At 40.6% G+C, this 72,089-nt stretch overlaps 1 protein-coding gene and 1 long non-coding RNA gene across 2 annotated transcripts; one reads left to right on the forward strand and one right to left on the reverse strand.

Moving 5' to 3' along the window:
• Nucleotides 1–68: 68 nt before the first annotated feature.
• On the reverse strand, nucleotides 69–777 carry LOC308408654. Its single transcript, XR_013973825.1, has 4 exons — nucleotides 753–777; nucleotides 487–543; nucleotides 298–382; nucleotides 69–203 (listed from the first exon to the last, which is right to left on the reverse strand). It is a non-coding gene; the product is annotated as an uncharacterized lncRNA (long non-coding RNA).
• Nucleotides 778–9,859: 9,082 nt separating this feature from the next.
• LOC308408763 (uncharacterized protein) lies at nucleotides 9,860–31,451 on the forward strand (the record flags this gene model as incomplete). The annotated part of the gene is made up of 9 exons (XM_080901174.1): nucleotides 9,860–9,962; nucleotides 10,055–10,145; nucleotides 10,257–10,677; nucleotides 10,977–11,145; nucleotides 11,241–11,458; nucleotides 14,568–14,639; nucleotides 15,984–16,150; nucleotides 16,255–16,506; nucleotides 30,858–31,451. Exons 3-9 carry the CDS (start codon nucleotides 10,278–10,280, stop codon nucleotides 31,449–31,451), a joined length of 1,872 nt encoding a protein of 623 aa, XP_080757300.1. The 5' UTR covers nucleotides 9,860–9,962; nucleotides 10,055–10,145; nucleotides 10,257–10,277.
• Between the last annotated feature and the right edge of the window lie 40,638 nt (nucleotides 31,452–72,089).

The raw sequence follows: 72,089 nt of genomic DNA on the forward strand, positions 1-72,089 counted from the left end.
TTAACCCAGTGCAAGAATGAATACAAACGTTTTTAAAGTGAAATAAACTTTATTGAACTTCCTTTTAATGTGCATTTGTTTAATTGGATGTATTTGTTGAAGTGGAACAGGAGCAAGACCACTGCAGAGAATAAAGTGATCGCAGCAGCAGACGTAAGTGTATCCAACAGGTCAATGGATCCATTCTTTGCCCACACGAACACCTAAAGCGTTTATGAGGATAAGATGTACGTGTTAGTTGATGCATTCTTTTATTGTGGTAAGTATCTCTGTATAACAAATACAAACTGCTCTTGCCTGCAAAGTTCTCCTATAGGATTCTCATCTTGTAGGCTCAGACCAATGCGTGCTTCATTGTCAGCATTTTGAAAATGTATTTCCACTGCATGAAGCACAATGAATTTTTAAATAAAAACGTTGGAATATCATTTGGGACCACTGAATCTGAGGAAATCAAACATATGTAGAACCAACACTTGTACATACCTGACATTGTTCGTCCTTATTGTTCTGCTTGTGACAGAGACCAGTTCCAAAGATAAGCTGCATGCAGAGGAAATAATTATTACTATCTTGGAAGAAGTAGTGAATTTTATTCTATAAGTGGAAGCTCTAAAGATTTCAGTCAAAAAATTGGAAGAATTGTTGATTTATATGTCTAAACTGGAAGCCCTACTGATTGGGATTAAAAAAATGAAACAAAAAACACAAGAATTAGTAATTATAATAAATAGAATGCTGACTGGACTCACCACTTAACAAATTATACTTCTCCAGACTTTGGCTGACATCACTATCTACTAGCAAATCAGATGATCGATTTCCGCTGTCTGTTATAAGACACTGTGACTTGGAATTGAGGATGACTTCTGAGGAATTGTATGTGTCATTAAAGTAACTGTGTAATCAAATCTACTAATTTGCATATCATCCTTTAGGAATCACATTAGTGTGAAATGTGACTCATTTGGAAATCCACATTGTGAAAGAAAAAACATAATTTGTTTTGAATAAAGTTCCGTGTTCTGTGTGATTAAAATGTGACTTGCTGTCTAAAAGACCTAAAATGATTAGTAAGTCTGCAATTACACTATATATACATGTGAGTACATTATAATTTTGGCCCATCACATTTTGACTCATTTTGGTGCAATTCTTTCCATTACATAATGTTTGAATATCACAACTGTTGATACTGCACCAAATTTGTAATGTTTCACTGTGTGGCTGACAGGAAATAGAACCCAAACACAGGACTCATACACGAGGAGGGATGAACTCAGCTTTATTGCCTGAAAAAACACACGTACTGAACTAAAACAAGGAGCCATAAACAAGAAACTCAAATCAAAAACCAAGGACACGAGGGAGCTACACTGGGAACACAGGGAACTAGGAGGGGGGAGAAAACACACACTGTGAGGGGTTGACGCAACAAGAAACGGAGGTAAAACAAACAATAAATACACAAGGAGAACAAGGAACAGCTGGGAGATACAGCTAAGGGCAATTACACACATGAAAAAAACAGGGAGGACAAACAAACCTGGAACATAAGGTCAGTGGGAGAAACTCAGAGATGGGAGATGAGGAAGGCTGGACAGAGAGACGCAGAGGAACATAGTGAATGAACATAGAGGACCGACACAGGTAGGGCTGATAAAAACACTCAAACACTAACCACAAGAACCAAACCCTAAGAACTAATACCAAAATCAGAATTAACACAAAACCAGTGTTGGGAAGGTTACTTTTAAAATGTATTCCATTACAGAATACAGAATACATGCCCCAAAATGTATTCTGTAACGTATTCCGTTACGTTACTCAATGAGAGTAACGTATTCTGAATACTTTGGATTACTTAATATATTATCATGCTGTTTACAACAACGTGAATGTACTATTGCTGTGTGATTTATTACTGTTACTGAAGGTCCGCGGCTCCGAACCATAGTAAAGGGACCTCTGGCTAATACGGTGGGTTCTGTGTCGGCTCGTAGCTAAAAAATAGCTTTACTTTGTTGTGTGGGTCAACTTTGTTTGCGAGACACAGAGAGAGGCGTTGAAAGACTGCTCCAACGGAACTTATTGTTTTTGGAGGAAAACACGAACACTGTGTACAGTCGAGTCTTAATCACGTTAAAATGACATTAACGCCATAACGTGGCAAATCTCTGTTAACAAGATTGCCCGTGCTTGGGGCTGGACGTTAACGAGCTAACTGCGCTAACGCACTAGTTCCCACAAATTGAGCATTGCGTGGCACATCCGACATACTGTTTTACTTTTTTCCATGATGCGCTTACCATCAGGGTCATACTTCACATGAAAACCAAGATAGTTCCAAACACCAGATCTGAATGAGGATGGCGGAGGTTCAATTTCGGGTAGCGTTGAGGCAGTTGCCATGTTGCAATGAGTTTAGCTTCTGTCTTGCTAGCTTGCGCTGCGCTCAGTGGATCTGCACTCAACAGTGCAGCCTAGGCGGAGTAGTCGAACGCAGATCCACTGAGCGCTCAACACAGACAGCATCGTCAGATGAAAGGTTGATAAAATAAATAAAAAATGTTGTATTGTTTGATACATATGCGTACCGAACCGAAAGCACTGTATCGAACGGTTCACACACACACACACACACACACACACACACACACACACGCACATATATATATATATATATATACACACACACACACACACACACGCACACATACAAACATTTTAATTTTAATTGATTTTAATCAATAAATCAATAATCAAAACCCACTCCTACTAGCAGGCAGGGCATACTTGGAACGCCATAAACAATTGGCTGGGAAACTATACAGAAACATCTGTGCTGAATACGGCCTGGAAGTCAAATTGGGAGACGCCCACTGGGGTCGTGGAGAATGACCGAACTAAAATCTTGTGGGACTTCCAGATGTAGATGGACAAAATGGTGATGGCTTACCAACCAGACATAGTGGTGATGGAATAAAAGAAGAAGACAGCTGTGGTGACAGACATAGCATTTCCAAATGACAGCAAAATCAGGAAGAAAGAAACTTGAGAAATACAGAAGTCTCAGAGAAGAGATCGAGAAGAATGGTGGGTGAAGGTAACAGTGGTCCTATTGGTAATCGGAGCACTAGGTGTGCTGACTCTCAAGCTAGGCGAGTGGCTCCAGCAGATCCCAGGAACATCATCTATGATCTCTGTACAGAAGTGCACCATCCTAGGAACAGCCAAGATACTGCGCATGGCCCTCAAGCTCCCAGGCCTCTGGTAGCAGATTTGAGCTTGTAGGATAGAGCGCCCTTATGGGCGAGAGGGGAATTGTGTTTTGTTTTTGTTTTTTGTTTTTTTGCCAATTTCAAATGTGATTTATGCTAAAAAGACATTCTAGGTTCAAAATTTAAACTTGTTTTATAACATAAGTAATAAATTCAAATGAGTGATACTTCGCACTAACAACATCTCCAAAGGAAGATATGCAAATTATGTCCATTAAGTCAATTACATTGTTTACATTTAAAGTTCCAAACGAGTAATCCTCCATTCCAAGTTCAGATATACACTATTGGTAAGAGATCACATGATAAAAGCAGAGGGCATGATGGGTTGGAAGATCTGAATGCTAAGATCCCCGTAGGTTATATGCAGAGCTGTTAGTGTTTCAGTTGAAGATTGTGGAATTACATAGAGGTAAGTTGGGATAAAATTCACTAAATCCTTCCAACTGTAAGATCCCAATCCCTAATCTCTTTTGTAACATTTAAATAGTAAAATTCCAACTATTAAATATAAATCACTAATGTTTAAAAGATTTTAATTTCCCTGTTTCCCATTATTCTTATTTCGTTTTTTCATTTTTTTAGGTTTCCTTTCTTAATTCCTACGTGAATGGTGACATATTGTCACAGTCAAGAAACAAGTGAGTAACAAAATGTTTTTATTTTGTTCATACTTTTATACCTTGTAGCACCACACATTAAGACCTATGTAATTGTCTGTGAGCGCCCATTGAATTTATTTTAATCGTACTATCTGCGTATCATTTCGAGTGAAAAATGTTTTTAGGCTTCATCTGCCTGCTAGACAGATTATGTGTCAAATCAAAAAGGAACATAGCCCTACAGTAAATAAGTACACATACAGAAATCAGCGCATAGAGACATTGACCCTTGAAATTCTTTAACACTAACATCTTTTTCAACAGTTCTTCTTTGCTGAAGGGCTCAATCCATTTTTAGAAACTTGTTTAAAAATAAGTGAAATATAAATCAATTATTCATCCATCCAAATCTCTAATTCTTCCAATTCACTTCAATTCAATTCAATATGTAGGTGTGAAAACGCTTCTTTTTTGATCTGTGCATAGTTAACCACTGTTGGGGGCAGTGTCTTTGAAGCATATGCGGTTGGGTGTCCGTCCTGCATCAACACAGCTCCCAAACCATACTTGGATGCATCTACCTGTAGGTGTAGCTCCTTGGTCGTGTCGTAGTATGCCAGTATGGGGCCTGGTTCTCTGGTTATGAGATGCTTCATTTGCTGGAAGACTCTGTCGTGATTCTGATCCCAGACGAACTCCAAGTCTTGCTTGAGCAGCTGACGCAGCGGTGCGTTCACTTCTGATAGTCGCAGTGCGAATCTGGACAGGTAGTTCGCCATTCCAAGTCAAAGGAGCTTGCAAAGAGAGTATTCCAAGCATTGTCTCTAGCTCATTCTTATTCTCAGGAGGCGGCATGTCTTTGATGGCCTGTAGTTTCTTTGGGTCTGGCTGGATGCCCTCCCGGGTGAGTTTGTGTCCAAAGTAACTCACTTCTGTGGCACCTATGACACATTTCTCTGGATTGAGACACACGACGGGCATGGCGTCTGGGTCAATGTGTAAGTCGCATTCTCCTGGGAATATGCCCTTGAACATATCAGCAAACTCCTCCATGACACTTGTGGTCTGTACTGACATGACCAGCTTGACTAGGTTTAGATCCAGGCATGCTCTCAACCAAGGGACAATCAGCACGGAGTGCAAACATTATGAACAATACAACAATTACGACCAGTGTTGTGGGTAAGTCTAAATAAAGTAGATAAAATTATATACTTACTTATACAGTGTCTTGGTAGTCCTACTGACACCCAAAGTATTGTCAACTACAAATTAATCATATACATACATACGCTATCCAGCTGCTAACAAAACCCTAATCATGGCAGCACAGGCACAAGCTCTGAGAACAGGGTCCATAGAGGCTGGGGTCTATCACACCAGACAAAACCCCATGTGAAGTCTGTGTAAAGATGCCCCTGAGACAATCCAGCACATAACAGCAGGGTGCAAGATGCTAGCAAGTAGAGCATACATGGAACATCATAACCAAGTGGCTGGAATAGTACACAGGAACATCTGTGCCAATATGGCCTGGAAGTCAAAATGGGAGACGCCCACTAGGGTCGTGGAGAATGACCGAACTAAAATCTTGTGGGACTTCTAGATGCAGACAGAAAAAATGTTGATGGATAACCAACTGGACTTCTACTGTTTTCTTTCTTCTGTGGAAATCACAGAAGAAGATGGCTGTAGTGTTAGACGTAGCATTTCCGAATGACAGCAACATCAGGAAGAAGGAACACAAGAAGCTTGAGAAATACAGAGGGCACAGTCCTAGGAACAACTAAGATACTTTTGTATCTCAATCATCTTTTGTATGTATTATTGTAGGGTCTATCTTACAATATAAAGCACCTTGAGGTGACCGTTGTCGTGATTTGGCACGACATAAATAAAATTGACCTAAAATGAATTGAATACTGCACAGGGCCCTCAAGCTCCCAGGCTTCTTGTAGCAGACCTGAGCTTGATGGACAGAGCGCCCTGAGTGAGAGGGGAATTGTTGTTTTTTGGGTGTTTTTTTTTGCCAAATTACAAATGCAATATATGCTAAAAAGGAATTCTAGGTTCAAGTTTAAACCTCATTTTATAATATAATACTTATATTATAAGTAAGACCAAACGCCCTTATGGGCGAGAGGGGAATTGTGTTTTGTTTTTGTTTTTTGTTTTTTTGCCAATTTCAAATGTGATTTATGCTAAAAAGACATTCTAGGTTCAAAATGTAAACTTGTTTTATAACATAAGTAATAAATTCAAATGAGTGATACTTCGCACTAACAACATCTCCAAAGGAAGATATGCAAATTATGTTAGTTAAGTTACATTTAAAGTTCCAAACGAGTAATCCTCCATTCCAAGTTCTGATATACACTATTGGTAAGAGATCACATGATAAAAGCAGAGGGCATGATGGGTTGGAAGATCTGAATGCTAAGATCCCCGTAGGTTATATGCAGAGCTGTTAGTGTTTCAGTTGAAGATTGTGGAATTACATAGAGGTAAGTTGGGATAAAATTCACTAAATCCTTCCAACTGTAAGATCCCAATCCCTAATCTCTTTTGTAACATTTAAATAGTAAAATTCCAACTATTAAATGTAAATCACTAATGTTTAAAAGATTTTAATTTCCCTGTTTCCCATTATTCTTATTTCGTTTTTTCATTTTTCTAGGTTTCCTTTCTTAATTCCTACGTGAATGGTGACATATTGTCACAGTCAAGAAACAAGTGAGTAACAAAATGTTTTTATTTTGTTCATACTTTTATACCTTGTAGCACCACACATTAAGACCTATGTAATTGTCTGTGAGCGCCCATTGAATTTATTTTAATCGTACTATCTGCGTATCATTTCGAGTGAAAAATGTTTTTAGGCTTCATCTGCCTGCTAGACAGATTATGTGTCAAATCAAAAAGGAACATAGCCCTACAGTAAATAAGTACACATACAGAAATCAGCGCATAGAGACATTGACCCTTGAAATTCTTTAACACTAACATCTTTTTCAACAGTTCTTCTTTGCTGAAGGGCTCAATCCATTTTTAGAAACTTGTTTAAAAATAAGTGAAATATAAATCAATTATTCATCCATCCAAATCTCTAATTCTTCCAATTCACTTCAATTCAATTCAATATGTAGGTGTGAAAACGCTTCTTTTTCGATCTGTGCATAGTTAACCACTGTTAGGGTCAGTGTCTTTGAAGCATATGCGGTTGGGTGTCCGTCCTGCATCAACACAGCTCCCAAACCATACTTGGATGCATCTACCTGTAGGTGTAGCTCCTTGGTCGTGTCGTAGTATGCCAGTATGGGGCCTGGTTCTCTGGTTATGAGATGCTTCATTTGCTGGAAGACTCTGTCGTGATTCTGATCCCAGACGAACTCCAAGTCTTGCTTGAGCAGCTGACGCAGCGGTGCGTTCACTTCTGATAGTCGCAGTGCGAATCTGGACAGGTAGTTCGCCATTCCAAGTCAAAGGAGCTTGCAAAGAGAGTATTCCAAGCATTGTCTCTAGCTCATTCTTATTCTCAGGAGGCGGCATGTCTTTGATGGCCTGTAGTTTCTTTGGGTCTGGCTGGATGCCCTCCCGGGTGAGTTTGTGTCCAAAGTAACTCACTTCTGTGGCACCTATGACACATTTCTCTGGATTGAGACACACGACGGGCATGGCGTCTGGGTCAATGTGTAAGTCGCATTCTCCTGGGAATATGCCCTTGAACATATCAGCAAACTCCTCCATGACACTTGTGGTCTGTACTGACATGACCAGCTTGACTAGGTTTAGATCCAGGCATGCTCTCAACCAAGGGACAATCAGCACGGAGTGCAAACATTATGAACAATACAACAATTACGACCAGTGTTGTGGGTAAGTCTAAATAAAGTAGATAAAATTATATACTTACTTATACAGTGTCTTGGTAGTCCTACTGACACCCAAAGTATTGTCAACTACAAATTAATCATATACATACATACGCTATCCAGCTGCTAACAAAACCCTAATCATGGCAGCACAGGCACAAGCTCTGAGAACAGGGTCCATAGAGGCTGGGGTCTATCACACCAGACAAAACCCCATGTGAAGTCTGTGTAAAGATGCCCCTGAGACAATCCAGCACATAACAGCAGGGTGCAAGATGCTAGCAAGTAGAGCATACATGGAACATCATAACCAAGTGGCTGGAATAGTACACAGGAACATCTGTGCCAATATGGCCTGGAAGTCAAAATGGGAGACGCCCACTAGGGTCGTGGAGAATGACCGAACTAAAATCTTGTGGGACTTCTAGATGCAGACAGAAAAAATGTTGATGGATAACCAACTGGACTTCTACTGTTTTCTTTCTTCTGTGGAAATCACAGAAGAAGATGGCTGTAGTGTTAGACGTAGCATTTCCGAATGACAGCAACATCAGGAAGAAGGAACACAAGAAGCTTGAGAAATACAGAGGGCACAGTCCTAGGAACAACTAAGATACTTTTGTATCTCAATCATCTTTTTTATGTATTATTGTAGGGTCTATCTTACAATATAAAGCACCTTGAGGTGACCGTTGTCGTGATTTGGCACGACATAAATAAAATTGACCTAAAATGAATTGAATACTGCACAGGGCCCTCAAGCTCCCAGGCTTCTTGTAGCAGACCTGAGCTTGATGGACAGAGCGCCCTGAGTGAGAGGGGAATTGTTGTTTTTTGGGTGTTTTTTTTTGCCAAATTACAAATGCAATATATGCTAAAAAGGAATTCTAGGTTCAAGTTTAAACCTCATTTTATAATATAATACTTATATTATAAGTAAGACCAAACGCCCTTATGGGCGAGAGGGGAATTGTGTTTTGTTTTTGTTTTTTGTTTTTTTGCCAATTTCAAATGTGATTTATGCTAAAAAGACATTCTAGGTTCAAAATGTAAACTTGTTTTATAACATAAGTAATAAATTCAAATGAGTGATACTTCGCACTAACAACATCTCCAAAGGAAGATATGCAAATTATGTTAGTTAAGTTACATTTAAAGTTCCAAACGAGTAATCCTCCATTCCAAGTTCTGATATACACTATTGGTAAGAGATCACATGATAAAAGCAGAGGGCATGATGGGTTGGAAGATCTGAATGCTAAGATCCCCGTAGGTTATATGCAGAGCTGTTAGTGTTTCAGTTGAAGATTGTGGAATTACATAGAGGTAAGTTGGGATAAAATTCACTAAATCCTTCCAACTGTAAGATCCCAATCCCTAATCTCTTTTGTAACATTTAAATAGTAAAATTCCAACTATTAAATGTAAATCACTAATGTTTAAAAGATTTTAATTTCCCTGTTTCCCATTATTCTTATTTCGTTTTTTCATTTTTTTTAGGTTTCCTTTCTTAATTCCTACGTGAATGGTGACATATTGTCACAGTCAAGAAACAAGTGAGTAACAAAATGTTTTTATTTTGTTCATACTTTTATACCTTGTAGCACCACACATTAAGACCTATGTAATTGTCTGTGAGCGCCCATTGAATTTATTTTAATCGTACTATCTGCGTATTATTTCGAGTGAAAAATGTTTTTAGGCTTCATCTGCCTGCTAGACAGATTATGTGTCAAATCAAAAAGGAACATAGCCCTACAGTAAATAAGTACACATACAGAAATCAGCGCATAGAGACATTGACCCTTGAAATTCTTTAACAACACAAATTTGCGATGCTTCCAAATCTTAAATAACCGTCCATGTTAAAAAGGAGTTCTTCCTTCAAACTGCCATTAAAATGCCACCAAAGTCCTGATTCCAATTCAAAGTGGTAGGCTTTTTATATATATATCAAGGTTTTCTTATATTTCTCTTCTTATTTTTCAAGTATTGGGACATATGCTCCTCAATTTGAAGACTTGTTGGCAAAAAATTATTCACCTGTTCTGATGTGTATTCTTCTCTACAGGAAAAATGCCACGTCAGATGACAGATTGCCCAATATGCTTGATTCCATATGTTGCAGTTGGGCAGCATTTAAAAAAATACCACCATGTTGTAAACAAAGAAGAATTACATTTACTGCTAAATTACTGCTCTACAGTGTAAGTCACTGTCATACAGTATATGAAAAAACATTGCAACAATTTAAAGTGGTAGTTGTAGTTACATTTGTCAAACTGGATGTGATATGCAGTTACAGGGGCAGGCTGGACTGTCCAGTATGTAAAGTTAAAAACCGTATAAGACTGGACAAGCACTTGGAAAATGTCCACTGTGAGATTGAGGTTAGTGTTTTGTATAGCTTACATTTTGTTGTTAAATTAGAATGCATTCTTATGTGACATGTTTCACTAACTTTCTCAAACATTGCTGTTCTATTGTTTATACCCTTTCAGAAATCAGATCAGAAGAAAGTAATGAGGACAGCGAAACGATTGGCTAATCTGAAAGCCCTCAAAGCTCTCAGACGTTCAAATCCACAGCCTCCAATGGTGACCTCACTGGACATAGAGCAGCTGACTGAAAGCAGTGATCAAGAGGAGCAAAGTGATAGCAGTGATACCAGTGAAGAATCTGCAGAGATTAGAGAAGACAGCTCAGTCCATTCCCCTGTCAATCAGTCAGATGATGCTCAAGTCCAACATCAGACTTGCAAAAATTGCAAAGAACTGCATTTGAAACTACAACAACTGAAAAGTAAACTGAAAAGACTGAAATCCTCTAAGGATAAACCTGGCCTCAAACCCCTCAACCCCCCAAAGCGCCAGAAATTTGAAAGACATAAACCTGACCCAACAGCCCGGCTTCCTAAATTTGGTATGAATTATTTAACAAAAGTGTTTTTTGTTGTGTAGTGTAATGTGAATTTGGATAACTGGTTGTTCTATTTATTATTGTAGGCTCTATCTTAAAGTATAAAGTGCCTTGAGGCAAATGTTGTTGTGACTTGAATGGAATTTAATTGAATTCTATCAAGGAAGTTAAATCCTGCTAATTAGCAATATCTTCCAAATATCATTGTCAACCAATTCAATTAGAAGAATGTTTTCTGTACTTCATCAATTTGTCATGACACTCCTAATTGCTATGTTGTTACTACACTTTATTTTAAACAGAGAAAGTCCTGAATGCTTGGTTTCAGCACATTTGTGGAACAAGTAAAAAGGATGTCGACAACGCCAAACAACGGGTCCATCATGTCCGTGCCTGGGCATATTTCATGTCTCACAATCAAGTCCCTGCAATGACGTTTGCATTTATGGACAACAGAGAAAGACTGACTGAGTACATTTTTACAAATATCTGTGATATATTAGTCCAGTAATCTCAATAATACTAAAGTGATTACTGATTTGTGTTTGTTTGTGGGCCTTTTTTAGATGGACAACTTATCTGAATAAACATGCCGTGACAACCAAAAGGATTCGGATTGGAAATGTGAGGGCGTTCTTGAAATTTCTAATTGATGCACAACTGCCAGAGGTCAGAGCCTCCCGTAAGGCTTTAAAGGGGACTTTATTTGCACTTCAGTTGGAAATGAAGAAGAGCAGAAGGGAGTTACACACCCACAGGCAAGCCATCCGGATCAAAAAATCACGTAAGATCCAACTTTACTACTTATTCATCACTGTCGTTACCTAGCATGTGTAACAAATACATTATTTATAAATGTCACAATGTCATTACTGTGATGTAGTGAGGAAGGAGGACTCAAAATGTTATAATCTAAAGTATAAATTGTATACAAGTATATATTTTCTGTGCTGTATTTACACAGTGGCATGCAAAAGTTTGTGGAACCCTGATAACTTTCATGGTTTTTCTTTATTAATCATTGGTTGCTTGGATTAGCAATTTCAGTTCAACATATCATATAGCGGACAAACACAATGATATTTCAGAAGTACCACTGTATACAATGTACAAAACAGAAAGTAAACAGAAACTAGGAAATGCAGAGCTGTTAGGCTTCATTTTCTAGTTTCTGTTTACTTTCTTTTTATCTACTTTCTACATGGGAAAACAGTATGTCACCACAAGGAAACAGAGGCACACCATGGATACTAATTCATATACAAAGTTCAGGAGGACAAAAATAAAGCAGAGAGAATCTACCACAGATCTAGAAAACAAAATTGATCAGGGGGTAAATGAATTAAACTAAACAACATAAAATTGGCACCAAAAACAGGAAACGTGACCAGTAACTAACCAGTGGCAACACATAACTAAACATACAAATGCAGAAAGAAAAAACATAAAATATCTAAACAATAAGCAAACTAGTAATCAAATTAAAGATACCTACTGATAAAATGAACTATACTGTCAAAAAACACAAAGACAAAAATGGTCACGGAAATGAGACTATCAAAATTTAGGATATTGATATTTCCTTTTTTCAATTCATTTCAATTCAATTTTATTTATATAGCGCCAAATCACAACAAAAGTCGCCTCAAGGCGCTTCATAGATACAGAGAAAAACCCAACAATCATATGACCCCCTATGATCAAGCACTTTGGCGACAGTGGGAAGGAAAAACTCCCTTTTAACAGGAAGAAACCTCCGGCAGAACCAGGCTCAGGGAGGGGCGGCCATCTGCTGCGACTGGTTGGGGTGAGAGAAGGAAGACAGGATAAAGACATGCTGTGGAAGAGAGACAGAGGTTAATAACAGATATGATTCAATGCAGAGAGGTCTATTAATACATAGTGAGTGAGAAAGGTGACTGGAAAGGAAAAACTCAATGCATCATGGGAATCCCCCGGCACCCTACATCTATTGCAGCATAACTAAGGGAGGATTCAGGGTCACCTGGTCCAGCCCTAACTATATGCTTTAGCAAAAAGGAAAGTTTTAAGCCTAATCTTAAAAGTAGAGATAGTGTCTGTCTCCCGAATCCAAATTGGAAGCTGGTTCCACAGAAGAGGGGCCTGAAAACTGAAGGCTCTGCCTCCCATTCTACTTTTAAATACTCTAGGAACAACAAGTAGGCCTGCAGAGCGAGAGCGAAGCGCTCTAATAGGGTGATATGGTACTACAAGGTCATTAAGATAAGATGGGGCCTGATTATTTAAGACCTTGTATGTGAGGAGCAGGATTTTGAATTCAATTCTGGATTTAACAGGAAGCCAATGAAGGGAAGCCAAAACAGGAGAAATATGCTCTCTCTTTCTAGTCCCTGTCAGGACTCTTGCTGCAGCATTTTGGATTAGTTGAAGGCTTTTCAGCGAGTTTTTTGGACATCCTGATAATAATGAATTACAGTAGTCCAGCCTGGAAGTAATAAATGCATGAACTAGTTTTTCAGCGTCACTCTGAGACAGGATATTTCTAATTTTAGAGATGTTGCGCAAATGGAAGAAAGCAGTCTTACATATTTGTTTAATATATGCGTTGAAGGACATGTCCTGGTCAAAAATTACTCCAAGGTTCCTCACAGCGTTACTGGAGGCCAAGGTAATGCCATCCAGAGTAAGAATCTGGTTAGATACCATATTTCTAAGATTTTCAGGGCCGAGTACAATAACCTCAGTTTGATCTGAATTAAGAAGCAGAAAGTTAGCGGCCATCCAGGTCTTTATGTCTTTAAGACATTCCTGCAGTTTAACTAATTGGTGTGTGTCATCTGGCTTCATGGACAGATAGAGCTGGGTGCCATCAGCATAGCAGTGAAAATGTATGCTATGTCTTCTAATGATACTGCCCAAGGGAAGCATGTATAATGTAAACAGAATTGGTCCTAGCACTGAACCCTGTGGAACTCCATAATTAACCTCAGTGTGTGAAGAGGACTCTCCATTTACATGCCCAAATTGGAGTCTATTAGATAGATATGATACAAACCACTGCAGCGCAGTACCTGTAATACCTACAGCATGTTCTAATCGCTCTAATAGGATATTATGGTCGACAGTATCGAACGCTGCACTGAGGTCTAGCAGGACAAGCACAGAGATGAGTCCACTGTCAGAGGCCATAAGAAGATCATTTGTAACCTTCACTAAAGCTGTTTCTGTGCTGTGCTGAGCTCTGAAACCTGACTGAAACTCTTCAAATAAACCATTCCTCTGCAGATGATCTGTTAGCTGTTTGACAACTACTTTTTCAAGGATTTTTGATATGAAAGGAAGGTTGGAGATTGGCCTATAATTAGCTAATACTGCTGGGTCTAGAGATGGCTTTTTGAGTAAAGGTTTAACTACAGCCAGCTTGAAGGCCTGTGGTACATAGCCGATTATTAGAGATAGGTTGATCATATTTAAGATCGAAGAATTAATTTTTCACATGAATGTGTTATATTCAGTACTAAGCTTGGTAAACTTGGAAAGTTTAGGAAGAAGGATAAATAAATTGAAAGGGTTAGTATTCTGGATTGGAAAGTAAGATTTAAGTTCAAAATGGCAATCCAATTCATTTTCATATACTGTGAGCTCTGGTCGCCAGTTCTTCTTCCTTACAAAATAATTTTTTGAAAAAAATTAGGTCTAAACTACAACCTGTTGTTTTTGTGCACCCCTGTTGTTTTTCAGGATGTTTCTTCATAAATCATTGGTTGCTTGAATTAGCAATTTCAATTCAATATATCATAAAATCTGTATTAGGTCTGAAATACAACCTGTTTTATATTTACATCATTGCGTGCAGCATGAATGAGCATGACTGGAGCTGCAGGAACATAAAAACATTCTGTGTCTTTTAGAAATGCTTGTAGATCCTGTCCACATCACTGATTTTCTCAAGAAGGCCACCACACACATCCCTGAAGCACTTGGTAAGTGTGTAGTTCATTTCTCCATAAGGACAACTCTAATAACCCCAATAATATCTCTGCTAATGAGAAATTATATAATATTTACTTACCAGCTGTAATCTGTATGTATATATAGTTCAGAATCTCAGATTTACAGAAATATATGACCGAACTTTTTGCTTTCAATTATAACAGACTGCTCATTTATAATCACTTGTTGGACTTTTTGATTTTTCTTCAAATATATAATACATATACAAACAGTAGCATTTGTGATGTTTATATAGGATTATATTAGGGGGAGTATATAGCAATATAATCAGTGTTGGGAAGGTTACTTTTCAAATGTATTCCGTTACAGAATACAGAATACATGCCCCAAAATGTATTCTGTAACGTATTCCGTTACGTTACTCAATGACAGTAACGTATTCTGAATACTTTGGATTACTTAATATATTATCATGCTTTTTACAACAACGTGAATGTACTATTGCTGTGTGATTTATTACTATTACTGAAGGTCCGCGACTCCGAACTGTAGTAAAGGGACCTCTGACTAATACGGCGGGGTCCCTGTCGGCTCGTAGCCGAAAAATAGCTTTACTTTGTTGTGTGGGTCAACTTTTCTTGCGAGAGACAGAGAGAGGCGTTGAAAGGCTGCTCCAACGGAACTTATTGTTTTCGGAGGAAAACACGAACACGGTGTACAGTCGAGTCTTAATAGCTTACTTACAACTGGGCTCGTCAGGCACTCTTCTTGGCTGAAGTGGTTATTATTATATTTACATGCTTCCAGCTCCTGTTTTTCCTCGACGACAACACGTACCTTTCCACTCCCCTTTTTCTCCCTCCTCGCGCTCACAGACCCATAACGTGTATGGCAGTCCATTCTCCCTGCAACACTGACTACACTGCCCATGATGCTACATTCTTTAGAGCTATGCTTGTAGCATTCTGCCTGTTAGCTTAGCACAACAACAACAACAAAAAGGCGCTCTCTCACCCAGGAAACACACAGTCGCAGAGAGAGAGAGAGAGAGCGTCGCCCTGTAACCATGGCAACCGTAACGCTGCCGCCTGGAACAACAGAACGTAGCTGTCAAACAAAACCCAAACAGTCCTGACCCGCGACAAAATGAAACAGGAAAGTACTGCAGTGTAATCCATTTATTTCAACAAAGTAACTGTATTCTGAATACCACCTTTTTAAACGGTAACTGTAACGGAATACAGTTATTCATATTTTGTATTCTAAATACGTAATGGCGGTACATGTATTCCGTTACTCCCCAACACTGAATATAATGGATATGCTTCCCTATCCCTTGTGTCTTACTGTGCAACCTCTATGTTACTCAATAGTCGAGCTTGAGAAAAATCCCACAACTGAGAACCTAGACTGGTTCTATGGTCTTCTGGCTGGATTTGTCATCTGCACAACTGGGCACAGAAGAGGCGTCATATCAAATATGACAGTTGAGGAAGTTGGCACTGCTGAAGCGGATGGTGATGGCCGGCGGATAATCAGAGTAAAATCATTAAGCAATTATTTCTCTCCCTGATTAAAGATATTTTCTTACCAGCGACATCAATGACTGTGTGCAATGTAATTTAGTTGCTGATTCTTTTACAGGTAAAAGAGCACAAGACCAAGGAAACATTTGGCCATGCACTTGTTCCCCTAACGAAAGACGAATACATATGGTTTCACCGCTTTGTGTACCACCGCCACAGATACCCTGGTGTATCATCACAACTGATGTTTGCCAACACCAATGGAGGGCCTTATGCTAAGATGCTGACATCGTTCCAAGATGCATGGAGGAAGTTTGGTATCCCAGGAAAACCAACCTTCTCTATGATTAGGAGCAGCATCAGCACTTTTGTGAGTAGTTTCCACTTTATGGTGATTCAGTGTTTTTACCTTCCTATCTTTTTAGAGTGATGATATAAAACAGTCACCCTTCCTGGTTTTACTCCCAGTGTTATAATGTTGAAAGGACATTTCTTTTTCTTTTTATTGTCTTCTGTTGTACTTCTTTTTGTGGTTCTGTCCTTAGCTCTGCAAATCTCCTTGAAAATGTCAAATGTTAGTGCAATTAATAACATTATTTAATGTTTACATTTGTAGAGTGGGAGATCCTTGGGAACCCAAAGCAAGGTACAAGTCCACCGGATGATGTGCTATTCTGACGCAACTGCAGAGAGACCTTATGAGGCAGATTTAAACTTTGACGAAGCCTTCAAGTGCCGCAACAATGCTGCAAAGGCACTTGCTGTGAACAATAGAACCAGAGACTCTGAGGAATCTACAACCTCAGAAGACAATGAAGATGTGTTGCAGAGAAGATATGCTGGACCAAAGAAAAGAAAGTCTAGTCAAAATGCCACAAGAGGAGAAATTGTGAAAAAGAAGACCAAACAGCACGCAAACACCATTGACACAGACACATCTGGAAAACACCGACATAAACAGAGTGGCAGGGGAAGAGCAAAAGTGACTACAGAGAGTAGTGAAAGTGAAGATTATGATGATAACCGTGAACACATTGACCTTACAGCAGCAGGTACATTGGGATCCACCAAAGGTAAAGATAATGCTAAAGAAAAGGGAAAAGCCACAAAGGACAGAGGAGACTTGTATAGTCATACTCAGTTTCTTAAAAACAAGTTCAAATGTTGGGAATATCCTAAAATTATCTTAGAAAGAAATGCAATCCAAACACAAATACAAAAAGTTGTTAGACCAAAGGAAACAACTGAGGGTGTGAACCAAACACAAACAGAGACAATAGATGAAGACAATGAAGCCTTGTTGAACACAACAGACATAGACCAAGAAGTTTCCAGTGGAGTAGTGAGAAAAACTACAGAAAAAATAAAAGGAATGAGCACAGAGGACATAGGCAGAGATAAACATGGACCACAGAAAAAGACAACAACCGAGGAAAAATGCAATTTGAGATCAGAAGGAACAACAGAGGAAGGAATGAGAACACAGACAGAGACTACAGAAAAAGACAAAGCACTCAGCACAGAGGACACAGGGATAAAGGAGCAGAGACCACAGATGGAGACCGCGGTCAAAGAAAAAAACATTTTGAGAGCAGGAGTTACAACAGAGGAAGGAATGACAACACAGAGAGAGACTACAGAAAAAGAGAAAGGATTGAGCACAAATGACAATGGGCAACACACAGTAACTACAGATAAAGACAAAGCACTCAGCACAGAGGACACAGGGATAAAGGAACAGAGACCACAGATGGAGACCACAGCTGAAGAAAAAAATGATTTGAGATCAGAAGGAACAACAGAGGAAGGAATGAGACCACAAACAGAGACTACAGACAAAGACAAGGCACTGAGAACAGAGGACAAAGACATAAAGGAACAGGGACCACAGATGGAGACCAGGGTTAAAGAAAAAAACAATTTGAGAACAGAAGGAACAACTGAAAACAAAGACACAGTTAGAGTAAAAGAAGATGGCCCTGGGACTAGCTATGAGTCTCTGGTGGCACACCCAAAAAAGAGGAAAAGTTCTCTAATGAAGAAAAGCTCTTTGGCGAAGTGTGATGAAAGCAAAGAAACAAGGCAAAAGGGCAACAAGCGAGAAAGAAAAAGACCAAAGAGCCTGACTGCAAAACAGCTGTTAAGTCCAAAGATGCTCAGAAGTCACAAGACTAAAGAGGCACCTAAAGATACCAGCAAAAGACAAAAAGTCATACAAAGAGTCAGAGAAATTACAAGAAAAAATAAGGAAAAGAACAAAGGATTGAGCACAATTGACATAGCTGAAGATAAAAATGGGCAACATACAGAGACTACAGAAAAAGACATAGCACTCAGCACAGAGGACACAGACATAAAGGAACAGGGACCACAGATGGAGACCACAGCTGAAGAAAAAAATTATTTGAGATCAGAAGGAACAACAGAGGAAGGAATGAGACCACAGACAGAGACTACAGACAAAGACAAAGCACTGAGCACAGAGGACACAGACATAAAGGAACAGAGACCACAGATGGAGACCACAGCTGAAGAAAAACATAATTTGAGATCAGAAGGAACAACAGAGGAAGGAATGAGAACACAGACAGAGACTACAGAAAAAGACAAAGCACTCAGCACAGAGGACACAGACATAAAGGAACAGGGACCACAGATGGAGACCATAGCTGAAGAAAAAAATTATTTGAGATCAGAAGGAACAACAGAGGAAGGAATGAGACCACAATGACAACACAAGGACAAGGTCATGTCCAGAGTGAGAATGTGAATGTTAGATCCTGTTGATCTCAGAGTTCTTTGGTTGCAATTTTTAATTATACTAAATTTTCAAGACCTTTGTGATCATGTGAGTTTTTTTGTTACTGATTTTACACAGTTGCTCTGGGTTTTTTTTCTTTACATTTTACTCACTTTGATCATGCAAGTTTTTTAGTTAAGTTTAAGTATTGTTTTTATTTTTTTACTTCTAAAATAATAGTTGTTTAAAAAAAGACAAAATTTGATATGCATATGTTGTTTATAACCAATGCCAAATGGAGAAAAATAAAATCAATAAAAAAAATTCTGTTCAATTTGAAAATGACGTGTCTTTGTTCTACAATCATTAGTCATGGATTTCATTTCCAAGCTGTAATTCCAAATAACTCATATTTTATACAGGCATGCTATGTAGATGTTATTAATAACATTAGCTGAATTAACACAAATAAAAGTCCTCACAAATTATACCTGATTCCAAATAACAACATTGTGATGTGTTTAATGGTAAGCCCAATTACAATTTCTTCTATCTAAATAACTAATTATTCAGTTTTTTTCAATCCAATTTTGGCAAAGAAATGTCTAATGTTTCATTTTTTTCCCATCCCATTTCCTAATGCAAACCATAGAAAATAAATCTTAATCAATTATTCAAAGATATTAAGGGATTTTTTTTTTACTTTTCTCTGTATGCAGTGTGTCTTTGGAAATCGATCCCCCCCCCCCCCCCCCAAAAAAAAAAAAAAAAAAAAAAAACCAGAATAAAAACATCAATCATAGCAGGTGTGTTTTACTGTTTATTCTTTATGCGTTTGACTTCTCAGATTTATTGGTTTTAACTGATGCTGTAGATATTAAAAATTATTTGTGCTCCAATTAGTGGAAATGCAAATGTGAAGTGTTGTTCAAAATAAATCTGTGAAGGTTCTCAGTAATTCAGGTCATCCTAGTTTAGGTCATCGTAGACCCCCTGGGGGTCACTCCTTTAGGGATTAAATCTGGGATTCTCCACCATTTCAAGACTCAAGAGGTTTATTGTCATTTCGTATGGTGTTACCCAGCCTGAAACGAAATACTGTCTCTCACCAGCCTCTACAGTGCAATAAGCAATATGTTTGACCTTAGAACTGAAGAAGCTTCTTGGTAGAGAAGTGAAACATCGGCAAGCAACATAAGGAAATCCAGGCATTTTTCCTTCCAAGCTCCCTAGAAAGCTCACAATGAAGCACCCTTTGGTCAACTCCAGAGCCAACAAGCTGAACATCCTGTATAAGAACTTTGTAGGTAAGAGCAGTTTCTCTTCTTAATACACTGATATTTTATACATTATAATAAATCCAATCATGTTTACATTTTATTCGTAGAAACTGATAACTTTCAGGTGCAGACGTGGATGTTTGGACAAATTGTTCATGTAGATAATCCTCATTGCTGTTTTTTGTGATCATTGCACTCTATGTGATTATTTTGCTCCTGCTGTATTTCAACAACTTCTCACGGCTAGCGGAGTGAGCTGTGTAGAGGAATAACTGAGGACCCAAAAGGTGAAAACAGAAAGTCCACGAGAAACGCAGGAGCTCACGGAACAGTTCACTGATGGTTCAAGGGTTGACCCGTAGGCCATGAGCACAATAGTCCAAAAAGGTTCAGCTCAGGAGGCCCACTGTGTGAAAAGCTGGTCCGGAGGCCGGCTGTACAGAAGGTTCCTGGGACCTTCCAGCGGATGCAGAAGACAGCTGAGGTGATCCCTCGGACTCTCCAGTGGAGGCAGATGACTGGATGGGACCCTCCGACCCTCCAGCGGAGACAGACATGGACCCAGTAAGTACAGGGACCTCAGGCAGACAAAGAGAGGAACCAGCAGTTGCAGGGACCTCTGACAGATACAGAGCAAAACCAGCTGATGCAGGGACCTCTGGCAAGCACAAAACAGAACCGGTAGGCTCAGAGACCTCTGGTATTCCTTACACTGGCTGGAGTTGAGCAGCAAATTGGTTTGGCTCAGGTAGCAACAGCGGGATGCAGTCCTCAGGGAGCTGAAAATGTTCACCAACAAACCCAGCAGAGGACGGAGGCGGAAGGTGAAGTAGTTGTTGGCGCTGGTGTCTTAACCTCCAAGGGTCTTGAGTCGGCTGGTGGCTGGCACTCAGCCTCTGGGAGGCCCTGGAGGGAGTTACTGTCTCTAACATGGCCAGCTTTTTGAGAACCATTAAATGTTTCTATGAAGTGTGTTCCCTGCTTAAGATGAGTAGTTGAAGATGATGGCTGAACCAATGAGTGGACTGATGGCTGAGCTAAAGGCAACTGAGCACATAACTGAGCTAGGGGCGACTGAGCGATGGACTGAACAGGAAGTTGAACTAATGGCTGAGGTGCAGGCCCTGCTAATGGCTGAGCTAGCGGCAACACAGGAGACTTGGATAGTGGCAATACAGGAAATTTGGATAGGAGACTGAACTAAGGGCGACTGAGCTGAGCGTGACTGAACTGAGGGTGACTGAACAGGAGACTGAGCTAATGACTGAAGTAATTGTTGAGGTGAAAATGGAGCTGGTGGCAGAGTTGATGACCAAACTGCTGGCCAGGCAGCTAACAGAGCTTCAGGCCGGGCCGGGCTGCACATCCTCCACCAAGCAGAGCAGGTGAGCAGTGAAGGGGGTGAAGGCGAATGTTGTGGAGAATGTGCAGTACGAGGGATAGCAAACGGGAGGGAGGCATAGCTGATCCTAATAAACGGGGAAGCAAAACTTGATACATTGACATAGGACACAGACTTTCAAAGTAAAAAAGGAAACATAACAGACATGGACTTGACTAGGGGATAAAGCTGATAAGTGGGACAAAAACTAGGGCTGGGTATCATCACGGATTTCTAGAATCAATTCGATTCCGATTCACAATGTCCCAAATCGATTGATTCGATTCAGTTAAATTTTTTGCCTCAGACAGTCAGAAATATTAAAATTCTGATCACGATCATTTTCCTGGCCAGGGATTTTATAGCAGATGACCTTAAATATATTCTGCAGTAGATCAAAAACGAAAGAAAACAATTAATCAACATATAAACATGATGCTGCTGAAGTGAAATAGAGCAAAGTTACTGAGGTGTTATTAGAGACAAAACCAAGCATTATGCAATTTTGCACAATTTTTAAAAAGTTTACATTTGTTCAGTAGCTGATTGAACAGCAAAAATTAGGCTCTCTTTTCGGAAGTAAGTAAAAGCGAAAAAAAACCAGCGTCTGACAGCGTTGTAAACAATGGTAGACTTGTGCGTAATAAGCAAGTAAATAATGCAGAAAACTGAGATTTCTAGACAAGAAACTGTTTTTGAAGTACACACAGAGAGAGAGAGAGAGAGAGAGAGAGAGAGAGATAGCTCTGCATGAAGTGTGATTTTTATTGTGGTGAAAGCAAAGCACCAAAAGTAAGATGAAATTTATGATGATGTTTATGTGAAGGGAAATGTGAAGCTTATTTTGGATCTTCTTTTGCTGCTGGTTTAGTCAATATTGTTTAGAGAGATACAACCTGCAGCTTCAGAATCTATCGCAAAAAGGGCGTAAACATAAAGCGCTGACCCACTGAAACATCAGAATCAGTGAACTGTCGGCTTTCAGCCCCGAGCGCGTCCGTGTTGTCAGGTGAGAAAGGCGACATCTCACTGATTCTGATCTGTCGGGTGCATGTGTGCAGAATCCACGTACCTGCTCTAAGTCACTGTTTTAGCTGTGAATTAGATTCAAAATCGATTCAGGATTTTAATAAATCAATACAACATTATCTAAGCTAGAATCTATTTTAATCGATAAATCGATAATCAAAATCCACCCCTAACAGCAATCATGGAAGACAGAAAAAGACATCTAAGTGGTTGATGATTGAGCATGTGTCTGACAAACGAATTTTCCTTGAGATAAATTAAGTTCTTAATTAATGACTAACCTCATATTGTGGATGGATTTTCTCAGTTGTTCTCCTGACTGAAGTTTGGTCCATTTACAGCATCCTGCCATGCGATTGCATTTGTTCCTTACCACCGGGAACTGTCATGTTAACTTTTATCGAGTGGAAAAAAAGATGGATGCCTGGATGTTAAACGTAATTATTACACCTGGTAGAGCAGCAACGCTGATCATTTTATTAAAGAATTTAGACAATTTTTGTGATTCCACAGTAATCGTTTGACTTTGGGACCTGCAGCATAGTTTGGGTCCAGCCTTAAAGACTGGATTCTGTTGTTATTATTTAATTTAATAATACATTCCAAGAACTGTTACCCTAGACAATGATTGCAAACTAGATCGTCTGATTGGCTGAAAGACCTGTCTCGTCATTAACTAGGGTGGGAGGAGCAATGATGTCAGAGTGTGATGAGAGTACAGCAAACTGGCAACGATTTGTTTTAAGGTAAGTCTATACAAATCCCTATTTTTTCATTTTTTATCACCCCAATCCCTCGTCCTCCCAATTATGTAATAAAAATAGCTAAACTTCCATAATTTTCATCTTTGTCCCTAGACACTCCAGTATTATAATATAAATGACTAATGCTTTGAACATTGTGCTTATGTACCCGGTATGACTAAGAAACATGCCACTCTATGTGCACCAAACATCTGAACTTAATTTAATGTATTTGTTTATATTTTATGTATTTGATTATATTTTATGTGTTTTTAAAAATAATTTCAACACGGGGCTCAATTGGATTCATTTTTATAGGTGGTTCAGTCAGTAGTAAAATTCTCTGATCCTGATTAATATTATATTTTATTATTACTGCTAATAATAATAATAGTAATAGATAACACCTTTGTTTATGTGGACATTTGTACAGCACTTTATTTAATAGCACAGAATCAAAAGTTTATTGATTTCATTTACAAGGTATAATTTCAAATTAAAAGATTCCTAATGGTAGCTGTGCAAATCTTATTGTATTAGTTACACATAAAATTCCTAATGGCTATTCCTATTTTCCAAGATCCATCATCCTATAAAAGACAGCAGAATTCATTTGTCTAAATGCCTGAACAATCATTGAGCACAACAGCCAACTTTGGAGGAGTGGCGGTGGAAACAGGCTTGAATTAGGAGTCCTTGTTGTTACCTTTTAGCAGAAGTTGGAGAAGATGGAGAAGAGGGGTTTATTTGAATGCTGGTTCAATCAGAATTCCATCAATCCAAATGAATAACTCTTTCATTTTATTCATCATATTCCCTAAATCTTCCAGTTATACAATACAAATGATTGATGCTTTCATTTTTTCATCCCAATCCCTTGATCTTTCAATACAGACCTACATTACATGAACCACATTTAGGAGAAAGGAGAAATCAACAATATTCAACATATGGACACCACGGCGCCAGCTGCTCAGGCCCAAGGCTGGAGCCGACCAAAACAACTCCTGGATAACGACTGTGTGATGACTATTCTTCCCATCCCATGCAAGGCCACCTGGGTTGGCTGGCAGACTGTTTACTTAGCCTGATAGGGCGAAGGACACTGTCTCAGCTGGACTCTGGACATGCACACACATACACTTACACTGATGCTGTCCTCCCATAGGTGCCCAGCGTGAGAAGAGGTCTCTTTTTTTTCCTCTTGTACTTTTCCCATTGTTGTGTACTTTTTCAGTGTTTTCTCTGTAACGCTGCCGATCTCCGACTGTATTCCCATGTGATGCCTTTGTTGTGTGTGTAAGTCGGGGGGGGGGGGGGTCCTATTCCTCTGCGGGGCAACCTGCATATGGCCAATAAAGCATAAAGCATTCATTCATTCATTCATTGTATATTGTTTTCCCTTCTTTCATTTTGTACCTTGTGGTCCAGGTACCCAATTTTGCTGTGAAAGTAACGGCACAATGACCATAAACACTCTCTAAGTCTAAGAAATTAAAAATCCCATTTTAACTGTAAATTAAAATCCTTATTTAAAACAAGTTTATTAATTTCTTTGACAAGGTGTAATTCTGAATTAAAATTATACTAAACTAGTAAGATTCACAAAACAGATTAAAACAGAGGCGATCCAGTAATGCTGCACTAATGAAGTTTCTGCACTAATGCTGCACTAATGAAGCTGCACTTGAGTTTCAAGATGGCGCCGAGTATGGCAGCCTCGTCGCGAGCTCCCCCAAGCAACGGCTTTCTTCTGTGTTTAATTTTACTTTTCCTTTATTTTTTCACGAGCAGCACTTGTCTCCTTGTGTACGACCGACAAACCTTACTGGACATAAAAGACGGTCTTTCTTATAACTTTCCGGAGTTCAAGTTTTGCAACACGGACGCTCCGTTTGCAGACCCCCCATTCATCTCACCTAAGACGCCTTTGTTCTCTGGCCCTGGAGGCCGCGAACGCCGACGCAGAGGCAGAAGATATGGTGTTCTGGTTCGACTGAGACGGCGCACTTACAGACCACCGTTACCCAGTTTATTACTGGCTAATGTGCAGTCTCTGGAGAACAAGCTGTGCGAGCTTCGGGCACGGATCTCATTCCAGCAAGAGATGCGGGACTGCTGCGTGATCTGCCTCACAGAAACCTGGCTATCGGACAAAGTACCGGACTCCGCAATACAATACTGCCGGGGTTCTCTGTGCACCGCGCGGACAGGTCACAGGATCTTACTGGGAAAAGCAGAGGCGGTGGTGTGTGTTTCATGATCAACAACAGCTGGTGTGATTATGCGAACGTGCACCCGGTCAAATCCTTCTGCTCACCGGACCTGGAGTACCTGATGATTAAGTGCCGGCCATTCTGGCTACCGAGGGAATTTACAGCAGTGATTATTACGGCTGTTTACATTCCCCCACAAGCCGACACTGACCGTGCACTCAGGGAACTGTACAGCGCGATCAGCAGCGAGGAAACCGCACACCCAGAGGCAGCGTTTATCACAGCCGGAGACTTTAATAAGGGAAACCTGAAGAAAGTCTCACCAAAACTCCATCAACACATCCTTTTTAACACACGTGGAAACCGGCTACTCGACCACTGTTACACCTCTTTCCGGGATGCGTACAAAGCCCTCCCCCGCGCCCCATTCGGCCAATCAGATCACTGCTCCATCCTGCTCCTGCCCGCCTACAGGCAGAAGCTGAAACAGGAAGCTCCAACCCGGAGGGCGGTGCACTGTTGGACGGACCAATCGGAGTCTGCGCTGCGGGACTGTTTTGATCACGCGGACTGGGAAATGTTTCACGTGGCCGCCAGAGACATTGATGAATACACAGACTCAGTCTGTGGATTTATCAGGAAATGCGTGGAAGATGTCGTCCCATCCAGAACAGTTAAATCCTTCCCAAATCAAAAACCCTGGATTAACGGAGATGTTCGCGCGGAACTGGCGGCACAGAACACCGCCTTTGCCTCCGCGAACACATCGGACTACAAACACGCACATTACCAACTCCGGAAGACGATCAAAGCAGCCAAACGTGAGTACAGGGACAGGGTGGAGCAACAGTTTGACAACCCTCGGAGTATGTGGCAGGGACTAAACACTAAACACGATCACAGACTTTAGAGGGAAAACCAGCACACCGCAGACCACGGCCTCTCTGTGTGAGGATCTAAACGTATTCTACGCTAGATTCGACGCAGCGAACACCATGAGACCGGACAGTGTGCGCACCGTGGTGTCTGAGGAGGATGTGCGGAAGTGCTTCAGGAAGGTGAACGCGCGCAAAGCTACTGGTCCGGACGGGATTCCCGGCCGCGTCCTCAAGTCATGCGCGGCTCAGCTGGCTGGAGTGTTCACGCACATCTTCAACCTTTCCCTCTCTCTGTCTGTAGTCCCAGCCTGCTTCAAAATGGCCACCATCGTCCCTGTACCCAAATCCTCCACCATCTCCTCATTGAACGACTGGCGACCTGTAGCCCTGACCCCCATCGTAAGCAAATGCTTCGAGAAGCTGGTCAGGGACTTCATCTGCTCTGCACTACCCGACTCACTGGACCCTCTACAGTTTGCATACCGCCACAACAGGTCCACTGATGATGCCATAGCCCTGACACTACACACTGCCCTGTCACACCTGGAGAAGAGAGACACGTATGTGAGAATGCTGTTTGTAGATTACAGCTCAGCATTCAATACCATCGTTCCCTCGAAGCTGGACAGGAAACTGCAGGATCTAGGACTGAGCAGCTCCCTCTGCAGCTGGATCCTTAGCTTCCTGTCTGACAGACGCCAGGTGGTCAGACTGGGCAGCATCACCTCATCCCCCATCACACTGAACACTGGTGCTCCACAGGGGTGTGTACTGAGCCCTCTCCTGTACTCACTCTACACCTACGACTGCACAGCCACTAACAGCTCCAACATCATTGTGAAGTTTGCGGACGACACTACAGTGGTGGGTCTTATCACCAACGGTGATGAGATGGCTTACAGGGAAGAGGTCAGCGCCCTGACCCACTGGTGTCAAGACAACCATCTCACCCTCAACGTCGCAAAGACAAAGGAGTTGATAGTGGACTTCCGGAGGTGCAGAGAAGTACACACCCCCATCACCATCAACGGCGCTGCTGTGGAGAGAGTGAGCAGCTTCCGGTTCCTTGGAGTACATCTGGCTGAGGATCTTACGTGGTCAGTACACACAAACAAAACAGTGAAGAAGGCGCAGCAGCGCCTCTTCTTTCTCAGGAGACTGAAAAGATTCGGCATGAGCCCCCGCATCCTCAGGACCTTCTATCACTGTGCCATTGAGAGCATCCTCACTGGATGCATCACCACCTGGTATGGCAACAGCACCGCCTACAACTGCAAAGCTCTCCAGCGAGTAGTGCGGTGCTCTGAACGGATAATTGGAGGTGAGCTTCCCTCCCTCCAAGACATCTACAGGAAGCGCTGCCTGAGGAAAGCGGGGAGAATCATCAAGGACTCCAGTCACCCCAGCCATAAACTGTTCAGACTGCTTCCATCAGGAAGGAGGTTCTGCAGCATCCGGTCCCGTACCAGCAGACTGAGAGACAGCTTTTTCCATCAGGCCATCAGACTGCTGAACACATCATAGACACCTCAGCTTCACTACTGGAACTTCAACATTATGCACTCCACACTGTATATAAATGCCACTTGTTTTGCACATATTCAACTCTGTATATTTTATATATTTTATTATTATTATTATTATTATTATTATTATTTTTTTACTATTTAATTTGTAAAAATGTGTATACACACACACACACACACACACACACACACGTAGGAAAATATTTAGTATACACATCCAGAAATGCATACACTATTATATATTGTACATATATTTATTAGTTTCAGGTTGGCCATTCTTGTATTTTGCTCGTTTGTGTTGTTGTGTTTGCACATCTCTGTTGCTTGTGGGGCTCGCACACAAGAATTTCACTCGCATGTGCTGTGCCAGTGTGCCTGCACATGTGATGTGACAATAAAAAGTGATTTGATTTGATTTGATTTGATGAATTAGACTAACTATTCACTTTAGCTAAAGTTATTACGTTATCTAAAGAGTTGGGATGCTGTGTAAGACATAAATAAAGCTAAAATACAAAGGTTTGGGCACCGTTTTGCATGTTTCCCTACTGTAGGGGTCTCTGCAAGCATACAGAGGGGGTACTCTGAGAGGGTCCAAGATGACAACTTTGGAATTCTACTAGAAACAGTCGATCATATTTGTTTGTCAAAGCTGAATTCAAGGCAAACTACGCTAAATTTGCATTTTTAGCTAACAGCTACAATAAGCATAACAGTTACCGTACGGCTATCATTTGTTAACATGACGCTTGTTCTTATACATGTAATACATTTATTACCAACCTGAGAGTTTATCCGCTGGTCATTCGACATGACGAATGACTTCTGAAGTCTTTTTTTTTTTTTTTGTGGCCTGTCCCATTTGGTTCTTTAGCCGTCAGAATTGTTGTCTGAAGACCAACAAGGATACCCAATGGATTTACTTTGCCAAATGGATCATCGTGGCATTGCCGTATTGGTCCATTTGATCAATCTTTGTTTTTATTATTTATTATATTTTATTTTCAGATGTTACAGACGGGACAGACATGAGTGAGGGATAGGAAAGGGAGAAAGAAAGAAGAAGGAAAGGAAAAACAGAAGGGGAGAGGGACAGTGAGAAAGGGGGGGAGAAAAAAAATAAAAATCTCCTGGATCACCTGCTGAGAGAAGAATAGAAAACAAGCAAAAAAACCCAAAAAAACAGAGCAACATACTAAACACAACACCATTGCATTAATCTAGCTAAGTGTAAACAGCAGTAAATACTAAATATTCAATGTTGTTGTGCAGCACGCAGGACAGACAGCGCACAATGTGCTTCGAAGTAGCAGCCAAGAAAGGTGTAATTTAAGTCTACAAGCAGTGAACACCCGTGTGCATACCTGTGTGGATCAGCGCGCTTGTATTCAAATGGTTTCCACATGTAATGGTCTGCAAGATGTAGCGAGCCATAGCCCCGTCCCCCAGGGCATGAAGCAGGCATGGAGGAGATCCAGGCCCCAGACAACCAGAGGCCCCAGAGTGCGAGAGCCCAAGGAGGACCACCGGAGGGGCATCCGTGCCACCTTCATGGGAAGGGCTGGGGATCCCCAGACGATGCGTCACCCAGTAGCCACCGAGCAGAAGCTAGAGGGGGCTGCACCGGCGTGCCCGCCGGCTCTGCCGGCAGCCAGCTGTGCCAGAGTGAACCGAGCCGCAGGCCCAGGGGCCTTCTGAAGTCTTAATTCAGCTCAAGATGCTGTAGATTCCCGTCAGTAACACTTTCGGTCCGCTAGTAAAACGTAGTTCTATTAATCTGCGCTTGAACCGGAACCGGATGTAAGTTTCAAAAAACTGAATTTTGGAACTGAAATTGAATGGTGAGAAGTGAAACTGAAATTATTCGAGAGCTGAATTTTTAAAGGATAAAATGCAGTTTCAAAGCAAATCAATTCATTTTCAAACCATAAATTCAATTTCAAATTAGACTAATTCAAATTCAGTTTTCAAAAGCATTTATTCAAGTTACAATTCAGATTCAATCTGAGCAATTCAAATTCAAATTGAACTTATTCAAATTCAGTTTCTGATGGCACAGATTTCTGCCCATACCAGTGTTTGAGTTTTATGTATCTTTTGTATTCTTTTGTGCCCTAGTTTAGCTCATCTAGTTTATTTTGAGATTGCTGTTTAGTCCTTTGTTCCTTAGTTGTTTATGTCATCTCCCCCTGTACTAAGTCTCCCTGGTTCATGCGTCATGTCTGCGTGGTTATGTTTAGTTCATGTCATGTCTCCATGTTTCCTGTTTTACTTTGAAAGTCTGTATTCAATGTCAGTGTATTCAGTTTCACTTCTCCTGTCCTGTCGTTAGGTTCATGTGTGTCAGCTGTGCTCCCATGTGTGGCCACTTCCCCTGATCATCCCTCATGTGTATTTAGTCTCTGTGTTTCATACAGTCTGTGTTGTGTCGTCTGTGTTCCCACCCTCCATGTCCTCACGGCCGGCCAGTCTGGCTCAGAAAACCATCGTCATGGTTTTCTGAGTCTCCTTAGTTTATCAGTATCTGTTTCCCAGTTTAGTTTAGGTTCAGTTTAGTCACGGTGTTTCTGCTTTGTGTTGAGACCTGTCATCAGCCACAATAAAGGCTCGCTTTCAGTTTAGGTTTACTCCGGTCTACTCTCTTGTGTTCGCACCTGGGTCCACCACACACACCACCGCACGGTCTGTCCCCTCAGATCGTGACAGTACGACGCAACCATGCCGGACCCAGCGACACAAGAGCAGGAGATCATTCGAACAGTGTAGTCGCTATGCGGCAAGTGGCTGCAGTGTTCCAGAGAGGAGGAACGGGAAGAGTTAGTCCGCCAAGTAGGGGTATGCGTGTCCGTATTCCCCTGGTTATGGGAGGAGCTGCATCCCCTCATCATTGACTTTCTCGTCTCCACTCTCCAATTCCGCCTGCAACAGCAGCTGTCCTGTGTGCGTGAGCCCTCGCCAGAGCCATGCTGTAGCTCCATTTCCCCGCTGCCTCGTGAGCCAGAAGCAGTCAGAGTCGGTACGGTGAGGCTCACCGCCGACACACCCTCGGCTCACGCTCCATTGTCTTCCGCATCCTCGCCACCGCCTGACTGCACTACGCAGCTCAAGGAGATCCCAGCTGCTATTGACTTCGGTGAGGAGGAGCGGCAGCAGGTATTACGGGCGTATTGCGAGGACGAGCTCCGTTGGAAGCCCTGGCTCATCCCTGAGGAGGAGCTCTCGCCAACCGGCCCGCCTCGCACCTGCCGCCCACCCTCGCTGCCTCAATCGGACTACTCGTCTCCTGCTGCCTTTCTAGCACGGATGTGGTTGGAGGACGAGGAGCCGGTCGCCATGGAAAGTCAAGTTTTGTCCACAGCCGCTTCAAAGAGGAAGCGGCGTTCACGCCGCCGTTGCGCACTGCTACGTCCTGTCTCGCCCTCCACGGAGCATCACGAGGATGCTGTGGGGGTCCTGGATGTCGATCTCGAGGAGCTCTCGGGGTCCCCGGAGCTGCCAGGGACTTCTACCCCTCACCCATAGCTGGAATGGCCATCGGGCATACCGAGCATATGCCCGGTGGGCCGCTGGCGATTTTTTGTTTTTATGGGCCGATGGATTTTCTTTTTTTTTTTAGGAAGGGTATATATAATGAAAGGTGTCGGATTGGCCAATTGGTCATGATCGACTCTGGGCTGGACCAATTACAGCCGAGGAGGCCGGATGCACCCTCCCCCTTGTTTATCAATCAAGTGATTTTCGCGCATTGCATGCCGGGAACTAGTGGCAAAACAATCCAAGTACCGCATCAAATGCAAGCATTTGCAGCACCGCAAAACATTCATTCTCCGGTTCCAATACCTTCTTGTTTTTTCTTTGGAATGTACAAAACAAAAGGAGAACAATGCCGGTCCGTACAGACTTGACAAAAAGACAAAGAAAAGATACGAGGAAAAAAATCAAAGGAGTGAAAGGGTTAGATCCTTACGAGCACACAGAGTGGACAAAAGACGTCAGCGTGCTGCTCACTTTCACCACGCTCAGATTTATAATTACACGGTTCTTGGAGTGAGTGCATACACTCGTGAAGTTTAGTAACTTCGGGTCACTGCAACAAGCCCAGGTACAGTTTACCGACGGATGGGTAGAGGACCTTGAAATGCACCGTGTAGAACGAAAGACCATCGTACGAACAAAGGTAAGTTTACCAGTCTCACAAATCGTCTTCATAAATACACATTCGTTAACTGTTTATTAATATAACCTTTGAGCTCAACGGCAATTAATTAGTAGTGGAAATAATTTCTGGTAGCATCACAGAAATGTAGCAGTGACAATAATATTGTATGCTGTAATCGTACTGGACAATTAGTGATACAAAACAACTGTTTTCTCCTGTGAATAAAAGTATATGTTTTTGTCAATGTACCATGGTAATAACAGAAGCGAAACGCAATATTGTGTCAGGACAATTCACTATTTATGCACAATAAACAAAGGAGCATAGCGCGACAATTTCTGTTCAGCGCCAGACTTGCTTGTAACCTATATCACCAATTATGTTATGAAAAATGACCTATTAACGACTACAAAACTCTGACCTTTGTGGGAATGCTTGGAGCAGACTAACATGTGAGCTGGAGTGTTCTGAGACGTTATATTTGGTATATCCAGACCATCCGTCGGCTCTTACTTCGGAAACATGGCTTAAAAAATTTCTCTTCAACGACGTAATCCGATAAAAAAAAAAAAGATCTCTTTACCCGTCGGCTTCCGTGGCTGTCATGCGACCGGCTATTGCAGTTAATAATACAGCAGCTTCTTGCCATTTTTTTGGGTTTCTTTTTATCGCTGTGTAACTGAGTTCAATTGAAAGCCTGCGTGCGCTAGTACCTCTTGCCACAAGTTCCCAGAATCCTTTGCGGTTTAGCCCGAATGACGTCACATTTTCAATCTTTATCCTGGTGGGCCGGTCTCTAGTCAAAATGCCCGGGCTGATTTTTTGTCCCAGTCCAGCCCTGCCCTCACCCCGCCCGCTTCCATGGATAGAAAGAAGCGGTACTCTCGCCGCCGGCACTCTGAGCCTCAGCCTAAGGAGGTCCCTCAGTTAATGCCATCTGAGGCTTTAACTTCCATCAGCCATCCAGTGGTGAGTACCACTGACTCAGTTTCTGACGTTGTATCTAGCCCCATAGCCAAAGACCTCAAGTCAAAGGAGAGTGTTTCAGGGGCTGCTGTGAATAAAAATTTCTTGTCTGACTGTGACCTGGCTGATTCGGCAGGTTACAGCATCCATGAACCGGTTAACAATCATAACAGCAATAAAGATGACTGTGTCCTCGGCGTCATGACTTCTGAACCTGAATGTAGTACTGATGCAAACAATAAGTGTCTTGTTCTAGAGTTGTTTAACCCTGGTACAGCAAGCTTTGAGCCGACAATGTCTGAATCTGGTACTACGATCAACAGTTCTAATGTTGCCGTTGATGAAAATGTGTCTGTATCCGCCGACACTAACCTAGCACCCAGCTCTTCAGGGGTTTTTAGCGCAGTACAGGACGGATTGTCTGTAAAGTGCAACACTGTGATAACTAACCCACCATTATTTGCAGCCACCAACCGTTGTACTTCTGTACTGTGTCTTCCTACCAAATCAAAGGGTTTTTCTGAGTTAACTAGTGATGAGGACGTTAAGTCTCACACAGTGAACCTGCAGTCGGTGGGTTTTTCTGAAATAATGAAAGATGCTGGGAGTAAAGGTTTAGACTCAAAGTATTCTGTATCATATGAATTTCAATTTAATGTGTTGAAATCATCAGCGAGCAGTCCTAGGTGTGTGTGTGTGTGTGTGAGATCAAGAATTAAATCCTGTTACCTCAGACAATTTAACACTTACCAAGCCACCTCATGCCAGGTTTGAAACTTTGCTTAAACCATTTTCTAAGTCTGAAGAGAGACTGTCTAGCTTTCCTCAAGGAGCAACTAAAGACTGTTTGAACTGTGCTGAAGTCTCTGAAGAGTTAAGATCTAATTTTGTTGTTGCCCCTCTGCTAGCACCCCTTGAATTGCATGTTCAGGACTCTGGGTGCACTTCCAAGGCGGCTGTGACACTGCTCGACCTTATACCCGCATCTGATTCCCAGGTGGGGGCAGCAGCTGTCTAGTCAGCACCCGTCCTAGTTTTGTCCCAGACTCCTCTTATAACGGAGGTGAGTGACTGTGCTTTTTCATCTCATGAGCCTGATATAGTGGAGTGCCCTTTTGTGGGCCCAGCTACGAAGAAACTGGTGCCAAAGACTGCTCTACCATTAATCATGATTTAATAGACATCCATGCTGTGGCCGACCTAACTCTGGTTAAGACTGAGGGCCAGTCAGAGTCGTGTTGTGATAATGAAAGGACTGTGTGTAACTGTTTTGAAGAAGCGCACAATGAAATCACAGACCATGTTCTTGGCTCTGTAGAATTCAGGACTTTTTCTAGTGTTGCTCCCATAGCCGCACCACATGAAGCCAAGGTTCAGGAGACAGTGAAAGGGGTTCACACGTCGACTGTAAAGTCTGCTTTTGAGCCTCCTGGGAATGATTGTGAAACATCAAAGATGGCCAAGGGCCGCGTGAGCTTTCTCTCCGCCTCAGACTGTTTTCTACCGCAGCCAGCTCGTACAGCCGAGACAGAGTGTTGCCCCCGTGTGCAGATTGTAGTGGAGTCTAATACTGTATTCCCTGATGTTGGAATTGCAGACAGTGATCAAGACCAAATGTACAGGAATGTGAGCTCTGATGATACTGCTTCTCAGTTGCAGACTGTTAGGCCAGCCATGAGCATGTCTGCCTCTTTATGTGACTCTGAATTCAGCTATGGACTTATGTGTAATCCTACCATGAACTATTGTGTTGACAATGCCGACAGGGAGTTGGTCCACCACACACACCACCGCACGGTCTGTCCCCTCAGATCGTGACACTCTCACATTCACACACTGGTGGAAGCAGCTACAGTTGTAGCCACAGCTGCCCTGGGGCAGACTGACAGAAGCGAGGCTGCCAATATCGCGCCATCGACCCTTCTGGCCAACACCAGTAGGCGGTAGGTGAAGTGTCTTGCCCAAGGACACAATGACCAAGACTGTATAAGCTGGGGCTCGAACCAGCAACCTTCCAATTACAAGACAAACTACCAACTCGAGCTTCGATCGCATCAAAATCCCTCGTCCTTCCAATTATAGAACACAGACAGATAATCCTTTGATCATTTTTATTCCAGTCCCTAGACATTCCAATTATACATTCTAAATCACTGATGCCTCCAATATGGATTGTCTGATTTGCTAATAGACAATGGTGTTAGAGGGTGATGTCAGCAGAGGACATAGAAGTGTGACTGGGTAACTGATTAATATAATGGCCATTCCTTCTATCCAGATGACTAATTCTCCTGGCTTTTAAAAGAAATCCTAATCCCTACAGCTTCAAATTTTAGAAACCAAATCAATAATTCTTCCATTTTTTTCACTCTAAGTCCTAGATCTTCCACTTGTAGTTTAGAAATTACTAATCCTTCAAAGAAACTAATGATAATTTCATCTGTATGCATCTTCCTTTGGAAATTGGTTTCTTTGTTCCTATTCCTACTTTGAGAATGTCAGGTATGTGCAAGTGTGTCTGATCAACATCAGTTTGATATCTCAGATTCAGTGGTCTGAACTAAGATGTCATTTGTTCTTCATGCAGTAGAAATACGGCGGCAGAGTGTTGCTCAAAATGAAGCAATCTTTGGTCAGCTTCAGAGCACACAAGATGAGTATTCTACAGGATACAGTGTTTTCTCTTCTTAATCCACCATTTTTTCCATAATATATAAAATGGACCTGGTGTATGATTCTCATCACTGCTGCTGCAATCACTTTAGTCTTTGTTGTGGTCTTGCTCCTGCTCCATTTCAAGAAATGCATATAATTACAAATAAAACACACACACACACACACACACACACACACACACAACCTCTGGCACCTCTGGGCCACCAAAGGGCCGCTGTGGATCTGCCTGATTACCTGTACTCCTGGGCTGCTATTTTAGCTGAGTGCTCAGAAGACGTCTTTGCTGGATCGTTGAGTTATCCTCGTTAATACAGCTCTGATAATCTCAGTTTTTTGTGTGATTTCTTAGTTTTTTCCAACCGGAGTTCTCCTGTGCATAGACTCCTGGACCTGTCCTTATTCCTGGATCAGTTTCCCTGGCAGTGTCGTGGAGTGCAGTGGGCGAGAGTGCTGAAGACAAATGTGAAAGGAGCGAACGAGCAGAGCGTGTTTGGAGTCTTCCTCTACTATGGAACCGTGGATGCTGAGTGGTGTGTGAGTGGAGCGAGTCTTCCTGAAGACAACGATCATCTCCTGGGTTCCCTGCACCAGAACGTCAACTGCTGAACCTCATCTCTGTACACTGACTCATCACTGCTAATGAGTCCAACCACGGTTGTGTCGTCAGTGAACTTGATGATGTGGTTAGAGCTATGTAGGGCGGTGGAGTCATGTGTCAGACAGGTGAACAAAAGAGGGCTAAGAACGCAGCCCTGAGGAGCTCCTGTGCCTGATGGTGCTGGAGATGTTGTCGCTGATTCGGATGGACTGAGGGCTCTCTGGCAGGAAGTCTAATATCCAGTTCTGAAGCGAGGTTTTCAGTCCCAACTTGCTGAGTTTGTCAAACAGTTTTCAGGGGGATATTGCGTTGAATGCTGAGCTAAAGTCTACTAAAGAACATTCTGACATAAGCGTTTTTCTTGTCCAGGTGGGAAATGGACAGGTGGAAAGCAGTGGAAATAGCAACCTCGGTCGACCTGTTTGGCCAGTATGCAAACTGCAGCAGGTCAAGTGAGCAGGGGAGGTTGCTCTTCATGTGTGCCATGACAAGTCTCTGAAATTATTATATCTATATATAGAATTATATCTTGTTAGCACCACATATTAAAACCTATATAATTCTCTGTGAGCACTTATTTAACCCTTGTATGGTGTTCGGGTCTGTGAGACCCGTTTTCAGTTTTTCTCAAAAGAAAAATTAAACAATTAATTATTTTTTCAACCTGAAATTCATTGGCTTTGGCTTATTTTCTGTGAAGAACATAAATCCGAACTAATTTTCAATGACCTCATACTGTACCTCCCCCCACACATTTACATTACATACAAGGTGTTCGGGTCCACTGGACCCAGGTCTAATAAAAGTGTTGAAAGTGCAGGTCCTGTGTTCCCACACTCTGTCTTCCTCCTTTCTGGTGCTGCTGATAGTGTTTTCTTCCGTTCCCGCACAAAGTTGCAACATTGTTGAAAATTCAACTATCAACACGTCTGCTCTTACATTCCCGCACATTTTACCCTCTTTCTTGAGGGATCCAAATTTTATTTTCTCATACCCTGTCCCACCTGCAAATTAGGGGCATAATACTATAAAAAAGACTTTACCAGTGTGGTTCTTTATCACAACTGATCAAGATGGCAAAAGATTATCTGCTGCGAGGGCCATCCAATTGATTTTGGAAGAGAGAGGGGCTTCGGAGGATGATGTTGACAAAGAGGTTTCAGAATATTTCACATTTCTGAAAATTCAGAGTCTGACAGTGACTTTGAAGAAGAGGATGAGGTTGAGCACCATTTAGTAACAAAACGAAGACGAGTACCCCATCTGCTGCCAGCTCCAGGACCAGAACAAGCCCACCAGACAGCAAGTGAAGAAATATGGATGTCAATAACTGGTGAAATTGAATTTGTCTTCTTGCCCAAGAAATGAGCCACCCTGCAGAGCTGTTACTGTGATAAGCCAGGGCCAACACGGCTGACAGTTACTCATGTGCAGGACATCAAGTCTTCATTTTAGCTTTTCATCCCAGATTCCATCCAGAAAATTATTCAGGATTGCAGTAATCTAGAAGGAAGGTGTGTTTTTGGAGAGAGGTGGAAGGAGATGGACCAAATTGATCTGCAGGCCTACTTTGGGGTTCTTATCCTTGCAGGAGTTTTCAGGTCCAAAGGGGAATCCACAGAATCCTGTGGGATGCAGAAACCGGCACGAACCTTTCCGTGCATCAATGTCTCTGGAAAACTTCCACAAAATTTCCAGGATTATCCGTTTTGATAACCGAGACGACAGACCAGCTCGACGGCAGAGAGACAAGCTAGCTGCCATCAGGACAGTGTGGGATAAGTGTGTGCGCCACCTCCCCCTGTTTTACAAACCTGGGCCTAATGTCACCATTGATGAACAGCTGATCCCATTTAGTTGTGAAACATATTGCTTCACGTGTAAATGTGTTGTCTTTCCACTCACTCCACTTGATTATAACTGATTTATTTTTTTATAACGTTTTATAAAAAAAAAATAAAAAAAAATGAGACACATATTAATTCATAAATGTGATCTAACAAAGGTAAAGGGAAAAAATTAACCATGTTTACTGTTCATATGGCTTGTAATTGGGATGAAGTAAACATCTGTTGAGTAATTTAACATAAAATTGTTTGATAGTGTTAATTTGGAAAGCCAAAACTCTAGCGGGTCCACCAGACCCATGAACACTGGCTGAGTAACAAAAATATGAACACCACACAAGGGTTAATTTATTAGGGCCCAAGCACTGAGAGTGCGAAGGCCCTATTGTATCTGCTCCGTTTCTTCTTCTTCTTCTGCTTCTGCTTCTGATTATTATTATTATTATTTTTATTATTATTATTATTATTATTATTATTATTATTATTATTATTATTATTATTATTCAGGCAAAACAAGGGCCTTTTTGAGGGCCTAAACATGCTCAAAAACTCATGAAATTTTGCACGCGTGCCAGGTCTGGTGAAAAATTTTGTATTTTAATGGTTTTACATATGAGCGCCACCTATGCCTTGTTAAATGCAGCCCTATGACCACATCGTTTGAGCTACATTTATGAAATCTGGCACACATGTGTATCATGCCGAGACAAACAAAAAAGTCATTGGGCCCATTGACACAAACCCAACAGGAAGTCCGCAATTTAGAAGTGAAGGTGACATTTTGGCTCTAATTTTGCCATTTCCATGCCTCGAACTTTTTCAAACTCCTCCTTGGGATTTGGTTATATAAGCTTCATCTTTGGTCAGTGTCAACTACACACCTGGGCTATGTTAAATTGCGGAGCTTTTGAGTTTTCATGATACGGTGAGCCCGTGGCGCCACGGCGAATTTCGCCATGAAATCTTATTGCCTCTCATTCTGTCATACATTGTCTGCTCTGGACGAAAGAGCACACATATGATAAGGCTTCTACCCTGAACTTATTTCACCTGCCAAATTTGAAATCAGGGACAGCGCCACCTAGTGGGAACAGGAAATGTCATGTTTTACACTTTGGGGTACAGTATTGTGATGGGTGACATCTGAAACCTCAAATTTCTCCAGGAAAGCCTTAAGGAGTTGGCCTTGGGTTACAGTGAAAACTGTGACTTTTTGCGAAAGGGTGTGACCCCAGCAGCATGGCGAATTTCTATGTCTCGCCATGAAGAAACAATATAGTATAACTCTATGAAATCCAGTCTGATCAGTACCAGACTTTACAGGCATGATGTCAGACCCGCCCTGAACAGATTGATGTGCCCATTGTCAGGAATACGCAGAGCGCCACCTAGTGGCAACAGGAAATGTCATGGGTTTAATTTTGTTGTACTGATTTTCACAGGTTCATCGTGGCCACCTCAAAAGCAGTGAATATTACCATCATGATGCTTCAGTGCGAAAATTGCGAGTTTAAACTGAACGGCGCACCCTGGTGGCAACGCGGTTCACCATGAACAATGAAGTGGCTTTTTAGGGCCTTGAAAAGTTTAAAAAGTCTTGAAATTTGGCCCACAGCTTCAATGTGATGAAGGTTTTGTTGTTATGTGGTCACTTTCCTTGAATAGCGCAAAATGGCTCTACAGCACCCCCTACAAAATTTCAAAACATCAGCCCCTGCTCTGTGTTTTATGTATGAGTCTGAAACCTGGGAAGCTTATAGGAGATGAAAAAAGTCTCCTGGAGCAACATCCCAAATCCAACAGGAAGTCAGCAATTTTAAAATTAATGTGTAATTTTGGTGACATTTTCCCCTCTTTTCAGGCACCGTTCTTTGACGAACTCCTCCAAGGGATTTCATCAGATTGACGCGATTTCCTGTTTGTGGAATCTAAAGACCTTTGTGATGTCAAATTGCGAAGCTTTTTACGTTCAGGGAAACGGGGTGTTCATAGCGGCACGTGGAGTTTCAATCACTCGCCAAAAAGCAGTAATCTGCTGTCACTCCAAAACACAATGTCCAATCTCTCCCAAAGGTCGCAGGTATGATGAGACTCAAGCTCGGAAATGTTTGTTATGCCATTTGTTAGTAATGGTTAGAGCGCCACCTGGTGGGACGACTATAATCATGATTGAATGAGATGAAATGTTAGCAGGTGGTTAAATGCATGAATTCCATCAATGTGACATCAGATCGGACATGCTGTTTTTAGGTGTTGGGCGTGGCTCGACGCGATGGGGTGCGACGGCCCTCATAACGCTGCTTGCAGTTTTAATTTAATCGTACTTTCTTCAGTTCATTTTGAGTGAAAAATGTTCTTTAGGCTTTGTCAGGGTGCCAGACAGATTATTAGACCATCCATTCGCTTCCACTTATCCTTTCCAGGGTCGCGGGGGGGTGCTGGAGCCTATCCCAGCTGTTATAGGGGGAGAGGCAGGGTACACTCTGGACAGGTCGCCAGTCTGTCGCAGGGCTAACACATAGAGACACAGACAACCATTCACACTCACATTCACTCACAGATTCACACCTATGGGCAATTTAGATTGACCAATTAACCTATCCCCACTAACTGCATGTTTTTGGATTGTGGGAGGAAGCCGGAGTAACCAGAGAGAGAACCCATGCAAACACGGGGAAAACATGCAAACTCTACACAGAAAGACCCCAGCCTGATGGTGGAATTGAACTCAGGACATTCTTGCTGTGCAGCAACAGTGCTAACTACCGTGCCACCGTGATTATTAGTGTCAAACTAAATAGGGACTTAGTCCTAAACGTGTATATACACATACAAATATCAACACACAGAGACATTAACCCTATAACTGCCTTAACAACCAACAGAATATTTTTCAAACAGTTGTTCTTTGCTGAAGAGCTCTGTAATCATTATACAAACTGAATCCATTACAAGGTAACCTACATTTCTTTCACAAAATTACATAAACCACTGAATAGTAGGACTACAAAGACTCTGTATATAATTTTATATAATTTATTTAGTCTTAGCCACAACACAAGCCATTATTTGCCTAAATCGGCTTGACCTAGTCGATCCACTGATGGTCCTGGATTGTTGATTACCTGACAGAGTGACCACAATGAATGCATCTTCAATACAAGGTGTCTGACAAGGTGATGGGTAACACAGGGGCATCACAAGAGACCGTCCTCTCCCCTTTCCTCTTCACTCTCTACACCTCAAACTTCAGCCACTGCACTAAGACCTGACATCTTCAGAAGATGGTTGAATGCATTATTGAGCATGACGAGATGGCGTGCCGGGCTGTGGTGCACTCTTTTGTCACACTGAACGGCAGATGATTCTGCCGTTCAGTGTGACAAAGACCAAAAAATTGACTGAAGACCAGGAAACTTGAGATCCCTGTTTCTACCCGAGGGGTGGAGCACTGTAAATATGGCAGCACAAGAACAAGCTCTGAGCACAAGATCCATAGAGGCTGGGGTCTATCACACCAGGCAAGACCCCAGGTGCAGGCTGTGTAAAGATGCCCCAGAGACAATCCAGCACATAACAGCAGGGTGCAAGATGCTAGCAGGCAAGGCATACATGGAACGCCATAACCATGTGCTAGCATCTTGCACCCTGCTGTTATGTGCTGGATTGTCTCTGGGGCATCTTTACACAGCCTGCACCTGGGGTCTTGCCTGGTGTGATAGACCCCAGCCTCTATGGATCTTGTGCTCAGAGCTTGTTCTTGTGCTGCCATGATTAGTGCCTCTGTGCTGTCTTTCAGTCCAGCTTTGTCCAGCCACTGGTAGGATTTCTGGATATCAGCCACCTCCTCTATCTGCCGGTGGTACATACCGTGCAGGGGCCTGTCCTTCCATGATGGTTCCTCGTCTCCCTCCTCTTTCTTGGGTTTCTGCTGCCTGAGGTATTCACTGAGCACTCGGTCAGTTGGGGCCATCTTCCTAATGTATTCTTGGATGTTCGTTGTCTCATCCTGGACTGTGGTGCTGACACTCACCAGTCCCCGGCCCCCTTCCTTCCGCTTAGCGTACAGCCTCAGGGTGCTGGATTTGGGGTGAAACCCTCCATGCATGGTAAGGAGCTTTCTTGTCTTTATGTCAGTGGCTTCTATCTCCTCCTTTGGCCAGCCTATTACCCCAGCAGGGTACCTGATCACGGGCAGGGCGTACGTGTTGATGGCCCGGATCTTGTTCTTACCATTCAGCTGACTCCTCAGGACTTGCCTGACCCTCTGCAGGTACTTGGTGGTTGCAGCTTTTCTAGCGGCCTCTTCATGGTTCCCATTCGCCTGTGGGATCCCCAAGTACTTGTAACTGTCCTCTATGTCTGCAATGTTGCCTTCTGGTAGTTCAATCCCCTCAGTTCTGACTACCTTCCCTCTCTTTGTTACCATCCGACTACACTTCTCCAGTCCGAACGACATTCCAATGTCATTGCTGTATAGCCTGGTAGTGTGGATCAGTGAATCGATGTCTCGTTCACTCTTGGCATACAGCTTGATGTCATCCATGTACAGGAGGTGGCTGACAACTGCTCCGTTCCGTAGTCGGTATCCGTAGCCAGTCTTGTTAATGATCTCACTGAGGGGGTTCAGGCCTATGCAGAACAGCAGTGGGGACAGAGCATCTCCTTGGTAGATCCCGCACTTGATGGTGACTTGTGCTATGGGCTTGGAGTTGGCCTCTAGTGTTGTACGCCACATCCCCATTGAGTTCCTGATGAAGGCTCTTAGGGTCCCATTGATCTTGTACAATTCTAGGCATTCCAGTATCCAGCTGTGGGGCATTGAGTCATAGGCCTTCTTGTAATCAATCCAGGCAGTGCACAGGTTGGTCAGTCTGGTCTTGCAGTCTCGGCTGATTGTTCTGTCTACCAGTAGCTGGTGTTTTGCGCCTCTGGTATTCTTGCCAATTCCTTTCTGTGTCCCGCTCATGTATTGACCCATGTGCCTGTTCATCTTAGCTGATATGATGCCTGACAGGAGCTTCCATGTAGTACTGAGGCAGGTTATTGGTCGGTAGTTGGAGGGGACCGGTCCCTTCTTGGGGTCCTTGGGGATCAGGACCGTCCGGCCTTCAGTTAGCCATTCCGGGTGTCTCTCGTTAACTAGCAGCTGGTTCATTTGTGCTGCCAGACGCTCGTGGAGTGCAGTCAGCTTCTTCAGCCAGTAGGCGTGAACCATGTCGGGCCCTGGTGCTGTCCAACTCTTCATACTGGAGACCCTTTCTTGGATATCTGCCACTGTGATGGTTACTGGACCCTGTTCAGGGAGGTCGCTGTGGTCAGCCCTCAGATCCTCTAGCCACTGAGCATTGCCGTTATGGGTTGCATCCTTCTCCCATATGCTCTTCCAGTATTGCTCCGTCTCCAGCCTTGGTGGTGCTGTTCTCTTATTGTTCCCTTGCCACTGAGAGTACACCTTTGCTGGTTCTGTGGAGAACAGCTGGTTTATTCTCCTGCCTTCTATCTCTCTGGTGTACCTCCTCAAGCGGCTGGCCAAGGCTGTGAGTCTTTGCTTGGCAGTTTCCAAGGCCTCAGGTATAGACAGCTTGCTGTATTTCTTAGGCACCTTATTTGTCGCACCTTTCTGCAACTCCGTTAGTTGGCTAACCTCCCTCCGTGCTACTTTGATCTTGCCCTCTAGCCTCCTTCTCCATGGAGGGTACTGCCCTGTGATATATATATATATATATATATATATATATATATATATATATATATATATATATATATATATATATATATATATATATATATGTGATTGATACGGGTGGAAGAGGAATTTTATTCATTTATTCTTTGCCAATTTACAAAAGCGATAAATGGTAAAAAGAAATTCTAGGTTTGAAGTTGAACCTTGTTTTATCATATAACTTATTAATCCAAATGTGGGATACTTCGCACTAAGAACATTCCCAAAGAAGGATATGCAAATGATGTTTGTCATGTCAATTACATTAATTACATTTAAAATTCCAAACGAATCATCCTCCATTCCAAGTTCAGATATACGCTATTGGTAAGAAATCACATGATAAAAGCAGATGGCATGATAGGTTTGACAGTCTGAAGGCTAAGCTCCCCATAGGTTATGTGCAGAGCTGTTAGTGCTGTCAGTTGAAGTCTGTGGAATTACATAGAGGTAAGGTGCGATAAAATTCACTAACTCCTTCCAACTGTAAGATCCCAATTCCTAATGTCTTTTGTAACATTTACTATACTATACTATAATTTTATACTTTATATAGTATATACTACATACTATGTTTGTTCACACTTTTATACCTTGTAGCACCACACATTAAGATCTATGTAATTGTCTGTGAGCATTTATTGAATTTATTTTAATCGTACTATCTGCATATCATTTTGATTGAAAAATGTTTTTTAGGCTTTGGCTGCCTGCCAGGCAGATTATTTTTGTCAAATTTAAAAGGAACAAACGCCCTACAGTAAATAAGTACACATACAGAAATCAGCGCATAGAGACATCAACTCTTTAAAATCTTTAACAACACTAACATCTTTTTTTCAACAGTTCGTCTTGCTGAAGGGCTCTCCAGTGATTAATCCAACTGAATCCATTTTTGGAAATTTGTTTCAAAATAAGTCAAATTTAAATCAATTATTCATCCATCCAAATCTCCAATTCTTCCAGTCCTTAAATATGATTCCCTAATTCTTCACAGTCTTGTATCCAAAGCAATAACTGTTCCAAGAATTAAATACATAACACCAAAATTTTAAACAACACATTTCCCCAGTAAAACATTTTTTTAATTATTTTGTAATTATATCATGAATTTATAAGTATACATACACACATACTAGTATACATATCATGATAAGAATACATATACTATTTCTGCTACTTCATAGTATTTCTGCAAACTCATAGTATTTGTTCCAAAGCATAGTATTTCTGCTATGTTACATTACTATGCTTTGACACAAATACTATGATTTGGCAGAAATACTATAAAATAGCAGAAAAACTAAGATTTAGCACAAATACTAGAATATAGCAGAAATACTCTGTTTGGGCAGAAACAGTATGCTTTGGCACAAATACCATAATTGCGTACAATTCCTATAATATAGCAGAAATACTAGGATTTTGCAGAAATACTGTTTTAGCGGAAATACTAACTTTAGAAACATAATACCTGATCAAAACTTTAAAAACACTTACTAAAGACTTTCAAATTATTTTAATCCCCCTATTAAAAGTGGTAGACTTTTTATTATGTCAAGGTTTTCTTTTAATTCCTTTAATATTTGGTCAAGTACTGAAAAGTGTACACCTCAATTTGAAGATTTGCAGACAAAAAATTATAAACAATTCAACAAATAATTCACCTGTTCTGATGTGTATTCTTCTCTACAGGAAAAATGCCACGTCAGATGACAGAATGCCCAATATGCTTGATTCCATATGTTGCAGTTGGGCAGCATTTAAAAAAATACCACCATGTTGTAAACAAAGAAGAATTACATTTACTGCTAAATTACTGCTCTACAATGTAAGTCACTGTCATACAGTATATGACAAAACATTGCAACAATTTAAAGTGGTAGTTGTAGTTACATTTGTCAAACTGGATGTGATATGCAGTTACAGGGGCAGGCTGGACTGTCCAGTATGTAAAGCTAAAAACCGTATAAGACTGGACAAGCACTTGGAAAATGTCCACTGTGAGATTGAGGTTAGTGTTTTGTATAGCTTACATTTTGTTGTTAAATTAGAATGCATTCTTATGTGACATGTTTCACTAACTTTCTCAAACATTGCTGTTCTATTGTTTATACCTTTTCAGAAATCAGATCACAAGAAAGTAATAAGGACAGCGAAACGATTGGCTAATCTGAAAGCCCTCAAAGCTCTCAGACGTTCAAATCCACAGCCTCCAATGGTGACCTCACTGGACATAGAGCAGCTGACTGAAAGCAGTGATCAAGAGGAGCAAAGTGATAGCAGTGATACCCGTGAAGAATCTGCAGAGATTAGAGAAGACAGCTCAGTCCATTCCCCTGTCAATCAATCAGATGATGCTCAAGTCCAACATCAGAATTGCAAAAAGTGCAAAGAACTGGATTTGTTACTTCAACTCCTGAAAAGGAATCTGAAAAGTCTGAAATCCACTAAGGATAAACTTGGCTTCAAACCTCTCAGCCCCCCAAAGCGCCAGAAATTTGAAAGAAGTAAACGTGACCCAACAGCCCGGCTTCCTAAATTTGGTATGAATTCTTTGGCAATAATATTGTTTCTTGTGTAGTGTAATGTGAATTTTTAGAACTGGTTGTTCTATTTTGGAACTCACATCCCGCTAATTAAACATTACTACTAATTAGCAATATCTTTCAAATATCATTGTCAACCACTTGAATTAGAAGAATGTTTTCTGTACTTCATCAGTTTGTCATGACACTCCTAATTGCTATGTTGTTACTACATTTTATTTTAAACAGAGAAAGTCCTGAATGCTTGGTTTCAACACATTTGTGGAACAAGTAAAAAGGACGTCGAAAATGCCAAACAACGGGTCCAATATGTCCGTGCCTGGGCATATTTCATGTCTCACAATCAACTCCCTGCAATGACGTTTGCATTTATGGACAACAGAGAAAGACTGACTGAGTACATTTTTACAAATTTCTGTGATATATTAGTCCAGTAATCTCAATAATATTAAAGTCATGACTGATTTGTGTTTGTTTGTGGGCCTTTTTTAGATGGACAACTTATCTGAATAAACATGCCGTGACAACCAAAAGGATTCGGATTGGAAATGTGAGGGCGTTCTTGAAATTTCTAATTGATGCACAACTGCCAGAAGTCAGAGCCTCCCGTAAGGCTTTAAAGGGGACTTTATTTGCACTTCAGTTGGAAATGAAGAAGAGCAGAAGGGAGTTACACACCCACAGGCAAGCCATCCGGATCAAAAAATCACGTAAGATCCAACTTTACTACTTATTCATCATTGTTGTTACCTAGAATGTGTAATAAATACATTATTTATAAATGTTATGATGTCATTACTGTGATGTAGTGAGGAAAGAGGACTCAACATGTTATAATGTAAGGTATAAATTGTATTTAAGTATATATTTTGTACACTGCAAAGGTATACATTGTACAAAATAGAAAGTAAACAGAAACTAGGAAATGCAGAGTGACACAAACAGGCAGGCAGCAAAACAGTTTGTCACCACAAGGAAACAGTGGCACACCAAAGCTACTTATTCCAAAGTAAGAGGGAAGTAAAGATAGCTGAGAGAACCTACCACAGATGTAGACAACAAAATTGTCTACATCTGTGGTAGGTTGAAAGTGAGGGGTAAAAGTTATACTAAACAAAAGAAAAATGTCACCAAAAACAGGAGACATGACCAGCAACTAACCAGTGGGGAAACAAAACTAAACATACAAATGCAGAAAGAAAAAATATAAAATATGTCTATCTAAACAATAAGCAAACTAGTAATCAAATTAAAGATACCTACTGATAAAATGAACTATACTGTCAAAAAACACAAAGACAAAAATGGTCAAGGAAATGAGCCTATCAAAATTTAGGATATTGATATTTCCTTTTTTCACAGTACTAAGCTTGGTAAACTTGGAAAGTTTAGGAAGTAGGATAAATAAATTGAAACGGTTAATATTCTGGATTGGAAAGTAAGATTTAAGTTCAAAATGGCAATCCAATTCATTTTCATATACTGTGAGCTCTGGTCGCCAGTTCTTCTTCCTTACAAAATAATTTTTTGAAAAAAATTAGGTCTAAACTACAACCTGTTTTATATTTACATCATTGCGTGCAGCATGAATGAGCATGACTGGAGCTGCAGGAACATAAAAACATTCTGTGTCTTTTAGAAATGCTTGTAGATCCTGTCCACATCACTGATTTTCTCCAGATGGCCACCAGCCACATCCCTGAAGCACTTGGTAAGTGTGTAGTTCATTTCTCCATAAGGACAACTCTAATAACCCCAATAATATCTCTGTTAATGAGAAATTATATAATATTTACTTACCAGCTGTAATCTGTATGTATATATAGTTCAGAATCTCAGATTTACAGAAATATATGACAGAACTTTTTGCTTTCAATTATAACAGACTGCTCATTTATAATCACTTGTTGGACTTTTGCTTTTTCTTCAAATATATAATACATATACAAACAGTAGCATTTGTGATGTTTATATAGGATTATATTAGGGGGGGTATATAGCAATATAATGGATATGCTTCCCTATCCCTTGTGTCTTACTGTGCAACCTCTATGTTACTCAATAGTCGAGCTTGAGAAAAATCCCACACCTGAGAACCTAGACTGGTTCTATGGTCTTCTGGCTGGATTTGTCATCTGCACAACTGGGCACAGAAGAGGCGTCATATCAAATATGACAGTTGAGGAAGTTGGCACTGCTGAAGCGGATGGTGATGGCCGGCGGATAATCAGAGTAAAATCATTAAGCAATTATTTCTCTCCCTGATTAAAGATATTTTCTTACCAGCGACATCAATGACTGTGTGCAATGTAATTTAGTTGCTGATTCTTTTACAGGTAAAAGAGCACAAGACCAAGGAAACATTTGGCCATGCACTTGTTCCCCTAACGAAAGACGAATACATATGGTTTCACCGCTTTGTGTACCACCGCCACAGATACCCTGGTGTATCATCACAATTGATTTTTGCCAACACCAATGGAGGGCCTTATGCTAAGATGCTGACATCATTCCAAGATGCATGGAGGAAGTTTGGTATCCCAGGAAAACCAACCTTCTCTATGATTAGGAGCAGCATCAGCACTTTTGTGAGTAGTTTCCACTTTATGGTGATTCAGTGTTTTACCTTCCTATCCTTTTAGAGGGATGATATAAAAAAGTCACCCTTCCTGGTTCTACTCCCAGTGTTATAATGTTGAAAGGACATTTCTTTTTCTTTATATTGTCTTCTGTTGTACTTCTTTTTGTGGTTCTGTCCTTAGCTCTGCAAATCTCCTTGAAAATGTCAAATGTTAGTGCAATTAATAACATTATTTAATGTTTACATTTGTAGAGTGGGAGATCCTTGGGAACCCAAAGCAAGGTACAAGTCCACCGGATGATGTGCTATTCTGACGCAACTGCAGAGAGACCTTATGAGGCAGATTTAAACTTTGACGAAGCCTTCAAGTGCCGCAACAATGCTGCAAAGGCACTTGCTGTGAACAATAGAACCAGAGACTCTGAGGAATCTACAACCTCAGAAGACAATGAAGATGTGTTGCAGAGAAGATATGCTGGACCAAAGAAAAGAAAGTCTAGTCAAAATGCCACAAGAGGAGAAATTGTGAAAAAGAAGACCAAACAGCACGCAAACACCATTGACACAGACACATCTGGAAAACACCGACATAAACAGAGTGGCAGGGGAAGAGCAAAAGTGACTACAGAGAGTAGTGAAAGTGAAGATTATGATGATAACCGTGAACACATTGACCTTACAGCAGCAGGTACATTGGGATCCACCAAAGGTAAAGATAATGCTAAAGAAAAGGGAAAAGCCACAAAGGACAGAGGAGACTTGTATAGTCATACTCAGTTTCTTAAAAACAAGTTCAAATGTTGGGAATATCCTAAAATTATCTTAGAAAGAAATGCAATCCAAACACAAATACAAAAAGTTGTTAGACCAAAGGAAACAACTGAGGGTGTGAACCAAACACAAACAGAGACAATAGATGAAGACAATGAAGCCTTGAGGCCAGAAAGTTTGAGTGAAAATGAAAACAGTATGGAAACAGTGACTACAGATAACGAAGAAGACAAAGCTGAAGATGAAAATGGTCCCTTGTTGAACACAACAGACATAGACCAAGAAGTTTCCAGTGGAGTAGTGAGAAAAACTACAGAAAAAATAAAAGGAATGAGCACAGAGGACATAGGCAGAGATAAACATGGACCACAGAAAAAGACAACAACCGAGGAAAAATGCAATTTGAGATCAGAAGGAACAACAGAGGAAGGAATGAGAACACAGACAGAGACTACAGAAAAAGACAAAGCACTCAGCACAGAGGACACAGGGATAAAGGAGCAGAGACCACAGATGGAGACCGCGGTCAAAGAAAAAAACATTTTGAGAGCAGGAGTTACAACAGAGGAAGGAATGAGACCACAGACAGATACTACAGAAAAAGACAAAGCACTCAGCACAGAGGACAAAGACATAAAGGAACAGAGACCACAGATGGAGACCACAGCTGAAGAAAAAAACGATTTGAGATCAGAAGGAACAACAGAGGAAGGAATGAGAACACAGACAGAGACTACAGACAAAGACAAAGCACTGAGAACAGAGGACAAAGACATAAAGGAACAGGGACCACAGATGGAGACCAGGGTTAAAGAAAAAAACGATTTGAGAGAAGAAGGAACAACTGAAAACAAAGACACAGTTAGAGTAAAAGAAGATGGCCCTGGGACTAGCTATGAGTCTCCAGTGGCACACCCAAAAAAGAGGAAAAGGTCTCTAATGAAGAAAAGCTCTTTGCCGAAGTGTGATGAAAGCAAAGAAACAAGGCAAAAGGGCAACAAGCGAGAAAGAAAAAGACCAAAGAGCCTGACTGCAAAACAGTTGTTAAGTCCAAAGATGCTCAGAAGTCACAAGACTAAAGAGGCACCTAAAGATACCAGCAAAAGACAAAAAGCCATACAAAGAGTCAGAGGAAAAGATAAGAAAAACATTTTTGGTTGTTGTTGATTTTACTCTGATCTTCTGACAGTTTGTCTTTCTACATTTTGAAAACTTTGTTATCATGTGAGGTTTTGGTTACTGATTTTACACAGTTGCTCTGAGGGTTTTTTTTCTAGAATTTACTCACTTTTGCATGTGAGAGTCTTCTTTTTTGTTAAGGTAAGTTATTGTTTTTATTTCTTACTTTTAAAATAAAACTTGTTAAAAACGAACAATGCTGATATATATAAGTTGTTGAAAACAAATGCCAAATGCAATAATAAAAATCTTTCAGTTATATTTGAAAATCATGTGTCTTTGTTCAACAATCATTAGTCATGGATTTCATTTCTAAGCTGTAATTCCAAATAACTCATATTATTCAGGCAGGGTTGCTAAAGGATGAAGTCCTCACAAATTATATCTGATTCCAAGTAACAATACCCTATAATACATAGCAGAATCAGTCATCTGATTTGGTAAAAGTCAGTGATGTTAATGGTGATGTCAGCAGATTATGTACAAATTATGTTTTTTCTTTCACAATGTGGATTTCCAAATGAGTCACATTTCACACTAATGTGGTTCCTAAAGGATAATATGCAAATTAGTAGATTGAATTAGACAGTTACTTTAATGACACATGCAATTCCTCACAAATCATCCTCAATTAAAATTGTCTTATAACAGACAGCATAAATCGATCATCTGATTTACTGGTAGATAGTGATGTCAGAGTGATGTCAGCTGAAGTCTGGAGAAGAACAATTTGTTAAGTGGTGAGTCCAGTCAGCATTGTATTGATCCTAATTACTATTGATTCTTCTTCTTCCTTTCATCCCAATCACTAGCGCTTCCAATATTCCCATACAATCAACAATTCTTCCAATTTTTCCACCCTAATCTTTAGATCTTCCACTTATTCAAGATGCATTGTCTGAAATTCAGGAGCAGGACCATGCCTCCAAACATACCCCTTCTGGGTCTTATCTATATGACCCCCCACTTGTACAAGCTGTTCGTTCTTGTTTTCGTGCCCCACCTTCCTATTTGCTTTTTTCAATTCTTTCAATTCTTCATGTCTCATTAGTACATTTGAATCTACCATGCTGGGGAGCTGCCTCCAGTCCCCTTCGAGGTCATTCCCAAAAAGCAGCTCAATTCATGTCCAAAACATTCAGCGTAATTTACATACTGTGAAACGCTTGGCAGTTGCACTTTCTCCTTCTCCCTCTCCCTTATTGTACCTGCTTGGCTTCTCATGTCTTTTGTATGGTCTTGCTCATTCTCTAACCCTAAGAGAGTCTCCCAGACTTGTTCTCTATAAACCTAAAGAAGAATTATGGATTTGATCAACTGATCCCTTAACGAAACTGACAACTCCTGGGCTTGGGAGAGCCGATTGTTCTGCAGAGACATTTGCTGCTGGATACTCAATGGTCTATTGCATTGGGTGTCTGGTGACACTCTTGATGGAGGACATTGAACGACATCTACCAATTCAGAACCATGATAACAGAGTTCTGGCTGATTGGAGCTGGCTTGGACCTGGGCTATAGAAGAACAAGAAGCGGCTACAGCTGTTCAAAATCCCACAAGGCTGGCCATGTATCTGATTCTGATCATTAATATAAAATACTACAACAACTAATAATAGCAACTCGGATAAAAAGCCGTTGTTTATGTGAACATTCGTACAGCACTTTAATCAATACTACAGAGTCAAAGTTTATTGATTTCTTTTACGAGGTATAATTTCAAATAAAAATATTTCTAATGGTAGCTGTGCAAATCCTGTTAATTAAGTTGTATTAGTTACACATAAAATTTCTAATGGGTATTTCTACTTTCCAAGGTCCAGTACCCAATAAAACACAGCAGAATTCAGTTCTCTGATTGGCTAAAGATTGTTTTGAGTATAACAGCAAACTTTGGGGGAGAGACAGTGCTAGGCCCCTTGCTAGCCCGCTTGTGGGTCTGCAGTGCCCACTATCCTGGGTTTTGGCACCACTGTAACAAACCACTGCAGGCCCAGTGACATTTTCAAGCTTTTCATCATGGTTTATTCCACATCTCCGCAACATCCCTTGATACAGGACCCGGTACAGCTTTTAAGGTTGTGAGGCTAGATCGTAGATGCAGATCATAGAGGTGCGTCCATCTCACCTGCAGTGGTACTGCAAGCCACGACCACATCAGATTTTAATTCAATTCAATTCAATTCAGTTTTATTTATATAGCGCCAAATCACAACAAAAGTCGCCTCAAGGCGCTTCATAGATACAGAGAAAAACCCAACAATCATATGACCCCCTATGAGCAAGCACTTTGGCAACAGTGGGAAGGAAAAACTCCCTTTTAACAGGTAGAAACCTCCGGCAGAACCAGGCTCAGGGAGGGGCGGCCATCTGCTGTGATCGGTTGGGGTGAGAGAAGGAAGACAGGATAAAGACATGCTGTGGAAGAGAGACAGAGGTTAATAACAGATATGATTCAATGCAGAGAGGTCTATTAACACATAGTGAGTGAGAAAGGTGACTGGAAAGGAAAAACTCAATGCATCATGGGAATCCCCCAGCAGCCTATGTCTATTGCAGCATAACTAAGGGAGGATTCAGGGTCACCTGGTCCAGCCCTAACTATATGCTTTAGCAAAAAGGAAAGTTTTAAGCCTAATCTTAAAAGTAAAGATAGTGTCTGTCTCCTGAATCCAAACTGGAAGCTGGTTCCACAGAAGAGGGGCCTGAAAACTGAAGGCTCTGCCTCCCATTCTACTTTTAAATACTCTAGGAACAACAAGTAGGCCTGCAGTGTGAAAGCGAAGTGCTCTAATAGGGTGATATGGTACTACAAGGTCATTAAGATAAGATGGGGCCTGATTATTTAAGACCTTGTATGTGAGGAGCAGGATTTTGAATTCAATTAACCATACATTTGGACAGCATTTTATTTTATTTTTTCATTTAAACCATTTTCTATCCATGGCTGGTTCGGAATCACCAATAAGCCTAACACGAAACTTTTCTGTACTGTTGGAGGAAACCCAAGTATCCACAGAGACAAAATTCACTCAAAAGCAAGTGAGCAAGTCAAAAAGACACTTAGATCCACTGGATAATGATAACGGAAAACGTGTGGGATCAATTTATTGATTTCACATTTCCTTTTTTTCGATCACTGTTAATGTGGTTCATTCCACATAGCTTGTCCTAATCTCCACATCACACTGATCAGATAGAGATGTCTATCCCTTTGATTTATATCTGACATCACAGCATCCATTCTTTTCCTGTCATGCTTTCCTGCATTGCAAAATAACTTTATATGTCCAAAAGTCAGATAAGAAATTAGTCAGACTATAGGTTGTAATCTACAAATTATATTAAACTGTGTTACATTCCTAAAATTCTTATTTTCTAACTTAGATGTAATTGTGTACTGCTGCCAATGAGTTCATAAACACGTCTGTTTGAAGCTATTTTATTGGAGTATCTACCAGCAAGCATTTCGAGATTCAAAGATCATTTTAACTAGGTGTGAATTCAAAAGAGTTAATTGTTGCACTAACCAAATTCCTAAAAGCTGTTAATATATTAATTTAATTTAATTTAATTTAATTTAATTTAATTTAATTTAATTTAATTTAATTTAATTTAATTTAATTTAATTATAGAAAAGATTCCAAACAAGTCGTCTTCCATTCCAAGTACTGGTACCATCAACTATGTTGGTAAATTAGATCGTGTGATTGGCTGAAGGATCTGACTCATCATGAACTTTGGGGGGAGGAGCAATAACGTCAGACTGTGATGAGAGTACAGCAGACTGGCAAAGATTTGTTTCAAGGTAAGTGCAATCCTAACCACTAATTCTTTCCTTTTGTTATGATCCTAATCCTTAGTCCTTCCAATGATACAATACAAATAGCTAAACTTCCATAATTTTCATCCCTGTCCCTGGACATTCCAGTTATGTAATATACATCACTAATGCTTCCAACATTGTGCTGATGTCCTCTGTATGCAGTGTGTCTTTGGAAACATGCCACGCTATGTGCACCAAACATCTGAACTGAATTTAATGTTTTTGTTTATATTTTATGTATTTTTAAAAAATAATTTCTCTTTCAACACAGTATTGCAAGTCCTTAGTCAAGTGGGCTCCTCACAAGAAGAGAAAAATGGATAGAAGAGGGACGACTCCTATTCCTCAGAACCCTGTGAAAAGCAATAAACCACAACTGGTGGAAAAAGATGACCTGCAGCCACAGGATGAAACTAGGAAGTTGGAGATTTCTGAAGCTGTTAAAGAGCCTCAGTCCAGCAATGATGGTGTGCCAGTGAATGTAAGTTAACAGAGTAACACAGCCAACAAGAAATGAAATATCAGATGAAATGAGTTACTGCATCAAATACTAAGAATCTCCTCTCTTCATTTGTCTTTGCAGGCAGACGGTGTTGCTGATGGGAAAGGAAAATGACTGCCAATAAAGACACACAAACATAGCTACACACACACAAGCATGCATGCACCTGCACACATATGTTCATATACAACAATGTTCAGATAAAGTTCAATAAAGTTCTTGTTGTTCAACTGCAAAATCCTGTGTTTTCTTTCTCACACTGATGGAGGATGGGAAAAGTCCGCTGTCATGGTATTCAAAAAGAATATAATGCAAAGATTTGCAGCTGAATCACAACATGAGGAGCAGCATTGTAATGTAATCCTTCTTATATAATACTGTTATATACCTACTTACTACTTGAAGCACTATAGATTAAAAGTCCCATTTTAACTGTAGATTAAAACAACACTTAAAAAAACAAGTTTAATAATTTGTTTGAAAAGGTGTAATTCCAGATTAAAGTTACAGTACACTAATAAGATTCACAAAACAGATTCACTGAATGTTATTTATTATAATTACAGAAAAGACTCCAAGCGAATCATCTTCAATTCCAAGTACTAGTACCTGGTAATATAGGCAGAATTAATAATGTGATTGGCTGAAAGGTCTTTATAGTCATGAGTTTGGGTGGGAGGGGCAGTGATGTCAGAGTGTGGTAAGAATACAGCAGACTGGAAGAGATTTGCTTCAAGGTAAGTTCAATCAAAATCACTAATGCTATAATTTTTATGATATTAATCTCTAGTTCTTCAAATTGTTAGAATACAAATCAATATTTCTTCCAGATTTTCCATTCTAATATTTAGATCTTCCACTTATAGAATAAAAATCACTAATTCTTCCAAGATAGTAATGGTTATTTCCTCTGTATGTGTCTTATCTTTGGAAACTTGGCTTCATCACATGCAGAAGAAGGAAGAACAATGTCAGGTATGTACAAGTGTTAGTTCTACATATGTTTGATTCCTGAGATTCAGTGGTCCCACATGGTATTCCTAAGATTTTTATTTGTCCTTCATGCAGTGGAAATACAGCTGCAAAATGCTGACAATGAAGTGCGCATTGGTCTGAGCCTACAAGATGAGAATCTTACAGGAGAACATTACAGGCAAGAGCAGTTTGTCTTTGTTACACAGAGATACTTACCACAATAAAAGAATACATCCACTAACATTCTATCCTCATAAATGTTTTAGATGTACATGTGGGCAATTATTGGATCCATTGACCTGGTGGATACTACTTGCAGTTGCAGCTGCAACCATTTTATTCTATATGGTGGTCTTTCTCCTGCTCCATTCCAACAAATACATCTAAGTAAATAAATGCAGATTAAAAGGAAGTTCAATAAAGTTTATTTCTTTACAAATATCAAAATTGTGTGTCTTCATTCTCACACTGGGTTAATGCGGGATGTCAAAGGTTGTCTAACATCAAGATTTATGGTGGTTCAAAATGCAGACAAGAAAAGAAAACTACAGGTGAATCCAAATGTGATGCTCATTGTTGTTCCCAAGACTAAGCAAAAAATGCAATGTAATATATTTGTACTAATCTTTAGCTGTTAGACTACTAAATGCTGACAGGGGTCGTTTGGATTCATATTTATGATCATTCATTTTTATAGGTTGTGTGAATGAGCAGACAAAAATGGCCCTTTTTGGGATTAATAAAGTTATGTGAGATTAGTTAAAAAGAAAAAAATGGGCATTTGTGAAACATTTTATTTAATAGTACAGAGTCAAAGTTTATTGATTTCTTTTACAAGGTATAATTTCAAATAAAATGATTCCTAATGGTAGCTGTGCAAATCTTGTTATTAAGTTAGTTGTATTAGTTACACATAAAATTCCTAATGGGTATTCCTATTTATTTGAAGGTTCTCCAATCAGAGTTAGTGGATCAAGCTGGAACCAGGGAGGTTGTTGCAGCTCTTCAAGGGTCTCAGTTTCAGAGCAATGACGTTCCATCCACTGTAAATTCATGGAGCACAGGAATACAACAAATCATTAATAAAAAATAAAAAAAAGATTGCAAAAGACACTTAGAATCGCCACCATAAATTTGTCTTTGCAGCCAAGGAGTTCTAATTATGGGAAAGAAAAATAAATGCTAGACAAGACATACAAATATGACCACCACACATGCACACACACACACAAACAGTTAAGAGGTCAAGATTAGTCAGAAATATATATCTAATTGGTTGGTGATTGATTATTTATTGTCAGATGTGAACTCAATTCAATTCAGTTTTGCTTAGTGCCATATAGTGCCAAATTCCACCAACAGTTTCTTCGAGCTGCTTGGAAAGGTAACGACCCTTACAATAATATCAAGAAAACAGAAAAAAAATGACTATGGCCCTTGTGAGCAAAAGCTATGGTGACAGTGGCAACGAAAACCTTCCTTTTAACAGGAAGAAACCTCCAGCACTACCAGGCTCACAGAGGGGCTGCCATGTGCTGTGACCGGCTGGGATTCTGTCTGCATATCAATTCAATTCAATAAAACTTTATTGATCCCAAAGGTTGACCCCGAAGGAAATTGGTTTAAGGGTGCCGACCTTTTGCCAGCGCCAGCTTACCCTTCCGACCATACATACATTACACAAACATCACATGGGAAGACAGGTCCGAGAGGTATAATAATGGAAAATCCACAACACGAGGAAAGACGAAGAGAAAAAAGAACTCCTCCAAGACTGAGCTCACACAGGGAGATCAGTTTGAGAACAGAAAGAAACACATAAGCACATAGCACATGAATCATAGATTAAAAGTCCCATTTTAACTGTAGATTCAAAAAATCCTTTATTCAAAAAATTTGTTTTATTCTTTTCTTTGTAATTCCAGATTAAAGTTATAGTACACTAACAAGATTCCTAAAGGATGGTAACCAAATGCAATTCATTAGGTTCGTTGAATTAATTACACAAAATTCCTAAGAAGTCATCCCTCATTCCAAGTTACACTGTCCTGCAATGTGTTGTAGAAATGGATTGTCTGATTTGCTAATCAAGAGTGATGTCAGAGTGATGTCACCAGAAGTCCCGAGAGGTGTGATTTGGTAAACGGTAAGTCTAATCACAATTCCTTCTATCCAAATGACTAATTCTATTTTTTTTTTAAATCCTCATCCCTAAAGGTTCCAATTTTAGAATACAAATCAATAATAATTCTTTCAATTCCAGTTATCACTCTAATTCACAGATCTTCCACTTATTGAATAGAAATTACTAATACTTCCAAAATACTAATTCATATTTCCTCTGTGTGCAGCTTATCTTTTGAAATTGGATCTTTTGTTCCTTCTTATTCCTCCTGTGAGAATGTCAGGTATGTGCCAGTGTGTTAGATCTACACCTCTTTGATTTCTCAGATTGAGTGGTCTCAACTGATGCTCCTAAAATGTCATTTGTAATTCCTGCAGTGGAAATGCGTTGCTCCCAATATAGCACCCTTTGGTCAAATCCAGAGCCACCAGGCTGAACATCCTGTAGCAGAATCTTGCAGGCAAGAGCAATTTCTCTTATACCCTTATATTTTACACATTATAATAAATCCAATGATGTTTACATTTTGTTTGTATAAACTGATAACTTTCAGGTGCAGATGTGGACGTTTGGACAAACTGTTCATGTGGATAATCCTCATTGCTGTTTTTGCGATCATTGGACTCTACGTGATCATTTTGCTACTGCTTTATTACAACAACAACTTTTCATGAGTTCATCCACAAACCACTGAGCAAAAGACAATAAAAGTGTTGTTGTTCAATGTCAAAATACGTAGTCTTCATTCTCACACTGGGTTAATGCGGGATGTACTGGTTATGGACAAATCAAGTGTGTGATCATGTATGAGTTGTATAGTTTTAATGTTTTTTTTGGGAACAGAATGGTGTGTATGTGTAAGTTTGGTGATGGAGTTTTTATTATGAATGAATGATGAATTTTTATGAATTATTATGTCTATTTTTTATGCTTAAGGACAACAGATGGAAATTAGCCCTTGGCTATAATCTGGTATGTTTACATTCATGTAATTTTTTTTTACATTTATGTTCATTAACATGCACTGTCCTAAATAAATAAATAATAAATAAATAAGTAATAAATGTCAAAGGTTGTCTAACATCAAGATTTATGGTGGTTCAAACTGCAGACAAGAAAAGAAAACTACAGGTGAATCCAAATGTGATGCTCATTGTTGTTCCCAAGACTAAGCAAAAAACGCAATGTAATATATTTGTACTAATCTTTAGCTGTTAGACTACTAAATGCTGACAGGGGTCGTTTGGATTCATATTTATGATCATTAATTTTTATAGGTTGTGTGAATGAGCAGACAAAAACGGCCCTTTTTGGGATTAATAAAGTTATGTGAGATTAGTTAAAAAGAAAAAAATGGGCATTTGTGAAACATTTTATTTAATAGTACAGAGTCAAAGTTTATTGATTTCTTTTACAAGGTATAATTTCAAATAAAATGATTCCTAATGGTAGCTGTGCAAATCTTGTTATTAAGTTAGTTGTATTAGTTACACATAAAATTCCTAATGGGTATTCCTATTTTCCAAGATCCAATATCCTATAAAAGACAGCAGAATTCAGTGTTCTTATTCGCTGAACGGTTGTTGTATAACAGCAAACTTTGGAGGAGTGGCAGTGGAAACAGGCTTGAATTAGGAGTCCATGTTGTTACCTTTTAGGAGAAGATGGAGAAGATGGATTTATTTGAAGGTTCTCCAATCAGAGGTAGTGGATCAAGCTGGAACCAGGGAGGTTGTTGCAGCTCTTCAAGGATCTCAGTTTCAGAGCAATGACGTTCCATCCACTGTAAATTCATGGAGCACAGGAACACAACAAATCATTAATAAAAAATAAAAAAAAGATTGCAAAAGACACTTAGAATCGCCACCATAAATTTGTCTTTGCAGCCAAGGAGTTCTAATTATGGGAAAGAAAAATAAATGCTAGACAAGACATACAAACATGACCACCACACACACACACACACACACACACACACACACACACACACACACACACACACACACACACACAGAGAGACACTCACACAAAAGATCAAAAGCTATGGCGACAGCGGCAAGGAAAACCTTACTTTTAACAGGAAGAAATCTCCAGCACTACCAGGAGGGGCTGCCATATGCTGTGACCGGCTGGGATTCTGTCTGCATATCACAGATACAAAGTGTTGTATTCATAATACTATTTCCTTTGTAGTATTGTCTTTTCTATTTCTATTTTACTTGTCATTGTTTTGCTGTCATACCTAGTGTGGTTAATTCCACCTACTTTCTCCTAATCACAACATCACACTGATCAGATGGCGATGCCTTTCACCCTGGTTTATCTCTGACATCAGGACCAACTATTCTGTTGTTCTTATAATTTTTTCCTACATTGCAACATAACTTTGTATGTCCAATAGCCAGATAAGAAATTAATCTAACTATAAATTGTTATCTACAAATTATATTAAGCTGTTACGTTCACGCGGTTGTTAATTTTTATTTACATGTAGTTAGTGTACTGCTGCCAATGAGTTCATAAACACGTCTGTTTGAAGTTATTTTATTGGAGTATCTACCAGCAAGAATTTGGAGAATCAAAGATCATTTTAACAAGCTGTGATTTCAAAAGAGTTAAACATTGCACTAATAAGATTCCCAAAAGCTTTTAAGATATTAATTTAATTATATTTAGTTTATTTTTAATTGCAGAAAAGATTCCAAACGAGTCGTCTTACATTCCAAGTACTGGTACCATCAACTATGTTGGTAAATTAAATCGTCTGATTGGCTGAAGGATCTGACTCATCATGAACTTTGGGGGGAGGAGCAATAACGTCAGACTGTGATGAGAGTACAGCAGACTGGCAAAGATTTGTTTCAAGGTAAGTGCAATCCTAACCACTAATTCTTTCCTTTTGTTATGATCCTAATCCTTAGTCCTTCCAATGATACAATACAAATAGCTAAACTTCCATAATTTTCATCCCTGTCCCTGGACATTCCAGTTATGTAATATACATCACTAATGCTTCCAACATTGTGCTGATGTCCTCTGTATGCAGTGTGTCTTTGGAAACATGCCATGCTATGTGCACCAAACATCTGAACTGCATTTAATGTTTTTGTTTATATTTTATGTATTTTTTAAAATAATTTCTCTTTCAACACAGTATTGCAAGTCCTTAGTCAAGTGGGCTCCTCACAAGAAGAAGAAAATGGATAGAAGAGCGAGTACTCCAATTCCTGAGGACCCTGTGAAAAGCAATAAACCACCACTGGTGGAAAAAGATGAAACTAGGAAGTTGGAGATTTCTGAAGCTGTTAAAGAGCCTCAGTCCAGCAATGATGGTGTGCCAGTGAATGTAAGCTAACAGAGTAACACAGCCAACAACAAGTGAAATATTAGATGAAAATTACTGCAACAAATACTAAGAATCTCCTATCTTCATTTGTCTTTGCAGGCAGACGGTGTTGCTGATGGGAAAGGAAAATGACTGCCAATAAAGACACACAAACATAGCTACACACACACAAGCATGCATGCACCTGCACACATATGTTCATAGACAACAATGTTCAGATAAAGTTCAATAAAGTTCTTGTTGTTCAACTGCAAAATCCTGTGTTTTCTTTCTCACACTGATGGAGGATGGGAAAAGTCCGCAGTCATGGTATTCAAAAAGAATATAATGCAAAGATTTGCAGCTGAATGTAAGAAGCAGCATTGTAATGTAATCCTTATATAATAATATTGTATACCTACTGACTATCTGAAGCACTATAGATTAAAAGTCCCATTTTAACTGTAGATTCAAAAAATCCTTTATTCAAAAAATTTGTTTTATTCTTTTCTTTGTAATTCCAGATTAAAGTTATAGTACACTAACAAGATTCCTAAAGGATGGTAACCAAATGCAATTCATTAGGTTTGTTGAATTAATTACACAAAATTCCTAAGAAGTCATCCCTCATTCCAAGTTACACTGTCCTGCAATGTGTTGTAGAAATGGATTGTCTGATTTGCTAATCAAGAGTGATGTCAGAGTGATGTCACCAGAAGTCCCGAGAGGTGTGATTTGGTAAACGGTAAGTCTAATCACAATTCCTTCTATCCAAATGACTAATTCTATTTTTTTTTTTAAATCCTCATCCCTAAAGGTTCCAATTTTAGAATACAAATCAATAATAATTCTTTCAATTCCAGTTATCACTCTAATTCATAGATCTTCCACTTATTGAATAGAAATTACTAATACTTCCAAAATACTAATTCATATTTCCTCTGTGTGCAGCTTATCTTTTGAAATTGGATCTTTTGTTCCTTCTTATTCCTCCTGTGAGAATGTCAGGTATGTGCCAGTGTGTTAGATCTACACCTCTTTGATTTTTCAGATTGAGTGGTCTCAACTGATGCTCCTAAAATGTCATTTGTAATTCCTGCAGTGGAAATGCAGATGCAATGCGTTGCTCCCAATATAGCACCCTTTGGTCAAATCCAGAGCCACCAGGCTGAACATCCTGTAGCAGAATCTTGCAGGCAAGAGCAATTTCTCTTATACCCTTATATTTTACACATTATAATAAATCCAATGATGTTTACATTTTGTTTGTATAAACTGATAACTTTCAGGTGCAGATGTGGACGTTTGGACAAACTGTTCATGTGGATAATCCTCATTGCTGTTTTTGCGATCATTGGACTCTACGTGATCATTTTGCTACTGCTTTATTACAACAACAACTTTTCATGAGTTCATCCACAAACCACTGAGCAAAAGACAATAAAAGTGTTGTTGTTCAATGTCAAAATACGTAGTCTTCATTCTCACACTGGGTTAATGCGGGATGTACTGGTTATGGACAAATCAAGTGTGTGATCATGTATGAGTTGTATAGTTTTAATGTTTTTTTTGGGAACAGAATGGTGTGTATGTGTAAGTTTGGTGATGGAGTTTTTATTATGAATGAATGATGAATTTTTATGAATTATTATGTCTATTTTTTATGCTTAAGGACAACAGATGGAAATTAGCCCTTGGCTATAATCTGGTATGTTTACATTCATGTAATTTTTTTTTACATTTATGTTCATTAACATGCACTGTCCTAAATAAATAAATAATAAATAAATAAGTAATAAATGTCAAAGGTTGTCTAACATCAAGATTTATGGTGGTTCAAACTGCAGACAAGAAAAGAAAACTACAGGTGAATCCAAATGTGATGCTCATTGTTGTTCCCAAGACTAAGCAAAAAACGCAATGTAATATATTTGTACTAATCTTTAGCTGTTAGACTACTAAATGCTGACAGGGGTCGTTTGGATTCATATTTATGATCATTAATTTTTATAGGTTGTGTGAATGAGCAGACAAAAACGGCCCTTTTTGGGATTAATAAAGTTATGTGAGATTAGTTAAAAAGAAAAAAATGGGCATTTGTGAAACATTTTATTTAATAGTACAGAGTCAAAGTTTATTGATTTCTTTTACAAGGTATAATTTCAAATAAAATGATTCCTAATGGTAGCTGTGCAAATCTTGTTATTAAGTTAGTTGTATTAGTTACACATAAAATTCCTAATGGGTATTCCTATTTTCCAAGATCCAATATCCTATAAAAGACAGCAGAATTCAGTGTTCTTATTCGCTGAACGGTTGTTGTATAACAGCAAACTTTGGAGGAGTGGCAGTGGAAACAGGCTTGAATTAGGAGTCCATGTTGTTACCTTTTAGGAGAAGATGGAGAAGATGGATTTATTTGAAGGTTCTCCAATCAGAGGTAGTGGATCAAGCTGGAACCAGGGAGGTTGTTGCAGCTCTTCAAGGATCTCAGTTTCAGAGCAATGACGTTCCATCCACTGTAAATTCATGGAGCACAGGAACACAACAAATCATTAATAAAAAATAAAAAAAAGATTGCAAAAGACACTTAGAATCGCCACCATAAATTTGTCTTTGCAGCCAAGGAGTTCTAATTATGGGAAAGAAAAATAAATGCTAGACAAGACATACAAACATGACCACCACACACACACACACACACACACACACACACACACACACACACACACACACACACACACACACACACACACACACACACACACACACACACAGAGAGAGACACTCACACAAAAGATCAAAAGCTATGGCGACAGCGGCAAGGAAAACCTTACTTTTAACAGGAAGAAATCTCCAGCACTACCAGGAGGGGCTGCCATATGCTGTGACCGGCTGGGATTCTGTCTGCATATCACAGATACAAAGTGTTGTATTCATAATACTATTTCCTTTGTAGTATTGTCTTTTCTATTTCTATTTTACTTGTCATTGTTTTGCTGTCATACCTAGTGTGGTTAATTCCACCTACTTTCTCCTAATCACAACATCACACTGATCAGATGGCGATGCCTTTCACCCTGGTTTATCTCTGACATCAGGACCAACTATTCTGTTGTTCTTATAATTTTTTCCTACATTGCAACATAACTTTGTATGTCCAATAGCCAGATAAGAAATTAATCTAACTATAAATTGTTATCTACAAATTATATTAAGCTGTTACGTTCACGCGGTTGTTAATTTTTATTTACATGTAGTTAGTGTACTGCTGCCAATGAGTTCATAAACACGTCTGTTTGAAGTTATTTTATTGGAGTATCTACCAGCAAGAATTTGGAGAATCAAAGATCATTTTAACAAGCTGTGATTTCAAAAGAGTTAAACATTGCACTAATAAGATTCCCAAAAGCTTTTAAGATATTAATTTAATTATATTTAGTTTATTTTTAATTGCAGAAAAGATTCCAAACGAGTCGTCTTACATTCCAAGTACTGGTACCATCAACTATGTTGGTAAATTAAATCGTCTGATTGGCTGAAGGATCTGACTCATCATGAACTTTGGGGGGAGGAGCAATAACGTCAGACTGTGATGAGAGTACAGCAGACTGGCAAAGATTTGTTTCAAGGTAAGTGCAATCCTAACCACTAATTCTTTCCTTTTGTTATGATCCTAATCCTTAGTCCTTCCAATGATACAATACAAATAGCTAAACTTCCATAATTTTCATCCCTGTCCCTGGACATTCCAGTTATGTAATATACATCACTAATGCTTCCAACATTGTGCTGATGTCCTCTGTATGCAGTGTGTCTTTGGAAACATGCCATGCTATGTGCACCAAACATCTGAACTGCATTTAATGTTTTTGTTTATATTTTATGTTTTTTTTAAAATAATTTCTCTTTCAACACAGTATTGCAAGTCCTTAGTCAAGTGGGCTCCTCACAAGAAGAAGAAAATGGATAGAAGAGCGAGTACTCCAATTCCTGAGGACCCTGTGAAAAGCAATAAACCACAACTGGTGGAAAAAGATGAAACTAGGAAGCTGGAGATTTCTGAAGCCATTAAAGAGCCTCAGTCCAGCAATGATGGTGTGCCAGTGAATGTAAGTTAACAGAGTAACACAGCCAACAACAAGTGAAATATTAGATGAAAATTACTGCAACAAATACTAAGAATCTCCTATCTTCATTTGTCTTTGCAGGCAGACGGTGTTGCTGATGGGAAAGGAAAAAGACTGCCAATAAATACACACAAACATAGCTACACACACACAAGCATGCATGCACCTGCACACATATGTTCATAGACAACAATGTTCAGATAAAGTTCAATAAAGTTCTTGTTGTTCAACTGCAAAATCCTGTGTTTTCTTTCTCACACTGATGGAGGATGGGAAAAGTCCGCTGTCATGGTATTCAAAAAGAATATAATGCAAAGATTTGCAGCTGAATCACAACATGAGGAGCAGCATTGTAATGTAATCCTTCTTATATAATACTGTTATATACCTACTTACTACTTGAAGCACTATAGATTAAAAGTCCCATTTTAACTGTAGATTAAAACAACACTTAAAAAAACAAGTTTAATAATTTGTTTGAAAAGGTGTAATTCCAGATTAAAGTTACAGTACACTAATAAGATTCACAAAACAGATTCACTGAATGTTATTTATTATAATTACAGAAAAGACTCCAAGCGAATCATCTTCAATTCCAAGTACTAGTACCTGGTAATATAGGCAGAATTAATAATGTGATTGGCTGAAAGGTCTTTATAGTCATGAGTTATGGTGGGAGGGGCAGTGATGTCAGAGTGTGGTAAGAATACAGCAGACTGGAAGAGATTTGCTTCAAGGTAAGTTCAATCAAATCACTAATGCTTTCATTTTTATGATATTAATCTCTTGTCCTCCCAGTTAAAGAATATAAATCACTACTGCTTCCAACATTGTTCTGATGTTCTTTTTCTACTGATAGCCCTGTGCATTACTTGAAGGATTTTTGATTAAAAATCCAATTTCTTAACTGTAGATTAAAACAACACTCTATTTAAATAGTTCATTAATTTATTTGAGAAGGTGTAATTCCAGATCAAAGTTGCAGTACACTTACAAGGATGATATGCAAATGCCATTAATTAGGTTTGTCGCATTAATTACACAAAAATCATCCTTGATTTCAAGTTAGTTTAGTAATGGATTATTTGATTTGCTAATCGACAGTGATGTGAGTAGAAGTCCTGAGAAGTGTGATTTGGTAAATGGGAAGTCTAATCACCATTCCTTAACTCTAAATTACTAATTCTTCTGGCTTTAAAAAAAAAATCCTAATCCCTACATCTTACAATTTTATAATTCAAATCAATAATTCTTCCAATTTTTTACTCTGAGTGATAGATCTTCCACTTATAGAATAGAAATTACTAATCCTTCCAAGATAATAATGATAATTCCATCTGTATGCATCTTATCTTTGGAAATTGGTTTATTTTGTTCTTATTCCTACTTAAAGAATGTCAGGTATGTGCCAGTGTGTTAGGTCTACAAATGTTTGTGCTTCATGCAGTGGAAATGCCGATTCAAAATGCTGACAACGAAGCAAGCATTGGTCGGAGCCTGCAAGATGAGAATCCTACAGGACAACTTTGCAGGTAAAAAGTTTTTCTTTGTTTTATAGAGATATTTTCCACAATGATACAATAAAATCAGTAACATGTACATCTTCTTATTCCCATAAACTTTGTAGGTGGACATCTGAGCGATTAATGGATCCATTCACCTGGTGGATACTATTTGCAACAGTTGCTTTAGCCATATTATTCTATTTGTTAGTCTTGCTCCTGCTCCATTTCAACAAATACATCTAATCAAATAAATGCACATTAAAATGAAGTTTAATAAAGTTTGTTAAAGTTAAAAATGTCAAAATGGAGTGTCTTCATTCTCACACTAGGTTATTGCAGGATGGCAAAGTTCAGTTTGTGTAACATCAAGATGGTGGTTCAAACTGTACACAAGAAAAGAAAACTACAGGTGAATTCAAATGTGATTCTCATTTTTGTTCCCAAGACTAAGTAAAAAATGCAATGTAATGTATTTCTACTAATATTCAGCTGTCAGACTACAGGGAGTGCAGAATTATTAGGCAAGTTGTATTTTTGAGGAATAATTTTATTATTGAACAACAACCATGTTCTCAATGAACCCAAAAAACTCATTAATATCAAAGCTGAATGTTTTTGGAAGTAGTTTTTAGTTTGTTTTTAGTTTTAGCTATTTTAGGGGGATATCTGTGTGTGCAGGTGACTATTACTGTGCATAATTATTAGGCAACTTAACAAAAAACAAATATATACCCATTTCAATTATTTATTTTTACCAGTGAAACCGATATAACATCTCCACATTCACAAATATACATTTCTGACATTCAAAAACAAAACAAAAACAAATCAGCGACCAATATAGCCACCTTTCTTTGCAAGGACACTCAAAAGCCTGCCATCCATGGATTCTGTCAGTGTTTTGATCTGTTCACCATCAACATTGCGTGCAGCAGCAACCACAGCCTCCCAGACACTGTTCAGAGAGGTGTACTGTTTTCCCTCCTTGTAAATCTCACATTTGATGATGGACCACAGGTTCTCAATGGGGTTCAGATCAGGTGAACAAGGAGGCCATGTCATTAGTTTTTCTTCTTTTATACCCTTTCTTGCCAGCCACGCTGTGGAGTACTTGGACGCGTGTGATGGAGCATTGTCCTGCATGAAAATCATGTTTTTCTTGAAGGATGCAGACTTCTTCCTGTACCACTGCTTGAAGAAGGTGTCTTCCAGAGACTGGCAGTAGGACTGGGAGTTGAGCTTGACTCCATCCTCAACCCGAAAAGGCCCCACAAGCTCATCTTTGATGATACCAGCCCAAACCAGTACTCCACCTCCACCTTGCTGGCGTCTGAGTCGGACTGGAGCTCTCGGCCCTTTACCAATCCAGCCACGGGCCCATCCATCTGGCCCATCAAGACTCACTCCCATTTCATCAGTCCATAAAACCTTAGAAAAACCAGTCTTGAGATATTTCTTGGCCCAGTCTTGACGTTTCAGCTTGTGTGTCTTGTTCAGTGGTGGTCGTCTTTCAGCCTTTCTTACCTTGGCCATGTCTCTGAGTATTGCACACCTTGTGCTTTTGAGCACTCCAGTGATGTTGCAGCTCTGAAATATGGCCAAACTGGTGGCAAGTGGCATCTTGGCAGCTGCACGCTTGACTTTTCTCAGTTCATGGGCAGTTATTTTGCGCCTTGGTTTTTCCACACGCTTCTTGCGACCCTGTTGACTATTTTGAATGAAACGCTTGATTGTTCGATGATCACGCTTCAGAAGCTTTGCAATTTTGAGACTGCTGCATCCCTCTGCAAGATATCTCACTATTTTTGACTTTTCTGAGCCTGTCAAGTCCTTCTTTTGACCCATTTTGCCAAAGGAAAGGAAGTTGCCTAATAATTATGCACACCTGATATAGGGTGTTGATGTCATTAGACCACACCCCTTCTCATTACAGAGATGCACATCACCTAATATGCTTAATTGGTAGTAGGCTTTCGAGCCTATACAGCTTGGAGTAAGACAACATGCATGAAGAGGATGATGTGGACAAAATACTCATTTGCCTAATAATTCTGCACTCCCTGTATTCAATTATGACGTGGGTCAAATCGATTAATTGTATGATTATTACTTTTTATAGGTTTTGTGAATAATTTAAAATAAATTGCCCTTTTGGGATTAATAAAAGTATCTGATACTTATTAATAATATATATTACTACAACCACTTCTAATACTACTAATAATGATGTGACACACGCTAGGCACAGATACACCCACACACACGTCGTTAACATCAGATGCACGTTTATTGTGAGTGTCCACAGAATGACAGCTGAACACCGTTTGGCAGCGGTCGGTTTCCCCAGCTTCCTCCCTCCGCTCCTCTCCGCCTCACTATATAAAGGGAAGGAAAAACCACCATCAGTCCAAAATCGTCATCAGCTGTTCCTACCAGCACCACCCCGTTGAGCTCACTGCACCACTCCTCCCCTGCAGCCGCGCCCCGGACCACACCTCCGCCACACACCTCCGCCACACACCCCCACCGCCCGACTGAGGCCGGGAAGCCCACCGGCCGAACCTACTCCCCCCCCCCGCGAGCGAGAGAGGAAATCGGCCACCGCCATCTGCGGCCCCGGCCTATGGACCACCTTGAACTTAAAAGGCTGCAAAGCCAGATACCACCGAGTGATCCGGGCGTTGGCATCCTTCATGCGGTGAAGCCACTGTAGCGGGGCGTGGTCCGAGCAGAGGGTGAATGAGCGCCCCAGGAGGTAATAGCGAAGGGAGTCGACCGCCCACCGGATAGCCAAGCACTCCTCCACGGTGCTGTACCGTCTTTCGCGCTCCGCCAGCTTCCGGCTGATGTAAAGAACGGGACGGTCGGCCCCCCTCACCTGCTGGGACAAAACGGCCCCCAACCCCTTGTTCGAGGCATCAGTCTGCAGAACAAAAGGGAGGGAAAAGTCAGGAGTGTGAAGCAGCGGCTCCCCACAGAGAGCCTTTTTCACCTGCACAAACGCCGCCTGGCACGGCCCCGTCCACTGGACCAGATCTGGAGCACCCTTCCGGGTAAGATCGGTTAAGGGGCTGGTCAGCTGCGCAAACCCCGGCACGAACCGGCGATAGTAACCCGCCAGCCCCAAAAACCGTCTCACCTCCTTTTTGGTCTTAGGGCGCGGGCAGGATGCGATAGCCGCAGTCTTCTCCACACCTGTGGACGCACCTGCCCGCCCCCCAAGTGGTACCCCAGATACTGCACCTCCCTCCGTCCAACCGCACACTTCTTCGGGTTGGCCGTGAGCCCCGCCTGCCTCAGGGACTCCAGGACCGCGGCCACCCGCTGCACGTGCTCCGCCCAGGTGTCGCTGTGGATGATCACGTCATCCAAGTAGGAAGCAGCATACGCAGCATGCGGGCGCAACACCCGGTCCATGAGGCACTGGAAGGTGGCAGGGGTCCCGAGCAAGCCGAACGGAAGCATAACGAATTGGTACAACCCGTACGGAGTGGAGAAGGCCGTTTTCTCCCTGGACTCGGCAGACAAGGGAATCTGACAATAGCCCTTGGTTAAATCCAGCGTCGTGAAAAAGCGGGCCGTGCCCAGCCGGTCCAGGAGCTCGTCGACCCGGGGCATGGGATAGGCATCAAAGCGTGATACTTCGTTCACCCTGCGATAGTTGACACAGAACCGGATCGACCCATCCTTCTTCACTACGAGAACGATGGGGCTACACCAGGCGCTGTGCGACTCTTCTATTACTCCCATTTTCAGCATTTCCGCCAACTCTCTCTGAACGATCTGCCGTTTATGCTCAGGGAGCCTGTAGGGCCGTGAACGCACTGTCACGCCAGGCTGCGTTACAAAATGATGCTCAATGAGAGACGTCCGGCCGGGCAGGGGGGAGAACACGTCCGCAAAACGCTGTTGTAACGCGACAACGTCCGCTCTCTGGGCCTGTGTGAGATGGTCATCACAAGGGAGGGAGGCGGGGATGATGGAATTTGGCACCTCCGGCCCCAACTCATCTCTCTCCTTAACCAGGCTTGCCAGAGAAGCGGTTTCAACCTCTCTCCACACTTTAAGGAGATTGAGGTGATAAATCTGCGTGGCCCCTCCCCTGTCCGACCGAGCGACCTCATAGTCAACGTCCCCGACTCGCCGTGTGACCACAAAGGGTCCTTGCCACTTGGCGAGCAACTTCGAGCTGGAAGAAGGGAGTAATACAAGCACTTTGTCTCCCGGTGAAAATTGCCTAAGTCTAGCCCCTCTGTCATACAGGCGTTGCTGACGCTGCTGAGCCTGGAGCAAATTCTCCCGTGACAACCTCCCCAAAGTGTGGAGTTTTGCTCTCAGGTCTAACACGTACTGAATCTCATTCTTGGCGGGGCTCGGACCATCCTCCCAGCTTTCTTTAATCAGGTCGAGCACCCCACGTGACCTCCTGCCGCTGTCCCCGGGCTCCCCTGCTCTAGCGGCAAGGTGGTCCTCTGCCAACGTAACCGCCACCTCCAGACTCGCGGGACGGTGGCGCCTGACCCATCTCGCCGTTTCTGCAGGCAGCCCCTCCACGAACTGCTCCAGCACCACTTTGCCCACCAGCAGCGTCTCGCCCTCTGACGATCCCGGCTGCAGCCAGCGTACGGCCGCATCATGCAGCTTCCGGGCCCAAGCAAACGGCCGATCCGCCACGGCCAGCCGACAGGTTTGCTGAGTCTGCCGGTCCGTCTGCTCTTG

Source organism: Rhamphochromis sp. 'chilingali' (genome assembly GCF_963969265.1).
Source record: "Rhamphochromis sp. 'chilingali' genome assembly, chromosome: 13".
In the NCBI taxonomy this organism is placed as follows: Eukaryota; Metazoa; Chordata; class Actinopteri; order Cichliformes; family Cichlidae; genus Rhamphochromis; species Rhamphochromis sp. 'chilingali'.